The sequence below is a fragment of the Crocodylus siamensis genome, chromosome 2, assembly GCF_052110815.1.
Source record: "Crocodylus siamensis isolate JL-2025a chromosome 2, ASM5211081v1, whole genome shotgun sequence".
NCBI classification, from domain to species: Eukaryota; Metazoa; Chordata; order Crocodylia; family Crocodylidae; genus Crocodylus; species Crocodylus siamensis.
Genome location: NC_143396.1, coordinates 57,319,865 through 57,377,759, shown reverse-complemented (window position 1 = coordinate 57,377,759; position 57,895 = coordinate 57,319,865). Strand labels below are relative to the sequence as shown.

The 57,895-nt window shown below is 46.3% G+C and overlaps 1 protein-coding gene and 1 pseudogene across 1 annotated transcript; both read right to left on the bottom strand.

The window, feature by feature from the left end:
* Positions 1-10,321: 10,321 nt before the first annotated feature.
* TMEM165 (transmembrane protein 165) lies at positions 10,322-25,322 on the bottom strand. Its single transcript, XM_090035946.1, has 6 exons — positions 24,996-25,322; positions 20,026-20,242; positions 15,976-16,151; positions 14,922-15,104; positions 13,019-13,124; positions 10,322-11,265 (listed from the first exon to the last, which is right to left on the bottom strand). The coding sequence occupies exons 1-6, from the start codon at positions 25,170-25,172 to the stop codon at positions 11,189-11,191; spliced, it is 936 nt and encodes a 311-aa protein (XP_089892072.1). The 5' UTR covers positions 25,173-25,322; the 3' UTR covers positions 10,322-11,188.
* A 10,588-nt stretch (positions 25,323-35,910) lies between these two features.
* On the bottom strand, positions 35,911-49,794 carry LOC149870285 (polyprenal reductase-like; annotated as a pseudogene).
* Positions 49,795-57,895: the final 8,101 nt, after the last annotated feature.

The following is a 57,895-nucleotide window of genomic DNA, read 5'->3' as shown; positions in this document are numbered from 1 at the left end:
TCTAACCTCCTGGGCTGCTTTCCTGCAAATTGGCTTTTGCGTTGGCATCCACTAATATGGCTGATTAATAATCAGCCATTGGTATCAGCCAAAAAATCTTTATCGGTGTGCCCCTACTAATTGTACATATGCAGACCCATGGCTGGAAATAAGTGTACTGCAGAGTTAGTTGTACAGGCTCTGCAGTTTTAAATCATGTCTGTACCAATGGTAGCATAATTAAAACAAGACAACTGGGTTTCTTTCAATAGATCTTTGTCAGGGAATATCAATACATTTTTCCATAAAATTATTGACTCCAAGAGCTGTAATTGAAGCTGCTGATGTTAACTGAAATGACGTTATTCAATGATAGTTCACTGTTGTGCAAGTTGAGAAGTGCAGACCTTATTTGACAAGAGACCATAATTATTGAGTACTTGTAAAGATTAAAAATCCAAAGTCTAGTTAACTCAGCACTTTTCTGTCTCAAAGGTCAGTGGAAAAGAAATGCTTCATTTTGTAAGTTGCTTGATGTTACCATTGATTATATTTCAACAACTATGTTCTTACAAGTGTTCTATGCAGTCATGGTCTGTACTGCTTTTTCATTTCAATGAATCTAATCAAACTACCTCAAGTAACTTGGGGGGGGGGAAAAGTGATGTAGATCAGCTAGTGGACAGTTAGCTTTATAATATGCTGAATATGGACAGACTGCAGCTGTGAAGTTAAAATCTACCATATTTTTCCTCAAGGGACAGTGATCATCTTGAAAATGCTGTATCTATACTGGCACATTTTGTAGCGGTAATTTACTGCAATGGCCCTGTTGTGGTGGCAGCACTCCTGGAGGCTATAATGCAGACAGGTTTTGGCATTGCAGTGGCCAAGTTTGCAAGGATAGAATAAATACCAATAGGTTTTAACTAGGGGTGCACCAATAGAGATTTTTGGGGCTGATACTGATATCCGATATTTAAGGAGGCATATCGGCTGATACTGATCCAATTTCCGATACAGCATGGAGAACAGCCTCCAGCTGGTCTGTTGTGGAAGGGGTGGGAGGGGCAGATCACGCATCTTCCAGCATATGGGGGGAGGTGGGGCTGCCCCGGGTGTGCAGCAGCACTGGGAAGGAGCTACTGTGAAATCTGGGGTGGCTGCAGCCCACTCTAGCCCCTGCCCTGAGCCCTGCCCCCAGGAAGAAGAGATTGGCACGGCACCATCTCCAGGCCACAGCTGCAGCCTGCTCGCCCCATACAGATTCAGAAGCACATGCCCCCCCCACCCCCCCCGTCCCCTCCTGGGGTGTGTGCAGTAGTAGGAGCTGCCCCCCCACTGCCAACAAGCTGTGGCTCCACCTAACGCCCTGCCCAGTCCCAGCTGTGTAGCGCCTGTCCCTGCCCCCTCCCTCACGATGGGGGTGTTGATCTGTCCCTCTCCCCTCCCCTTCCACCACAACAGATTTACCAGCTGGAGGTAGCTCTCCACACTGCTGGGCTGTGCTCACTGCCTGAGTGCTGTGCTGTGGCTGCACACACATTTATCAACCAAATTATCAGCCACATCGATTTCCGATGCAGCCAATTTTCTTTATATCAGTACCGATCCGATATTGGACTGATGCATTGATGCTCCTCTAGTTTTAATCTATAAGATTGGGTGGTGTCCACAAACACACAGAATGGTAATTGCAGTACTTATTAGGAAAGGAAGCCTATGGTAAATTAAGACTACATAATCTATTTACCAAAATCTGAAAAGGCCTCATCAAAATCCTCACAGCTCTACTCCTATGAAGTCAATAGGGCAATCAGTTTGACTAAGGGCTTCAGAATTAGGCCCACACTAATACTACTGAGTCTAGTCTTGAGTTCAAATGAAGCCAGGGTGCTGTAGGCAGAGTTCAAGGTGTAATTAAAGGAAAGGAAAAATAAACTTGCATATGTTTAGATTGTCCCAGTGTGTGCGGTCAATCACAGTCAGTCATGGCTACAAAATGTGTCTCTGTACTGTTAGCTAGTGTCTCGTAACAAGTCTTAGAACCAGGAATTTGCTGGAATCTATCATAATTTCTCCTGATGATGGATGTTTAAATGTTGTAGATTGCATTTGTACTTTGTTTTTGCCTGAAACCTTTGGGCTGCCAAGATATCAAACATGTTTATGGGTCTGTTTGTGGCTTAATCTCTACTTACTGCACCCTAAAGAAATTAAATGAGAGATTTTTACAATTTTTTTCTTCAAATTATAAGGCTCATGCCACATTACAATTTTCTGTTTTCTCTGGAATGCTGCCACCTTTCAGAATGATGCTGGACCCCCAGCAGAGAGGAGCAGTAGCAATATTTGTTCTATTTATTTATTGTTACTGCCTTTATTAGTGTGGAAATAAAACCCAATTCTAAAACTTTTCCACTTATCTACATTTCATCTTGCTTTTGCATGCTCAGAAGGATGTGTGCAGTTCTTACCACCTCCAGATCCTATTGTTTAGGGCATGAACCAAGTGGCAAGTTTCTCTCGTTTAAACTCAGGCTTCACTAATAAAATCTCTCTCCTCCCCATGGATGAAAGGGAGGTCATCTTGTTACTTAGATGCCTATCGTTTTTACAAGTAACACAAGCAGGGCTGTAAGTAATTATGTGATAATTTGCTCACTTTCCATTTAGTTAATTGTAGTAGGAGCTTACAGTGCTCAACGTGCCATAGACACCTGAGAGCCAGGAGAAAACACAATGGGAAAAGGGACAAAAAGCCCTCTAGGAAGCAAAAACCTCAATTACAATTTCTTAAGGTAGGTCAGACTCCATTTGCCAAGGGCAGGACTGAACTATAATTAGAGTGACAGTCTGTCCTAGTTTAGCTGGGGCAGCTCCAGATTTCAGAGGCTGGTCCCAGCTGGCTGTTTGTAATTATAATGGGCGTCCTGGAAACACAGGGGTGCAGGGTGCAGTCTGGCCAGGAATCAGAGTGATACAGAGCACCTTGCAGGCAGGCAGGTAGCTGCCTGCCCAGTATGCAACCCTGCCTCCACTGACTTGTGAGAGCATGGGGGCCTCGGAGATGGCGTCCCAGATTTTCCAGATGATTCCCAGATTTCTGGGATTTCCTTATAGTCAGCCTAGCTAAAATGAATATTACACCTACTGAAAAAGGACCAGCAGAATCACTTGTGCTTTTTCTGGAGAATGTCTAGTTTTTTCTTTCTTCAGACAGGCTTCATGACCCTTGTATATTAAGTACTGGAAAACTAACTCCCTTCCAAAGGCTTAATGCCAGCGACTTTCAACAACTGGGCCAAGGGAATTCCACACGCCTTGATAGTACAAGCCAGGACTGAACACAATGGGTGTTGTTTCTTGGGTGGAAGTACATTTAATTACTTATTACGCAGGCTTCTGGCACTGGTATAAGTTTATTATTGCAGCTTGCTCAAATTTAGGTAACAAAGAAAATTCTTGTCACTAGTTAAACCATGTCTAAAGATGGATTGTAGGAGCACTGCAGCCACTGTTACCTGTTTGAGTTATTTGATAGCCTGCTCTGTGCACACCCTTTCACAGCAAGGCTTGAGGTGAACTTATGTATCTCTGGTTCAATTAGTCTATAAAGTGCATCTCTACCCTGTCTTTTGCCTGTTTTGAATTAAACTGCAGGATGTCTAAAGCATAAGAATATAGCCATGCAGGCAAGAGACTAGGACACGCTACTCCTCTGCAGGAAAGATGGTTGTTTAATGGTCTCTTAAACAGCATTTTAGTTTGAAAAATAGACCATTTGTCACAGGGAATGGTTCAGTCTCCCACACCTTCTGTCATCTGCTGCGATGAAAAAAAACAACATGAAAGGGTCACTGTAACAGCTTGCCTCTTTGCTTGACCTTTGCAACTCCCTCCTCACTCTGTATCTGACCATGTGACACCTGTGCCACGACATGGTATAGCCTGCCTTCAGCCCTGCTTCTCCTCTCCCTGTCTCTGATTTGTTGTGGGTTTGAATTGCCTAGGAACAAAGCTATCAGTACAAGTCCCTAGGTAGCAGCACACCTTCACTGGACATGCGAAGGGTGAGAAACATCACTAGTAGATAATAGGCTAATTGCAGAAGAAAGGAGAGCCTGATCAGTGGAAGATCAAGGGTTAATTAACACCTATGGAGTGAAGAGATCAGGTAGAGCCAAGTAGGTAGTAGTGAGCCATGAAGTCAATTTATCTGTTTTTTTAACATTTAAATAAAATGAAAAAAACCCCATGTGACAGCTGAAAATTATGTCTGTGTGATAAGGGTGCTTGCTGAGGGCTCTTTGAAGATTAGACAAGTGTTTTACTGTAATTTGTTCAGATATTAAGCTATATGTTGTTGCTAAGAGCCTTATTAAAGTCAAAGATGTAGTAAAGCCTTGTATGAAGTAAGGCCTAGTAAATTTAGCAAAGCCTTGAAGTAGTTAGCCCTGTGGTGTAGTAAAAATGAACCTCATCAAAAAAATGCAAGGCTTGTACTGCTATTGGTCAGTCTAAGGACAGTTGAAGTAAAGAGAATCTGAATGGCTGGAAACTATCAGCATAGCTCAAAAGTTATAAATTGGCTGGCACATCCAGAAATCATTTAGAAGGAAGATACATCTCTATGAAAGAAACTACAGATTAGCTGCTGGCCTGGATTCAGTGGGCCTGTGGATCTTGAGGAGCCCAAGGACTGAATACCAGGGTTCTTCACAGTACCCCCTGGACAGCGCTGATCAGGGACGCCTGACTTCGCTGAGCTTTGCAGAAGAGAAATTTGTACATCTGGCATCAGAGGGGACTGACAATAAGTTGCCAACATGAATTCTTATTGTCTATCCTTGTTTTGTTATTTACACGTAGTTGTGTAAGTCAATAAACCTTTTTTACCTTTCTACCCCTAAGCACACTCTCAATCCTAAACCCTCCACAGGCAGCTGGGACACCCATGGGCATTTGAATGACTCATGCTGAAGTGTATAAAATTTAACTAACCACAATGAGGGCTTACCCATGCTTCTAAAATATTTCTCAGATAGACTAAATGTATTATAACCAGGGAACTGGGGTCTTTGTTCGCCATGGAAAAATGCTGATTTTCTCCTTCAAACAAGAAAAAAGTGGATTTTCTACTTTAAAGGAAAAAAAAAACACAGGGAAACCTTGTCTATTCCCTTGCAGGCTAGCAAATGTCTAGCCTGCAAGTGGCTGCCTGGGGTTGAGGGGAGCAGGATGCAGGGGGTGCACATGGAAGCCAGGCAGTGTGGTGGAAAGCAGCTTCCACAGATCCCTCCAGGTAAGTGTATGGGGGTGGAGGAAGAGGGGTTAAGGGCACAGGTGATGCATGGAGGGACAGGCAGGCACAGGCAATGCAGTGGGGGCATGTGCCCTTCCCAGATTTCTCTGCCCAAAATGGGGCATAGGGCTACAGCCTGGCCGAACTCACACCCTGCTCTGGGTGCACGAATCTCAGACAGCACATAACCCCCTGGAGCATCGCCTGTGTCCTCTCCCACCCCAGCCCCTGCCCCCATAGACTTACTTGGAGGAAGCTGCTCTCCACTGCTGCCTGACTGCTACGTGCATGTGCGTGTGCATACATACATGTGGCATCCCCTGTCTCCCGCTCCCCCCAGCCCCAAGCAGCCCCTTACAGGCTGGAACTCTGCCAGCCTGCAAGGAGAAACCTGCTGTTTCCCACTTTTCTTCTTTAAAAGGGGAAAATGTTTTTCTCCATTAAAGGAGACAATTCATTTCCTGCAGCAAACAGAAAATTAAGTTCTTTGCTGATTATAACCCTCTTCTTCCCCCATCTTGCAGCTGCAGAACAAGAGGTGGAGGTAATCAATCCTGCCACTCAAATTATGTTGCAACTTTTCATTCCCTTTGCTACCATGTAACCCTGTTCTGATGTCTCTAATTTTGCATCTGTGAATTGAAAATACAGTAAAATACTGCAGATATCCCTGTCAGCACCAGGACAATGACCTGTTGATATTATGCTGCTTTTAAGCAGCCATTAATGGAATAGACCAACAAGGCAGCTGATCAAACTGGAGGGAAAACATTGCCACTGATGCTGTTACCAGGTGCTTCAGCAGTCCTTGGTTTTAGAGTTGGGGATTTTAATACAAGGTGGGGTTTGATAGCCAAGTTTTCTGTTCCAGCATTAAGACACCTGATTACCTGATGCCTCATTGCTGACTTCTGTCCAACCTCAGAGGAAATGTACAGAGACAATAAGCTAGTTGCCTCCTAGGTCATCCACAAGTGCCAGGATGCATTATAATCACCTATGTCTCACTTAGTTCATGGTCTGGGTGGTTTTTTTTTCTTTTTTTTTTTTTTTACCAGTGCAGCATCTTCAAGTTAAGAGTCTGAAACAGGAAAACTGTATCAAGTGGCCTATGAATCGTTATGGAACAGCCCAGGGATAGTTCTGTCATCTCCAGCTAGGAGGGTGGGCAGTTCGTGTTTGCATTTATTACAGCTGGTAAATGATCACCTTTGCTGTTGACCATTTTAGCATACTGCACCTTGAGATTATGCAGGTGAAATAAAATACACAACCCTCCTTCCTGCCTGGGCCATTAGCCATACATAATAGGTCTTGTCTAGTTTGTTAAAACTTTTAAAGGACCATTTGAATATTTTGCTGATTGATAGAATTTGAGTGCCTCCTCCCACATACATGTTTTAGAGCAGTCAGATCCCCTTTCAGTGGTCTCCAAAGATGTGATCCTAGATTAGCAGCAAGAATCATATAAAGAGGTTGCAGTCGGACTAGCGCTTTAGGGACTTGAGAGCATTCAAGACAAATTGATTGTTTCAATGACCTAAGTCCTTTTGTATTTTTTTTTCCTAGCTGCCAATAGTATTTATTCTATAGTAGTGTTTGGTCCCCTTAATATTTATTAAATTGGAATAGCAATGCAGTGGAATAGACGGCTTAGGGTGGTTGTGAGATCTTCATCATTAGAGGTGTTTGAGAAGAGGCTGGCTAACCAATGGTCAGGGATGATCTGGGAGTAAGTATGCCCATGCTCTGCTTTGGCTATTTCTCACACTTCTGGACTTTGCTGGTTGCTACATGGGACCTGGAAGGACCCAGCCATCCTTTAGTTACTACATGGAGGAACCTCAGCTGAGGGTCAGGCCAACTGCCATATTTGGGACCAGGATGGAATTTTACCCCATGGTCAGCTTGGTATGATTTATAAATCAGGACTGACTTAATTCAGAGTTTTGAAGACTTTGCAGAAACCATGAGATAGGACATTATTACCTCTGCTGGCAGACTGTTCCAGACTTGGGGGTCATCATTGACCACAAGATGAACATGAGCCTCCAATGCAATGCTGCGGCTAGTAAAGCGACCAAAACGCTGGCTTGCATCCACAGATGCTTCTCGAGCAAATCCCGGGACGTCATTCTCCCCTTGTACTCGGCCTTGGTGAGGCCGCAGCTGGAGTACTGCATCCAGTTTTGGGCTCCACAATTCAAAAAGGATGTGGAGAAGCTTGAGAGAGTCCAGAGGAGAGCCACGCGCATGATCAGAGGTCAGGAAAACAGATCTTACGATGATAGGCTGAGAGCCATGGGACTCTTTAGCCTGGAAAAGCGTAGGCTCAGGGGTGATCTGATGGCCACCTATAAGTTTATCAGGGGTGACCACCAGGATCTGGGGGAACGTTTGTTCACCAGAGCGCCCCAAGGGATGATGAGGTCAAACGGTTACAAACTCCTGCAAGACCGTTTCAGGCTGGACGTAAGGAAGAATTTCTTTACTGTCCAAGCCCCCAAGGTCTGGAACAGTCTGCCAGCGGAGGTGGTTCAAGCACCTACATTGAACACCTTCAAGAGCAAATTGGATGCTTATCTTGCTGGGATCCTATGACCCCAGCTGACTTCCTGCCCCTGGGGCAGGGGGCTGGACTCGAGGATCTCCCGAGGTCCCTTCCGGCCCTAATGTCTATGAAATCTATGAAATCTAAATAAAAACAAACAATAAAAATGCTGGCTCCTCAGTGGGAGCCAGGAGTTGGTCCTTGTGGATGCTGTGGCCTGACCTTACAGCCTGCTGGGGGGCCTGAGAATGGATGTGGCCAGCACAAAGGGGAGCAGACAAGATGGCAGATGCACCTCACCTTGCTGACTGGCTCAGAAGGCTGCTCATCATGTGGCACCTACCCCCACTCCACATCAGCCACAAGAGGTGGAGGGAGGAGCAGGTAGCTGTATGACAGACGTTCCCTTTTGCTCACAGCAAGTTGGGTAGATCCCTCTTGACAAGGGTTTTTGCCTTCCTCTGTAGCAGAGGCTATGGGTCTCTTCCTGGGACTTTGAGCATATTTTAAAACTACCCACACAGCAGCAGGTCAGTGGCCACTAAAGTTCCTTGCTGCACTGGTGACAGGTTAGAGGATTATGCCTTGTGCTTGACTGTAGTTTTACAAATAGATAAGGATTGGATTATGTGACTTCTGAAGGTCCCTTCCAGCCTTACTTTTCTATAATTGTATGACTGTTTTACTAACCTAAGAAAATTTTGAGTAACATAATCAGAGCGGTTGTTGTCATTTAGGCTGCTGACAGATTCAGTTGAAGGCATGATGGGATCTGATCCACAGTCCAAACAACTATGCTTCCTGCCATATGTGCGTGACAGAAGGTACAATTGTGGGATCAGGGATCAGCTCCCAATTGCACCCTACTGCCAGTACAGGGGATGCCCAGAATTACGATCCTGGGCTCTTCCCAAACCAGGCTTGTCCAACATACAGCCTGCAGGCTGCCACATGGCCTGCCAAGCCATTTTATTTTGCCTGCGGCAGCATGGCCACCACCACCACTGCAGAGCACAGAGCCACTGCCAAGTGCGGAGCCACTGCCCACGAGGTGAGGCAGGCAGGGCTGGCCCACAGACCCCAGCCAGCAGCGAGGGGAGGGGAACTGCTTACCCCTGTGGAACCAGGCTCATCACTGAGCCAGGTCCTGCTGCCGCTGCCCTGAGGATTAGGCGAGCTGGGGACAGTGCGCGCAGCCTCTCTGGTTCTGCCCCTTGCCCCCGGCTGGGGCAGCTGCAGCATGGCCTATGCCCTGCCTGCATGCGTGGTGGACGGAGGCACAAACTAAGTTCCCGTGTGGAGCTGAGGGGCACCTCGGGGCCAGACCAGGGCTGCGGGGCACATGGTTGCCGGAGCTGGGCTGGGCAGGAGCAGCCTGGCTCAGAGGCACTGTACCAGCCACAGTGTTGGTAGTTCAGGTTCTGCTAATGTAGCCTGCATGGCTGAGAATGGGGATCTGCATGCTGCTGGAGCAGCCCGTGCAGTGAGGGGGTCCTAGGGGCCCACCCCCACAGCGTGCAGCCTGTGCAACACAGGCTGGTGTCATCTGGGGCCCACAGCCTCACCAGGTCTCAACAGCCCTGGACTAGCTTATCCTTGAGATCTCTTCCATGTCTCTGCAGTATATACCTACAAATTCTATTTAATTAACCATAATGACCATGATCAAGTTAGTAAAGGATCTCCGGAATAAGCTAGATCCCCATCCTCAGCCATGCAGGCTACATTAGCAGGACATGGACCACTCCTTCCCTCCCATCCCATAAGCCTTTCCCCCTTGCACAGCAGTAGAAGAAGTGGCTGCCCATGCCCTATATATTAACTGCTTGCAGACCACATGTACATTGTGGGTGACATCCTGGTCCTTTGTGGGCCATGTGTGGCCTGCAGGTAGTGGGCAGGCCTAATCTAGTCCAACCCCCTGCACAGAAAACTGATGTCCTGTTCCTAAGCCATACCAATCATATATACTTTCTGAAAACCACAACTTCCCTAGGCACATTTCCAGACCCATTTCATTGTCATTTCCTGCAACTTCATTGGTGTCAAAGGTCACATGAGGGGCGGGGGGGGCTGTGGGCGGGAAAGTCGCTGGCCACAGGGGCCAGTGGGCGCCTGCCCGTGAGGCTACCCCTCGCCCCACTCTCCCTCACCCGAGGAGCGCGGCTACCTGGTCACATGACATCACTTCCTGATATACCACTTACTGTGATGTGGGACATATTTCATCTTAAAACACAGCACTATACCCCCACGCAGCTGATGTGAATTCAGAATCATTGTTTAAGTAGTAAAAGGTGATTACGCAAACAGTTCAATTAGCCAGCTATTAAAGATTACTATACTCCAAGAATAAAGTTCACATAGTCCTTTACAATAGTGCCTGGATAAAAAAAAAAAATGCAATTCCTTCCATGACCTTTAATAAGTAGCTAGTATGTTGCTCTTTATTAAAGGGGTCAAGTAAAACATCACCACAAAGGCAGTTGAAAATAACTGAAATGGAGACACCACTGTTTTATTTATAGTTCCTCCAGATTACACTTCTATTTCTAAAAATAAGATTATGAATGCATCAAATCTAAATCCATTATTGTTCAAATGGTGGGAATGCAGTGTGGTCAGACCTGGACCATTTTGTTACTCTGACATATTTGTAGTTTTCAACTTAATACAAAAAAGGAACTAGTCCAGTAAAGAAAAATTCTATCTAGACAGATTGTATATTGAAACAGCAGGTTGTGAATCAGCACTTGTCAACTTCCTGATAAAAACCCCTGATTATAAGTTTTCCCTTTAAAGTAAATTTAAAAACTCTCTGTAGGTGGCTCTGTTGTTTGTTGGTAAGGAACTGCTCTTCGGTTTCTTGCTGCGCAGTCTACCCAAGATCAGATGCATCCTGGAATCAAAGTGTTGGACTTCAACGTGATATTTTTTATGGAGCACTTTGTAACATTACATTACTGCCAGCTGCAGAAGGCCTGTCATCCAGCCAGATGCATAAGATCTAGAAGTGGCAATGGTAGCCACATGCAACAGAGAAAAGAGGAAAGAGGCCCTGTGTTTGTAGATGCAGATTCTCAAATCCATCTGAGCCAGGGACAGCCATAAAAAGCTACTCAACTGCCCAAGGGAGGAGCAAGCACCACAAAATATATGCTCTGCAAAACCAGACAATCAGCATATCTCCATCATAGAAAAATGTCCAGCAGAGTGCCAAACTTGCAAATCATTGCTAATAAAAGTACAGTGTCATCTTCAGTGCTTGTATAACTATATTACTGTACATTATATACAGAAATTCCAAGAACCTGCTTTTGCTTGTGATCCTTGCTCTTTAAAGATAATGCTCATTAAAAACCAGAGTCTGGGCTTATAAATAGTGCAGAGAATGCAAATGCCAGGAAAACAATGCCTCCTATGATTGTCACTGAAAGAGAGGGAAAGAGAAAATGTTAAATGCTGTAAAGAAAAAGTTTCCTATTAAATCCCCTTCTACAATGCCTCAGAGGGCTCCAATTCTCTGGTCCAAATCCTAGATTAGTGGTTCTCAACTTTTTTGGACTCTAGGCACTTCTTCTCCATGACTTGTGTGGTACCCCATTTCAAAAACTAGTTTATATATTATAGTCCTTACCTCCTGCACAGGGGCCAGGCACTGGGGGTAGAGGCTTGTCCAGGCAGGGACAAGCCTGAGCCTACACTTACCTCTTCACACCACGAGAATCTGGCAGCACTCTGGCTGAGAATCACTGTTCTACCAAACAGTAACAGCATACAATTTACTTTAGCTACCAACACTAGAAGCTATTTTCAGCTTGTGCAGCCCCCACGCTAGTGTCAGCCCTTTGGTATACTTGTGTGATTGCACTGATGTAACTAGAGGTGTTTTGACCATGCAAATTAATTACAAACTGTGGTTTTAACTCTCTCTCTCTGGATCTCACAAGCCTCAAGGACTTATGTTTACTCACAGAAGAGCTGTTCCCCCCAGAACTGGGTTTTTTCGCTGTAGATGGGTAGGTGAGGGGAGAAAGAGGTCAACACTAACATGAAGATGTGCTCAGAGAGCAAGTGTTCATCCTACAGATACTGTGTGGAAATCTGTTTTTTTTAGTACAGCAGCTCTTCCTGTTCTGAGCACAGAACTTCAAGAGAAATCACCATTTGCTGATGAGCTGCTAATCTATTTTTATGGCTAATGGAAATAGGATCCTGCAATTTCACCAACAGCTTTTTTTGCATATATTCTACTGCTGCAGAAACTGGTTCTCTTTTTTCTGAATACACTGGAGAAAGAGAGCAAGTCTGTACTAGGTTAGTAGGATACTGAATAAAACTGAAGGCAGGGCAAGATGACATGTTAGTGTAACCGGTTTAGAGATGTAAGAGTTTTCATACATACTCTGCCAGATGCTATGAATAGGTCCATATTCAACCTAGCAAAGTAGGTTGTAGCCTACTCATGCCTCTGAATCAATTAGTCTCTAAGGTTCCAACCTGCTCTACCTTTTGCCAGACTTCAGGCTAACAACTGAATAAGTTATGGCCAGATCCAAGGTGAACATACCCCACCTGGTACCTAGTAGCAGATGTAGACAGATATAACTGCTCTTCATGGAATATCCACTAACTCCTTTAGATAAAAGTCCTACTCTACATTATGGCCATATCCCAGTGGCTCTTTGCTAAACAGTATACAAGCATTCAAGAAATGCTATACATATAGTTCCTCCATTCAGCAGGAGGAAATATTAAGTTACACGCCTTATTTGATTTTAAGACTCGGCACCCCAAATTGTAACAAGCCTTTTTTTTTTTTAAACCAAGTTGCTCAAACCAATTGTGACTGACTACAGAGTTTTGTGCTTGCTTCTGCCCCTAGCAGAAGCAAGAACAAAATAGTAAGGACAGGCACAGCATAGTAGGTTCTACCAAGATAGCTCTTCTCTCCAGGAAATACAAGCAGTCATGAAACAGGCAGAGGAAGAACTAACAGTATTTACAAAAGTCTTGTTGCATCTACAAAACATTTCCAGTTTCTTCCCAAAGTTTTAATGTTAAAAACCACTGCCTATAACTCCACCTCAGGGCTATTAAACCTCTTCATTCTGACCTTCCTGCAGATAGGCAGAGCTTTACTTAGCAAGTACATTTTTGCAGGCAAAAAAACCTCTACTTACCAGTCCTAACAGAGATTTTTTGTGCTATCATTCGTCCTCCAATAACTGCTAAACCAGTGCAAAGGCAATGTCCCACTGTTCCACCCACTGCCACGCCATAGGGATCCTGAGCAGACACAAAATGGTCATTAGCAGCACTGAGAAAGATCTACAAAACTGCAAACAGCAATTTACCAGGAAAGAATGATATTTTCCTAGTTTTGCCAGTAAGGCAAACATAACCCCAGAGAACACAGTTGAATATACAGAAAGGCTTAGCATTGTTGAACAGCAATAGCTTCCTGGAAGATGGAGGAGAAAGCCACAAAGAAAGTTGGGTCCAGATACACACAAGTAATTTGGTGCATAACATCCCCCTGCAAATCAGTAGAAAGTTAGCACCAACTCCTATTTAGGCCATCAATTATCTTTATGAATGTAAGCCTTAATCTTACCAAATCCCCCCCCAAAAAAAAACAAAAACAGAAAAACCCTGAAACCATCCAGAGCTGGATAATGTTTCAACCAAGACAATATCCTCAAGTAATTTAGGACTTTGGAATTACTTGTGTCCCCCCAGTCCCCAATAAATATGCAGCCATCCCTGGGATAAGATGGTGATTGTATAGCCTCTAAACTTATGCTGACTGCACTTCTGAATCACAATAGCATTCTCAACAAACCAAGTGAGCCGTCTTCCATAATCAACACGTCAGTTACCACAAGGCACTGAGTCCAGCTTCATGGAGGTTAAGGCCCCCCATTCTAAAAAGATTAGCCGAAGAGGATGAACTGGAAATGCACATATCAGATATCAATCAGTTTGGGGGGGGGGGGGGGGGGGCAGAAGGGTTTTTTTGCACCAGTAAGAGACAGGGACAAAGAAAACAAAAACAAAAAGGTAGAAAACAACTGATTGGACAAGGAGCTGGATGTTGGGACACAACAGTTGTTGAACATGGGGGAAATAAATGAACCAGAGGTTCGAGAATGGAAGCCTGGACTTCTGACTTGCATCATTCCTCTGCTGTCAGCTAATATCTGCAATACCCAGAAAACAAGGATCTCACCCCCCTGTTTAATGCTGGCCGGCAGAGGATGACCATTCACTACTGCTGCTACCCATTTCCCCATTACATGTGGGTGGCAGCAAGCTTTGTACTGGATCTAATGGGGACAGCTCCAATGATGATCCATGTCTTACTATGATGCCAGACTATGGATTTCCCTCTCTAGTTTGTTTTAAACACATCTAGGAAGTTAACCACAGGAAGTTTTATCAAGAATATTAACTTTACTTAGAAAATCACTCTCTATTATTAGCAAATACCAGAATTAATTTTGTGCACGTGCCTCAAGTATGATCACATCCAACTGTTTCCACAAGATGCCCATCACACTCTGCGCACAGGGCAAAGGATACTTTCTGAATCGGCAGCAATTCAATATTTTGTTTCATCCTCATTGAAGGATGTGGGGTAGATAAGGCCTGGAGTTATGCATTAGTCAAACCCTGCTATGAATGCAAAAAATCACCATTTTATGAATTATTCTGCAGTACTCATTATGTCAAGTGCATCACAACTGAATTATGCTATCTGCTTCAATGATGGTAAAACATGGCATCCTCTGAGGTTATATTAACCAACTACACTTCTGTGTTACTGCAGTGGCACAGTATTGGCAGTGCCCTCATCCCCCTGCTTTTACCTAGAGCATGCTGTAAGGTACTTCTTAAGAGTTTTGGGTCTGTGCCTTATAGATGTGCGAGGATTCAAAGTACACATTTTGGGGATCCCCTGTAAAATGCAAATCCTGAGAAGCTGCCCCTCCCAGTCTTATGTTCCTGTCTACATCCTCACCTGAGCTACTGCAAAGATTGAGAGAAGGACAGAAGTAGGTATTTCGTATAGCTCACACTCACCTCTCTTGCTGCCAGGACTATTGTTGTTAACTGTGAACGGTCACCCCACTCTGCTAAGAATGTTAAAGTAAAAGCTTGAACAAAAATTGGAGAAATAAAATGCAGCCACTTCTTCTGAGGTATATTTGTACCAGGCCCCGTTTCCACATCTACTGGCCCATTTAACAGCTTAGTTCTCTGGAGCTGGAATACAAACAGCACATTGAAACAGAAATGTCATGTCAGATACCCAAAGCAAACAGCAGACAAAAATACAAGACTAGTACTTTGATTCCCAAGTTACTATTAGTCACTGAATGCTGTTAGCTATTAAATGTTTACGGGTAGTATCTTAATTTACATAGCTGTGATCATTGCTTTCTTCAAAATTACTATCTTAAAAGCTATATTTCTTCCACATTAAAATGTCTGTTCTTTGTTTTGTCTGCTATGCTTTAAAAGCAGACAAGACTTTCTTTTGGAAGGTGACACATTGACTTGTTCTCTTTTTAAATTATTCTAAGAAGAAACTGATTGTACCCATCACCTGCCTGGAGAACCACAACTGATTATTGGGCATGGTGACAATGAAACTGACTATCGCGAGACATGAAATTAATACTCCAAAGAAACTCTTCTAAAACTATGCCTTGGAACCATAAATGATCTGCCTAGAATGTTATAACCATAGTGAAACTAGCATTTGCTGTAAGCATTTTTATCATTGTACTGAGTGTTACAAAAATTCAAGCAACCGTAGTGCTAGTGTCATTATCATTTATGGTAATAAACCCCATGGATAAAAGACTGCATACTGGAAAAAACTAAGGGAAAAGGAACTTTCCCTGACACAGCCCTATCTTAGAGGATTATAGCCAGTTCTTAAACAGTTTCCTGGAGACTATCAGATGATGCACCAATATGTAAAAAGGTCATTTCTGCATGATGTTTTAGTTTAGCTAAACATTTGCAATATTAGACCTTCATCCAGCATATGTACAGTTGAGGAATCCAAGGATGTGACCTTTCAAGCAGTGCAACTTCATATTTCCAAAATCATCCCTACTTCACTCACTTCTTCATCTTTTTTCTTGATTTCTGCTTGCACTTCCTCCAATTCTTCCTGGCCCTCATCTGGGCTCATTTTCAAGCCTTCCCGAAGCATTCGGATACCAAAGATTGCAAACAATGCAGTTGACACATAGTATGTGTACACCCGGGGAATAACTGTGGTGGCATAGCCAAACAAAACTGGAAGAAAACAAATAAAGTTTGTTGTTTATTATATACAGATCCCCCACAAGCACTCCTGCTATGTGAACACCCTGCTCCTTAGCAAAGTTCACAGTTCAGAAACTTATTACAGAACATTTAAATGGTTCATTTGCCACTCCATTCACACGTTTTTCTTTTTTAATAAAGAAAAAGTTAAGGAAGTTGGGCACTTCTTGAGCATTACGGACCACACTAAAGACTACAGCCCTATTTATCCACCAATCTGTTACAGCAAGGACAAGGTTTTCCACACAGCCATTCCAGAGTCTTAATCTCACCCCAGAAGCAGTCAGATGTGTTAGCCTAAAGTGCTACCTTGCCGTACACCTTCTGATTTCAAACTGGTTCAGAGAAGAAAAAGATTTTGCTTTTTACCAACAACCAACTTTCTCAATAGTAATGTTCACATCTAAAAAGCAAGTTGTTACCTTCAAAAGCTCCTGCCTGAACTAGTTAATCCCTAAAGATGCCACCCTGCCCTACCTTCAACTTGACCCCAGGAGATCTACTTCCAGAGGCAAGGCCTATTGCCCTTCTTATCAAGAATATTAACAGAGGCATCAGCTGTAATAATCCGAGACATGTACTTGTGTCTACTAAGTCACAGACTAAAACAGCCAACTAACTCAGTTTATAACTTCAGCCACTGGATAACATTTTCCAGTCATTTCTGATTGGGCCAAGCTGGAAACAATTTATAGTCTAAAAAGGTACAGTGTTATTAGAGGTGCACTGATACAATCGGTCTGATATTGGATCGGTACCGATATAAAGAAAACTGGCTGTATTGGATATCAGCCCAATGGGGCCGATACATGCCTGTGCTGCGTGCAGCTGCAGTGCAGCACTCAGGCAGTGAGGAGCACAGCTGACAGCACGGAGAGCTGGCTGCCTCTAGTCGGTAAGTCCAGTGTGGTGGGAGGGTAAGGGGGAGGGGGGCAGGGGCAGGCACTGGCACTCCCTGGGGGGGGCGGTGAGGTATGGGGCAGAACCGTAGCTTGTAGTGGGGGAAGACTGCTTCCTTCGCTGCTTGAACCCTGGGAGGGTGGGGAGGGGGCAGTGCGTGCCCCCCAGATCTGCATGAAGTGGGATGGGGGCTCTTCTTGGTGGGGGCTGGGCTCAGAGCAGGCACTGGCAGTGCTGGGAGGATGTTGCATCCACCCCAAATTTTGCAGCCACTCTGCTCCCAGCACTGCCCTGTTTCCACCCACATGCTGGGAAAAGCCAGGGCTGTGCCAGGAGGCTGGCAGCAAAAAAAAATAGGGTGCATTTCTCCCAGCACCCCTCCCGGGGTGCAAGCAGTAGCAGGAGCCACCTCCCCCCCCACAAGCTGTGGCCCTGTTCCCATTCTCCCACCCCAGGCAGCACCTGCCCTCTCCATCACAGCAGGGGGCATTGATCTGCCCTCCCCCCCATCTTCCCTCCCTCCTCACGGAACTTACCAGCTGCAGCTGGAGGCAGCTGTATTGGAAACTGGATCAGTATCCTTAAATATCAGCTATCAGTATTGGCCCAAAAAATCTCTATCGGTGCACCCCTGTGTGTTATGCTACCAAGCAAGAGCCATTCAATACCCTGGGACCTTGATTTGGCTCCTTACCCCACCAGAAGTCAATGCAAGAAGCTCAAAAGATACTTTGTGTTCTCCTTCATCCCTCTTCTCCCCCACCACACTATCAACAAGTCCTATCATTGCTTCTGAGTTAGAGATGGAAGCTAAGGTTAGCCTCAAGAAATTGTACATTTTTGAAGCCAGGACCCAAGACTGAATTCCTTTAAAGAACAGGCTAGTTGACATCTTAAGACAAAGAAAGAAGAAAATGTTTCTAGCTGTGGATCTTTGCACAATTACCATCATAGCATGTGCATTTAAATACTCCACTCATCATCATATGCTGAAGTCCACCCCATGTATGCATTCTTCCATGTACACTGCCAATTTCAGCTCAGGAGTCACTACATAAATCAGAAACCTACTACTGACAATGCCATTGCAGATCAATAGTCTAACAAAGACTAATCTAACATTAAAAGTAAATAATTAGCTATTCTTAACAGTCTATGCCAGCAAATCACATATACAAATACATTTTGAACAATATGTCATGCATCCCCATTGGTTGGGGTAAAAACAATGAAATATTAAGCTAACTGGAATGCAAAAATCAAGACAAGGTAAAATTATATGAGTCAACCTTTCAAGTTCTGTTCAAAGTGAACAGAACTGTGGAGCTGATCAGCAGGTCTCATCTCCTTTTCTCTTCATGAAGAGTCAACTAAGGTATAGCTCAAAAGAGGAGCAAGCGCAGACAGATAGATAACTGAAGGGATAAATTAGGAAGAGGGAGAGACAAAGGATTTCTTGTTGAGCAGAGGAGGAAGACACTGAAGAAAAGTTGGGGGAAAAAGGGGTTATAGGAAAAGAAAAAAAGGGAGGGAGAAGAATGAATCGCCACAGCATACACTATAATGGCAATAGCAAATTGGCAAGTTTTGGGGGGCAAAACTTCATATGTTTATTTAAAAAGGAGGGGCCCCATGGGATCTTAAGATCCCTTATCCTGGCTTTATGGATGATCCAGGAAAGCAGTCTGGGAGCCAATGAACTTAAACATTTCCATTAAATACAATACAGAATGAAACTGCTCTAATTTTGTTATCAGTTCTATACACCTAATGGGACATGTATAGGAAATTGAATGTCATTTAAATAACTACACTTCAGCTGGTCTACTACTCCAAATGCATTAAAAAAAGAACAACTTGGACATGCAAAATATGAGATTTAGTCACTCGGAGATGGATGTATATAGTAAATATTATAACTGAACATAAAAGAAAACTACAGAGACTCTTTGTTCCAATGGAAAAAATGTTTTAAAGTGTCACAGTACACATCCATCTTTCTTTGAAGTTATAGGTGGAATGAAAAACATTTCCCTGTGGCTAGTACATGCTCAGTCTACTACCCCCCACCCCACCAAAAATTTTATGAAGAAAGCTTGTGGGCCATGTTTAAAAGTATGACTTCCTCAATAGCCTATTCAAGACACTTCACTAGGGTGCAACTTTCAACTGTCTGATCCACTGTATATTAGAGTCCCCAGTGAGAACCTCACATTAGTTTCATGCTGTTGCAAGTCCACTGACTTCTTATACTTTACCTGCTTATTATACATATCTGAGAGCCAATCCAGAACAGACACAGAGCTGGTACAACCAACAGTAAACCAGAGGAGCACAATACAAACAGATTAAGCTAGAAAGGCAAACAAGAATACCTTAAGCAAATCAATCTCAGTGGGTCTTCTTCCAGCTCTGTAACTCAGAAGGCCTTCAGAAATTTAGAAGGCCTTGAAAAAGTGATTATCCAGTCCTGAGGAATGCTCCAAGTCTAGACAGTGTGGGAGCACATTGCATCAAACTGGTGGCTGTGGTAAATCACAGAGTTAAGAGCAGCTCCAAAAATTATTCTAAAATTATGCTGAGGACTGCACAAACCCAAAATCTCAGAAGCACCTAAAGCTACCATATGTATGGCTGGTTTCTTGTTTCCATTATACTTTGGGGGGAGGTGCAAAAGGATCTGGCTTACACACACTAACACAGGGGTTATCAACCAAAAGGTTGAAAACCCCTGCACTAACACTTGGGGCTAAATCTGAGGGAACCAAATGCCCTGTCTGGACCCCACTGCATTTTCTCAGAATTGCCTTTAAAAAAGGCTAGGACTCCTTAACGTTATTAAATCTGCTGTATTCAATCTTACTTTAGTTAAGAATCAGAGGAAGACAGAATATGCAGAAACCCTTAACCAGCAAACTGCTAAAGGCAAATAAAGAGTGCTAACCTGATAAACACGTCATCAGTCCTAAGGCAAGCATGGCACCAGCCAGTACAGTCAAACGATTATAACGCATCGCCATGATAGCTGCAATAAAGAAGGTCTTGTCCCCCAGTTCTGATACAATGATGACTGATATAGCAGCTACAAAAGCATGAATAAACCCCAAATTTGTCTTGTCAGCTGATTCTTCGTTTACGGGAGCAACTGCTGTAGGCCCCTTCTGCAAGCAAAGAAAATAATAGAATTACCTCAGCTGAATATTTAAATTGGGAAAGAATTCACCTCTAATTTTCTCCTGTTAGACTATTATCCTCTGGTACTTTTGGTAAAATATTTTGATGCATGATTAACTAGTGCTAGCAGATATCCATCCTGAATATGCTAATCAATCATTAACCTCTGACATCCTGCTCTGACTAATAAAGGAATACCACCTTTGTACAGATTATAGTATGATTGCATGACAGTCACTACTACCCTGAAAGAGGGAAAGCAGATTCAAGACGGGTGCAATACTGCGGTTTACAATGCTCACATCCTCCCCTTCCAACTTTCTAATATTTTGGCAGCTCAAATGAGACATTTTGGTTAACAGTGATTTAATAGCATTAGACCATAATACTGTTAGATGTCCAATGTAACTGGTATTGGTACAGATTCAGAACTCTACCATGATGTATTGACAGAGAGTCAGAACTTCCTGAATTTTAACTGTCTAGTAACTTTCTTCTCCCCAAATTCCATCACCTTAGCAACACTGAAGATCTTATCAAAATGAAACACACTTGTGCGGAGAGTCTCCTTTAAAAAGAAAGCCTTTACTTCTGGCAGATAAAGATGATCAAATTCTAGACTTAGACCACAAGTTAGAACATAAACTAATGGAACTGAAAAAGTGATTAAAATTAAGAAGCTAGCTAGAATTGTTAAGGGACATGTTAAAGTGGCCAATCTTTTCTGGATCAAGATTGCCAATTTAAAAAAAAAAATCATTAACACACAAAAATTCATTTATAGCTCAGATTTCATACTACATGCACTAAAGCATATCAAAGATTTTTATGAATTAGTCAGCTGCTAAAAATGTGCCAATCCAGGCAGGGATAATGAAATTGAAGTGCCACAAAATTTGTCAAATTTTGAATTCGCTTCCAAAGTGAAACAGAAAAGCCAGCAACAAGGCCCAATTCAAGCCAGAAATAGGTTTTCATTTGACTTAATGTCAAAAAGACCTGGAGAGGTCAGTTCCCCCTTACCAGCACATAAGCAAACATGTCTTTATCAGATAAATACTTTCTACTAAATGACCAGAATTTTGTAGTCAGCAAAACTTGACTATTGTAGAATCAAATGCCATTTTCCCCAGTGGCTCACTTTGAGTTCAGTGGATTATTCTCTAAAAGATAAGAAGGTCTAACCACAATTTGCTTTAAATTTTTAAGATATTTTAAAAAACATCAAGGATAAAGCCAGTTCAGATGCATAACCCCTTAATTTGTTATACCATATTAAGGGAGGGGAGGGGTGGGGGGAAGGTGGAATACCTAGTAGCATATGCTGAATCAAAGAGCTAAAAATATCCAAGAAATAGGACACGCTTCCTGATTACCTAGACACATGTTCAGAAGGCGACTAAAGGAGTGTATGAAGAAGAACTGGACCTGAACCTATACATAAAAAAAATGTTATGATGCTTAAAGTCTCCCTTCTTTAGTAAGATCTAGAGAAATTAAATGCTCCGAAATCAACTGAGCCCAATTAAATTTATTTTAAAATACTTAAGGTAACTTAAAAACAGGCTGAAGAAAATGTCAAAGCCATTATCAATTTTTCCAAGAAAACATTTCAGAGGATGAGTTCCAGAAGACCAGAAAAGGGCAAACAGCACCTAGACCAACAGAACTAATTTCAATTCCCAGAAAGATACTGGAACAAGTAACCAGCTATCTATTTTAAAGTACCAAGAAGATAACAAGGTGATAAGTAACAGCCAATATTGATTTGTTACAGATAAGCCATGTCAAGCCAACCTTATTTTTTTCCATGCCAGGATAGAAGACCTTGTGGACAGGGGTGAAGCAACATATGTGATATCTGGACTTTAGTTATGCTTTTGACAGTCGCACATGACATTCTCTACAGCAAGCTACGGGGAAAGTGGGCTAGATCGATTATTCTAAAGATGAGCATCCAATTACATGGGAAAACTCAATCAAAGAATAATGGCTCACTTTCAAACTATAAGGATAAATCAAACAAGGTGGGAGGAGTGTGGCCTTGATCTGGCTACGTATTATAAATAAAGCCTGAATGATGGAATATGGTACATTAAAATCAGAACCTGATGGCCAGGCTCTTAAGAGTCGCAACTACTCCATAAGATAAAATGGAAATTCAAAGAAATCTTGAGAAATTAGGGGAAAATGGTATGAAACGGGATAGAATAAAATTAAATATGCTACTTTACATTTGTGTTCATTATCATAGGAATAACTGCACACATACAACATGGGAAATAACTGTCTAGGCAGCAGTTCTGCAGAGAAGGCTCTTATGTTCAGTTCATCGCCTTCTCCAAACCTGAGTCAACAATATAGTACAGTATCTTGCAATAAACTAACATTATTCTGGGATGTTTATCAGGACAGTCATGTACAAGAAAGTAATTCTGTCATGCTAGTCAGCACTGGCAACGTCTCAAATGGAGAATTAAGCCCAGGTTTGGGCACCATATTTCAAGAAACACATTGACCAAGTATTAAGTAGCATAGATGACTAGACGAAAGACTGGAAGAACCTGACTGTTTGGATGAGAAGACCAAAGGAAGACATTGCAATAGCTTTTGAATCTGCTAAAGGTTATTGCACAAAAGGAAGTTGAAATTTGTTCCCCATGTTTACTCAGGATGAGTGAACTGAAAACAGGATTAAAATGTAAGCAAGAGAGAATTAGATTAGATGCTAGAATGTTTTAAAACTGGAATACACTGCCTAAGGAGGACCTGAAGTCTCCATCATTACATTTTTCTTAAGAGCAGGTTAGACAAATATCTGCTGGGCGTGATTTTAGTATAGCTGGTCTTGCTTGAGAACTTCTCAGTCCCTCAGTCCTCCTGATCCCCAATTCCCTGTGAATATGAATTCCTTAGCATTTCAATTTCTGCATTCCTAGTCCTGGTCTATGGTCAACATAATTTTACTGTGTTTAAAAGAACAATCAACTAAACTCTGGCTTCACTATTTAGAGTTGTGCAAAAAACTGATTATAAATTGATTAAGAAAAATATAGCTTTGAATATAACCTAAGAGTCACTCCTGCTAAATAGGAAGTCAAGAAAATTTTGATTTTTAAGTCAAACACACAATACAAACAGTCTATTTGAATGCTTTATTTTCAGCTATTCCCCCAAACCCCTCCCCCCCACCTACCCACACACATCCACGTTTTTTTTCCATTGGATAAATTTGGTCCAAAAGAGAGTTTGACTAGAGAAGTCAAAACACTTTGTTTCAAAACAAAATGTTTCAGCTTCCCCTAAAGAGTTTCTTTGGCCAAGAACTGCTATGGGTCAAGTGGGGTTCAGTTGCCCTCAAAATATCAGCAAATGAACTGTTCATCCAAAATGTTCTGCCCAGCTCTAGTTGCAATGGTAAACATTATGTAACTTTTAGCATCCCAAGAGGTAGTAACAGGGTTGCTTGTTTAGACAGACTGCAACAGCTGCTACTGTTTATTAATATTCTATCCTACAGATCTAACAAAAATATGATCAGTCTGGCCTAGAAAGCTAAGTTTCTAATCTAATTATATTTTAAAGCATGCAAAACAAATAAACTTTCAGTGCCTCTTCTTCATAAGGAGCGAGGTCACAATAAAAGATGTCGCAAGGCTGACAGAATTGTAAGATAAGCTTTATATCACCCCCCCTTTTTTTCCCAAGTGGTCCACAGTCACTTTTAGTTTCAGCCGTTACCAATTTTTCCAGAGAGCTCAAGTTTCAAAAATACAGAACCAAAACAAAACACCCCATCTTAAGGGAACTATGAAGAATACACTACATTTATTTTTCATGGGCCTAGAAACAGAAATCCAGAACAAATTTAACATGTCCAGTTTTTCAAATTACAGGTTTATTTTCTTGCGTTTCTTCCACCCCTGGTATCTTGCACATGCCTCAGCTTCTCAGCCTGCTGTACCAAAGAATAAGGAATTGACAGGACATGGAAACAAGGAGCAACACGAAAACTTTGCTTGTTAAGCAAGGTCTTGACCCTCTGCTAAGGGTCAGACTGATTGGGGGTCAGGACAGAGTTTTTCCCATGGCCTGATTGGTATGGGGGGGGGTTGCCTTGCAAGGAGCATGGCTGGGATCTTGGGTGTATGCTGACATTTCACAGAAGCAGGATGTTGGCTGCCGCAGTTCCCATTTTACTTATGGCAGGTCTGGGTGTTAGGTCTGTGCTGGGCCATGGCACAGTCTTATGTAGAGTTTAGATCATGGCACGTTCAGGGTGGCTTGGAAAGGGATGCTCTGCTCCCACCATGCACTAGATGCCTTCCGGATGTCCCCTCCAGCCCCACTGCCCGACTCCAGGGAAGATGTTCACGGTGACAAGAGGAGCAGGCTTTCAGAAAGCAGGAGGAGAAAGAGGAGGAAGAAAGGTCTTCACTGCAGCCTCTCCCCCTCCCTCCACCCACCAACAGGCACAAGCTGAAGCCTCCCTCTCTAGCGACAGGAGGGTGTCTGCCGACGCAGCCCGGCCTCGACCCGGCAACTTCTCTTCCGTCCAGGCCTTGCTCAGGGCCCCTGAATTTTTACTTGACAGCCGGCCCCGGTGCGGCGCGGCGCGGCGCGGCGCTGTCACAGGGGCTTGAAGATGCCGCTGACAAGCGGCCACTCAGCCATTAGCCCCCCAGTCCTTCCCTGGGCTCCTCCCCGCTCGCCAGGCCCCGACCCGGTCCCGGCCCTCACCTCAGCGCGCGCCGGGCCCGGCCCAGCGGGCTGCGGCTGGGGCTGCGGCGGCGCGGGCGGGTCGCGGCGGCCGGGCTCGCCCTCCGGAGCGGCGCGCAGCGCGGCGGGCGCGCCCAGCAGCAGCAGCACCAGAACCAGCAGGAGCGGTCCCGCGCCGGCCCCCGGCGGCGCCCTCATCCCGGCGGCGGCGGCAGCAGCGACGGCAGCGGCGCCCTACTGGCGTCGCGCCATGGCCGCGGCGCCTCAACCGCTCCAGAACGGCCGCCCCCGCCCCGGGCCGCACAAAAGGGGAAGCGGCCGGAGCGGCAGCGCCGCCTCACAGCATCCGCGGCTCTCATTGGCCGCGAGCGCCCTTTCACACGCCGTGACGCAGGGTGCGGGGTGACGCAAAAAGTAAGCCGCGCCTCCCAACGGGGAAAGAGCTGTATAGCTACGGCTCTGTGGCCCTGCCTTCCACTTCCGCCAGTGGAGGGTCCACGTGGCTTTGCGGGCTGGCGCCCCCAGCAGCTTCAGACTGTGGAGCTGGAGTGTTCTCGGTGGTGTTAGACGGCAGATCAAGGAGCAACGGTCTCAAGTTGGTGCAGGGGAAGTTTCGGTTGGACATTATGAAAAAATCTCTCACAAAAAGTAGCAAAGCATTGGAACAGGTTACCCAGAGAGATGGTGGAAGGTCCATCCTTGGAGATTTCCAAAACGCAGCTAGACAAAGCTTTGGTTGGGATGATCTAGTTGGTGATGGTCCTGCTTTGGGCCCCATTCTGCCTCCTGCTAGCCCCTTTGCCCTGGATTGGGACCCTAGCCCATCTGCACCCAGATCCAATGTGTTATGCAGCCCACAGGACTTCCCCTAGGTCCAGAAATTTGGTAGCAGGGAAGCATTGCTGCTTCCATTCACTCGCCACCAAATTTTCACAACCCTGGGGCCCCCTGCAGGCCAGATGGCATGGTTCCCTATGCCAGGTACGTACTGGCCACAGGCTGGGGGTTGAGCACCCCAATGCAGACTAAGATTCCTCACATTTTGAAAATGTCACATGCGGAGAAAGGAAATTATTGCCCCAAATAACAACAGGCAAATCAGCAACAGATGCAGATTGATGATTTGGGGATGGGAAGGTATGGATCTTCCAGAAATGGGCCAATACAAGGGCAAAGATTAAGAGCAAACTTGTGCTATAAAAACTATTATGACTGCAGAATTCTGTCAAGCAAAGCATGGCCATAGAACCCCCAGATTTCAAAACAACAGGACACCACCAGGGCTGGATTATGACAGGGTAGTGATGTAAAAATCACGGTTCGTTTCTTTGGAGGCTCATGAATAATAATCCTTTAGGCACACATTGTTGGTAATACAAAAAGTATATATTTGCAAATAGGGTCAGAGAGAGAAGACAAAAGACCACACTCTCTGCCCGCGGGGAACACTTCTCAGCAGGCTTTTATCCCCTCTCTCCTGAGCACGTGTGCAGAAGCAGGAACTCTTACAACTCATTTCCGGTTCATACAAACATATATGAAATGACGTCATGTCATCCATCGCATGTGCATTATAATTAACTACTTAAGTATGCGGGGCGGATAGGCTTATATGTATTAGCTAATTGCGCCTGCTCAGAAAGTACTTCAGGTTACAAAAAGTTCAAACTCAAGGAAAAGATGGCAATTACTCTTATCTTGCCTGAGAAGTGTAGGGGGCATGAAAGGAAGTGTGATTTAGTGTAACAAAGAGATAGTAAATTTGCAGAACAAAGAGAGAGTGATACCTTAATACAAAGAGCCCTTAGTAGCTTCGCCTTCAACCTCTCTCCCCCACCAGGGAGAGAGCTGACAGCTGTGCTGTTCTAACAACACTATTGATAATGCATTTTTAATAATATTTCTAACAATATCCCCCCTCAAGATGCTTTCTGCTCTTTACTTCATTTGGGCATATCAAGATAATTACGAGGAATTTTTCTGAGGACCATGACTTTTGCTACAGTCTGTGCTTTCAAAGGGACTGCTGCGACCTGCATTCCTTCTACTGTGGTGGTTATCAATCTAGTGAGACAAGGAATAAGGCAAGGGATAAAAATCAAATCAGTCAGAGCACACAAAAGCACAAATTCTACTTTTTTCCACCAGGGTCCTCCAAATAATTGGAACCACCAGTCCTTATCCCATGTCGTTTCCCACATTTGTATTGGTACATGGGCTATTTTCCTAATCTCTTTGGCAATCTCTAAGACCGCTTTTCCGTTGTCGTCTATTTGGAGGCAACAATTAGAAAGGTTGAGCTTTCCGCAGACTCTGCCATCCTCTGCAAGTAAATAGTCTAAGGCCATCCGATTTTGGTATATGGCTGCTCTCATCTGAGAACTCTGTCGGGCCAATAACTCGAGAGCAGTGGCAGTCTGGTTAGTAATTATTTCCAAGACTGCCTGCAACCTGATGATTCTATTTAGCATATATATTGGTGTCCGGTACCCCCAACTCCCATCATTAGCCCATGTAGCTGGTCCATAATACTCAATAATCCTCTGAGGAGGCCACTCGTCCTCCTTCCACTTTTGGGAGCCACCCTGTGTCAAACTTGGCCCTTTTCCAATCATCATACAAAGAGACTCCCAGCTTATTTCCAACCTCAGACGGTAACAAAAAGAAAGCTGGTACAATTACTCCCATATAGCAAGTTCCTGTCCACCCTTGTGGTAGTATTGTATAGGCTCGTCGTCCGCAAATCCAATAGTATCCTCTTAAGGCCCTATTTTCTCTATTAGTGGCATTTGAAGGGGCCCAACCATAGGGCATCTCAGGAAACCCCAAGCCTCCTTCTGGACCCAAAGGACCAGCGACTGCGTGGCCTCCTTTCATGGAACATTCCCATAGCCCATCCTGGTTCTTGTCTGTACAATCTGTCCGATCATCACTTCGATTTGTGGCACTCCAATACTTATTAAACCACACAATTGTTCCATTAGGATGCTGCCACACTAGCCGATTATACCCTGGGCTATTAGGATAATAAAGCCGTTCTAATTTTGTAAGGTTCATCCATCTTACTTTTAAAGTCCATATGCAACGGCTGTGTCCCAACCTTTTTCCTGTACCATTATTACTGATGCAATACTCTCCCAATGCCACTTGGGAAAGTTCCCAACTGTGGTTCTCATCCCATTTTTGACTAGTACTCTTAACATCTGCCTTACTACTTACTAGCCACTTCGGGGCCAAAGGAAAAGCCTTCCAAGGCCACTGGCCTCCGGCCTCTCGGAGCCCCCCACAGGCCCAGCAGTTGGTAAGATTAAAAGTACCTGCAATTCTTTCCATCATGTCAACATACAAATTTGTCCCTGGGGAAACAATTGGGGAAAGCGAGGGCATAGGCCAGCGGCTAAGGCTACGCAATCCTGCTTCTTTCGTTATGCAGATAACAACAAGGCACATTAAGATTCCCACCATATTTTCCCTTTTATGAGATCAAACACAGCCTAAATGTTTCCCTTTTACTTTCTTATCTAATTTTCTGAACTTTGATTAAGGCGCACTTGGAGATCACCAGTAGGTTCACAGCTCCACTTGCTGGCTTCTTGTTCCGAAGACGACTCAGCTTCCGGAGCGAGCTCGTCTTGGGAGTTGATGTCCTCTGACGCTCGTGGATGTCGTTTCACACGGGTATGGTGTATCCAACGGTCATGGCCAACAATCTTTACAGCGGTGTGGGTTGTTAGAAGTACCTGGAAAGGGCCACTCCACCTCTCAGTCAAAGGTTCCTTTTTCCACCGCTGTACCAAGACCCAGTCTCCTGGGGAGAAGTCATGTACCGGTACGTCTAAAGGCAGACGCTGAAAGGAGGCTGCATACCTGTGAAGAGAAGACAAGACAGACTGCAAAGCAATAACATACATATGAAGCTCACTATTACCTAATTCAAAAGTTACATTTTCTCGCATCCCAGGGGGTAAGACTCGAGGGGGCTTGCCAAACATAATTTCATATGGGGTCAATTTAAGGCCCCGTCGGGGAGTGTTTCGAGTGCTAGTAAGAGCAAGCGGCAATGCTTGAGGCCACTTAAGGCGTGTTTCAATACAGATTTTGGTGAGCAGAGTCTTTAAAGTCCTATTCATGCGTTCCACTTGTCCTGAACTGTGTGGTCTCCATGGTGTGTGTAGTTTCCAAGTAACCTTGAGAGTTTGTGCAACTTCTTGAACTACTTTTCCCACGAAGTGTTGTCCTTGATCCGACTCAATGGACTCAGGCAGGGAATACTGTGGAATGATCTCCTGCAACAAATACTTCACTACTGTAGCCGCAGTGGCAGTCCTGGTGGGCCAGGCCTCGACCCAACCAGAGAGCTGGTCTACCATGACAAGTAATGACGGTAATGTCCGGACCGTGGGAGCTCGGCAAAATCAATCTGCCATGCCTGTCCAGGGTACGCTGCCCAGGGTCTACCTCCCATTGGCACAGGGGGTTTCCTTCGAGGGTTTACTTTCTGGCATGTGATGCACTTGGTAGCAATGCGCTGAGCTTCTACATATAGCCCTGGGGCTACTGCTTGGCGGATCACTAGATCACCCATGGCCAAGCCTCCCATATGGGTTCTTGCATGAAGCTGTTGCAGCACCTCCCGAAGCAGTGGCCTGGGTATCATGACTTTCCCTCCTGGTACTATCCACCACCCCTGGGAATTCTTTTCTGCACAAGCTTTCTGTGCAAATTTATCTTCTTCAGGGGAATACTGTGGGACTAAATCCTGGACGTATGGCCATATGGCATGGGACATGGCCTGCCTGGATACCTCCTCCGCTTCTCCCCCAATAAATGCGGCTTCCTTTGCTGCCGCATCAGCCTTTGCATTTCCAAGCTTATGCTTTTCCTCAGCAGCCTTCCCATGGGCCCGCACATGAATGACTGCTACCTCTTTAGGCTGGTGGAGTGCCTCTAGTAGCTTGATAATCTGGGGGCCATTAGTAATCTTATTCCCAGAAGCCGTAATGAAACCCCTTTCTTTCCACAATAGTCCGTGTGCATGGACTGTAGAAAAAGCATAGCGAGAGTCAGTGTATATATTAACCGGCTGGTCTGTCCCCAGCTGTAATGCTCGGGTGAGCGCAGTGAGTTCCGCGGCCTGTGCCGACCATGAGCTTGGCAATGACTCCCTCCATACTACCTTATCCAAGGTTACCACTGCACAGCCTGTTCATCTTTTTCCATCGATGACAGAGCTGGAGCCGTCTATGAAGTATTCAACATCTGGGTCCTCAATTGGGTCCTCAGCAAGACCAGGTCGCACCTGCGTGGTTTGATTCAGGACCTCAAGGCAGTCATGCATCGGTTGCCCTGGCTCTGGCAGCAAGGTTGCAGGGTTTAAGGCTGTAGTATGTTTGAAAGTAAGTCCTGGATTAGAGAGCAAAAATATCTCATACCGTGATTGTCTGGAGGGGTTAAGAAATTTCCCTCCCTCAGTCCCTAGGATCTGGGGAACTCCATGAGGAGTGAGTATTTCCATATCCGCACCCATGACTATCTTCTGGGCTTCTTCAACAACCACTGCTGTGGCTGCCACAGCCCGAAGACAGGCTGGCCACCCAAGTGCAACTGGATCTAGAACCTTTGAGTAATATCCCACGGGTCTCCAGGTCGGGCCCGATGGTTGTGTCAGCACCCCTGATGCAACCCCTCGATTCTCATGAACGTACAGTCGATATGGCTTTTTACTATTTGGGATGGCCAGGGCAGGGGGCTGGGTTAATGCTGCCTTCAGCAGATCAAAGGCATGCTGCATTTCTTTATTCCATTTCCATTTAGTGAGACTCTCCTTAGTCAGGGATTCATACAGTGGTCTAGCCTTCCCGCCATAATCTGGTATCCATAGTCGACAGAACCCAGTTAGCCCTAGGAATGCTCGCAGCTCCTTGGGTGACTTAGGTGGGGTTAGACCTTGGATTGCCTGTATGCGATCTGCACTCAGGGCTCTGACTCCTTTTGAGAGCTTATATCCCAAAAATGTGACTTCAGGCTGACGTATCTGGGCTTTCTCTCTAGAGACTTTATATCCTTTTTCCCCCAGAGTGTTTAGGAGTGACCTGGTGGCTTCCTCGCAGAGCTGCAAGTTTGGGCTTGCAACTAGCAGGTCATCCACATACTGGAGGAGAGTCACTGCGGGGTGTGATCCCTTCCACTCCTCCAAGTCTTTCTGAAGGGCAAGTCCGAAAATATGGGGGGCTGCTACGAATCCTTGTGGGAGAACTGTCCACATGAGTTGGGCTTTATGGAAGGTGTCTGGATCCTCCCATTCAAAAGCAAACAATTTTTGACTCTCTCAGTGAAGGGGAATAGAGAAGAAAGCATCTTTCAAATCTAGCACTGAAAATATTTCAGCTTCCCCCGATACTTGTGTCAAAATCGTGTGAGGGTTCGGGACTACAGGATGGTCTGAAAGGACCTTCTTATTTACTGCCCGTAGGTCTTGGACCAGTCTGTATGAGACCCCATCTGCCTTCGGCACTCCAAGGATGGGGGTGTTATAGGGTGAGGACCCTTCCACTAGCCATCCACACCTCTTGTATTTCTCTATTAACGGCTTGAGTCCAGCTCTGGCCGCTCGGCTGAGTGGGTACTGCTTTACCCGAACGGGCCCCTCCCCATCCTTGAGTACGATCCTTACCGGGGAGACGGACTTAGCTCGCGCAGGGGTTCCATCAGCCCATACCGAGGGGTCTACTCCAGTCATGTAATCTTCTGGACTTACTGCAGGGCGTCGGTCCTCCAGGAGAGCCATCTGATAGTTCGAGCTCTGCTTGACAAGTAACTGGACCACCATCTGATCGTCTCTGAAAAAGATCTCAGCTTGCAATTTTGTGAGTAAGTCCCGCCCAAGGAGTGCAACCGGGCAACTTGGAGAATACACAAAGGAGTGCTCGAGCAAATGGTCCCCCACTTTGGTGAGGAGTGGTTTACAAACAGGGAGTCGGGATTGCGTTCCCTCAATCCCTTCTACAAGTACATGTTGTTCACTAGTTCCTGCATAGGGGGGTTTTTCTGGAATCATTGAAAATGTAGCCCCAGTATCCACCAAGGCTTCAAAGTTTTTGCCACCAACCCTAATGGTTACCATGGGATCTTCTCGGGCTCCAACCCGAAGGGTAGTGGTCTTAGATCCCCGTCCCCTTCATTCTGAATCCTCACCCTTTTCTTCTGCCCGCATGAGGTGACCTCTCGGTTCCCTCTCTCTCTTCTCCTTCAACTTCGGGCATTCCCTCTTCCAGTGCCCTTTCTCTTTGCAATAAGCACAAACGTCTGCTCCCACTCTTTCTCCTTTCCCCTTCTGTATCCCAGCCTTTCCAGGGTTACCTCCAGTTATAGCAGCTGCTAGTGCTGCCATCTGTCGCTGAGCCTTTTTATCCTCCTTGCGCTCCTGCACTTGCTCACGATTCCCATACACCTTATATGCAATTTCCACCAGCTCTGAAATCGGTTTCCCAGCATCTCCCTCAGTTTTCTGTAACTTCTTACGGATATCAGCAGCAGACTGACCAATAAACATAAGATTTACCATGCGCTGGTTATCTGGGGCTTCTGGATCCAGATCCGAAAACCTGCGAAACGCCTCATACAGCCTCCCAAGGAAAGCTGAGGGATCCTCCTCTCTTCCCTGTCTTACTTCATACAACTTAGACAGATTGGTAACCCGAGGCACTGCCTTTCCCATTGCTTCCACTATAATTCCCAGATACCGTGCACTCAGCTCTCTGCCCTCTGCAGTATGATTATCCCATCTCGGCTCTTCAACAGGGCAGGTATCACGCAGAGTACGACCAGCAGCACCCTCTGACTCAACTCTGGCTGCCGCAATACGTTCCGCTGTTCCCAACACTAATCTCCTCTCCTCCGGGGTTAGGAGGGTCTGGAGCATCATCTGGACATCAGCCCAAGTGGGTCGATGAGTCTGCCCAATAGATTGAAACAGGTCCCTCATCTTTTCAGGGTCTTCACGAAAAGAGGGGCTCTGATTCTTCCAGTTAAATAAATCTGAAGTGCTAAATGGGGTGTAGACAAAAGTTGCATTGCCTCCTTCCCCAATAACCTCTCGCATTGGGCAGTTCAGCACCGGCTGTGACTCTACAGGCTTGCGCAAATAATAACCCTTATTCCCCGATTCAGGTGGGGCACTTGGCTGAGGCTCACGCTCTAAATCATTAGGTATGCTTTGATACGTCGGTGGTGGTCTCCCTAAGGGAGAGGGCGGTGGTGCAGAGGGACTGGATCCCGAGGAGGCGTCTGACTCATCTTCGCTACCTGACAGGGCAACCGGAGCGCGGGTCCGGTACTCAGCCAATTCAGAATCTCCCCCCCCATTAGACTCAGGGAGTACAGGCGGCCCCCCCCGAGTCTTTTCCTTAACAACCATCACATGAGACTTTGCTAAGTAATTCTTAATCCAAGGTGGCTGATTTTGAACCACCCACAACCAACAATCAATATAAGGAAACTGATTCCAATACCGGTCCGGTGTTTAGTTGAAGGAAACGCCACCCTGGACAACGAGGATGCTGGGCTGGGGGAAGGGGTCGAGGGACACCGAGGTCATTGGACTCAGGACACATGAGTGGGGGTGGGCCGAGGCCCCTCTGTAGAATTTCTGATAGTTGCTTTACTTTTGATTCATTTTAAACCCCGGGGTTGAGGGAAAAGGCCACAAACCGCACACGAAGTACTGTGTGAGCTGGGGCTGCTTTGGGTCTCCCAGTACTCAAAGGGACCCAACTCATTACCAGGGCTGTCTCACCACCCTGAATACACCCAAGCACTATAGAAAACTAGGGCAAGAGCAACGGAGAAGGGACAGGAGGCATTGCCAGATGGTGATCATGCTGACCATTGATTGGCTGTCCCAAGAGGCTGACACATGGCTGGAGTGTTAGGAGAGGCGGAGTCCCAAGAGCATCTGCTGGTGATGATGCCTGGTACGTGCACTGCTATAAGAGGGAGCCCCACTACTGAACGAAAGATCCAAGACATGGCAGGCGAGTATCAGGGTATCCCTCAGGGAAAGCATGACCCAACTTCACGGCAGCAGGAGCAGCCACCGCGGCGGACCTCGGGCGCCCACTCCAGGGCTGCCAGAGAGAGATTCCATGAACCCAGGGAGGTACAGCCTCTGATTTACGTTATGAGAAAACAGAAAAAAAATGGGTAGGTCTTTGTGGAAAACAGCACATAAGCTAGCAGGAAGACTGGCATTCCTGAACCATTCAGCAGAATTAATATGTTATATAATTCATACAGCATATTAGAATGACTGGGTCACTATGAATCTTTCCCTTGAGACTTTTGTTCTTCTCCAACACTGGGAGTAATGGGGCTTTCAGGTTAACTGTATGATCTATGGCTCACAAATATTTTCATAGATTTCATAGACATTAGGGCTGGAAGGGACCTCGGGAGATCATCGAGTCCAGCCCCCTGCCCAAGGGGCAGGAAGTCAGCTGGGGTCATAGGATCCCAAAAGCTGGGGTCATAGCTTTTGAAGACTACTGGGGCCTTGGCACATGAAAGTTGTTCACATATCATCTTGTACTCTCCACCTCTTTCCATGAGAATTGAGGGTAAAGTAGTAAGTAATAATTTAATCAAAAGGCACAGGTCCATCACTATTGTGTCATTGATGCCCTCCAACTCTGTGGGCCATACCCAATAACTCCATGGGCTGTATCTTGTCCACAGGCATTAGGTTGCTGCACTAGTTGTTGAAGCAAGTGTAAAAACACTTTCATTCTATAGCAGGGCTGCATGCTGCCCACAAGGGGTTAATTTGCAGCACCCAGGATTCCACCACTTGTCACTTTTCCTTCTGTCCCCCTACACCATTGCTCTGACTGCTTCAGCAGCCAGGGCCTCCTGACCCTCCTTCAGCTTCTGCTTCCTGCTCCTGTCCCAGCACTCTGTTGCAAACTGCAGCAGGAGAGCCCATGGCCAGGGAGCTGAGGGTCAGTGCTGGGGAATACGTATGTGGTGTAAATCCTGGGAGGCCCTTGGCCCATGCTGGTATAGCCTGGGTGATGTGCAGCCCCTAGCAGCTTAGGTGCTGGACAGACCTGCTCTACCAGATAGCCATCAACCTCTTATTCAGAAATACGAAGAAGAAACTTAACGTAAATGGAGTAGTTAGATAAATTAGAAAACTCTGTCTTTACTACTGAGAAAGCTGAGTCAGCCACTGGGACAGTCATCCTTCCCATCAGGGATTTCTCAACCTTTTTAAGTTAGACAGTTGAAAGATGCAAATTCAATTAAATAAACATGCCTTAACATCCCTTTTCACTACTGTCCCCTATTTTTATGTTCAAATTAACTGACAGATTCCTCTTCCTAAGAATTTAAGATGATCAAACTGCTGTTGTATTGTAAAGGAAAAAAAACATTAGGGTCAATGCACCATATTTCCAAGCAATTATAGCTTCTATTTGAAGAGCCCCAATGATAAGATAAGTAGGGAAAAACAAACAAATAAATAATAATAATTATTATTAATAAAAATAAATATGGGTTAAAACATGAAATTTGATGGAAACCATTGTACTTTAGTACCCTTCTTTTCCTATCCACCCCCTGGGCTGAGATCACGTATAAGGCATGTTCTCACACACAAGATGCTTTGGTTTCCACTGCAGCAATTTATTGGTCAAACAAACATAAAATACAGAAAGGTCAAACATCAGCAGCTCTTACATTTAATTTAATGCCTTTCATGTTAAAATTTGTACAATGTATAGATACAATTAAAACTTTTAAAGCTGAGGTCTGTATATTCTTTAAAACTCATGTGCATCTCCAAGCAGAAACCACACAGAAAGTTTTGTTTTACCCCTGCTTTGGTAACAGTGTTGCATTACACATTCTTTTTAGACAGTTTGTAGTATTCAATATCCTAAAAGAGAAATGGTATAAATGCTTTTCAGTGCTTTGGCTAGGAGCTGAATTTGGTCAGGTAGAACTCGTGGCACAAAATGGCATACAATGCTCAATTAAACAATACAAACAGCACCACAAACCAGCAAATCGAGTTGTGAAATCCAAATGTGATGGCTAGAGATACATATATTAGTAGTTCTGCAAAATAGTGAGGGCAAGAGACCCTCTTAAACCAGTCTCCAAAACAAACAGTGTGATTCAAATTTATGATGTTTCCTGCAATTAAACAGAAGGAAGAAGAGTTAGTTGACAGAATATACATTCAGTAAGCTTTAAGTGTTAACCTATAATTATGGAGTAGTGACAAACACCAGCAGTTCCCACAGAGTTCAGTGGAATTTGCTGGTGCTTACCACTTCCAAAAATAAGTGGCATGATTTGTTGTGCCTCAATACAGTTAAATCAGGCAATATTTAGCTATCTATATTTAAAAATGTTGGCCTTAAAACATTTTGCTCCCAGTGTAGTGAAAGGACAGATTGAAAAGCCATCTGTATAGTAAGCACAGTCATGGACAATTTTCATTTTGGCTTCAGGAAGTTTCTTACTCGGTGACCTTGCATTATAAAAAACCTCTCTCAGTCTCCACATTTGTAAAATAAGATAATACATGCTTATCAGGGAATTACACTGATTAGTTAAATGTTCACAGTACATTTTGAAGGCACAAAATATGGTTTCCATGCAAGCATTATTTATTTTGTTCTGGGAGGCTAGGTTTTAAACTTTGCATGCTGCAATTAACTGGGTAAAATAACTTAAAAATCTATTCCAGGCTCACTCACTGGAAAGTCTTATGCACATGCCGTCACTGTGTGTATAGGACAATATAAGTGTTCACTGTGACATATGTTTCTAATGGGGGGAAAAAAGAAAGCATAAACAGTTCCCAGAACAGAGACATCTCACCTGATTTACTTTTTCAAAGATTACCTAGAATCACATGACATCTGTGTTGATGAACCGAAGCCCAGATGTACATTGTAATTCCAAGGATGTAATACCAGCTTATTTGCATCAACAGGCTTTTCCCTGAATTAAATAAAAATAAGCTTCATGAATACAAGACTAGACAGAGAAAATAGATTAATCTCTACACCACCTCCTCAAAGCACTATACTTACACCTTTTCTGTCCTCTACCTAAATTTCCTGAACTGTGCTTTTAAACCTTGCTTGTGCACACTATGAACCATACCTCAATATGGGAATGCCATTGCCTTCATCTGCAATTGCCAAGTTGAGTTCTGCAAGTTATATCAACTTTACTCCTGCAGTTGATCATTTCATTAGAAATAAGGGATGAAGTATATTACGAGGAAGGTGATCGGGGAGTCTGTATTTTAAACCAGTTTTTCACAGTAACAGTATTAATAAACAAACACAGTTTATCATGGTAAAAGACAGTGCCACAGCTCAGGTCAAAATACTGTTACTGAATAGCACTGGTTTTGTTCACACAAGTAATAAAGAAAACTGTTAGACTATAGACAACTCTGGCCTGCAAGACAGTTTTCACTGTGCATGGGGACTGGTGCACAAACCAGTGCACTATCTTTGTGAAATTTTAAGATTAGGAAGGCAGAAAATAAGCCAACCCAGAGCCACCAGAAAAAGCTCCATCTTCACTGAAAAAAGTTTCACGAGTGGTATTAAAAAAAAGTGTGGAGAGCAAAAGATACTCCAGAGATCCTCCCAGTTGGTTTAAAAGGCGAAAGAGTTCTGTATCTAGTACAGACTGCTTTGGAAAAAATTTAGCTATGGGGAAGGCACAGCAGACATCTTGAGCATTTTGGTCCAGGAGACACCTGTGTGGCCCAGCAAATGGTACCTCTGTTGCGGAATTTAGGGAAAAGTGCAAGCAGAAATTGGTCACATAATTCAGAGTTGTGGTGTATTAATGGAGATGAAATTAGTTCAAATATTAGATTGAAAGGACACAACCTGAAATGGGTAGCTACCTGGAAAGTACACAGTGGACAGACAAAGAAGTTGGCCAACAGGGTCTGCCAGGCTTGTGCTTAAAGCAATGTCCCCAGCAAAAGAAAAAACTTCAGCTCACAGTAGCCATCTGGCCAGGGAAATATGCATCTTTGGTGAGTTAGCATCAACTGGGGGCTCTTTCATAAGGTTGAAGCATCTCAATAGCAAAATTGTGATATACCAGCCCTGAAAGCCTATGGGATGAGGTAACTTTCAGGGAACAATAGCAACCAGCTGTATGAAAACCAATACCTACACTTATCTCTGGTCTATGTGCAAATTTAGGAATGATCACTGACAGGCCAGGTCAGGCATTGGCGGCCTGATAAAATGACACATTCTAATGCCAGCAAGCACTTTTACCCATTTCAAATACCTTCTCTTACACCAGTTAGGTACAACTTTCTTCTCTAGGTAAAAATAAAGTACACAATCAGTTATGCGCACATACTGCAAACAAATGATCAAATCCTGTAAAACCACATTTAAAAAATATGATGCAATTTCAGTATCGGCAAAGGTACTCACCATTTCAGACATTGACTGGCACTTGTGATGGAACAGTTAAGCCAATGGCAATATAGTAAACAAGGCCAAGGCAGTAATATGAGATATAAATTACGTTATTGGAGAATACACTGATGCAGAGGCACTCTGTGAGTCTTCGAAGACTGTGCAGCCATAGCAGCAGGAGAACCAAGAGGGCAGACAGGCATTCATCACCTGTAATCAAGCATAAGTGACAGATTAAGCTCTCTTTCTCTCTTCATAACACTTCCATGTTTTTTTAAATCCCTACATAGCATCTCTCAGCATTTTTAGGCCCCAAATCCTTCATGTTTCTTGTAGGAACAAATCTCACTCTGTTCCCCAAGCCTGCATTTCTTTTATTCAAACTGGAAAGGGAAAGCATATTTTCTTCTTTCTGCAGTTCTGTAAGCAGACCAGTGCTTCCAGCTAACTGTTCGTTCCAAGCTCAGCTACTTGCTCTTTCTTCCTTAGGGCCTTTAACTGGCAGCTAGTCACCCACAATGGGACTCTTACTCCTACTCTATCTGCCTCCCCTAAGCAGCTAGACCATTGTATTATGGGTTCCCAGTCTTATGACTTTGAAAAAGGTAGTCCAAACAAAGAAACCTCTCTCCATCTGCTGAATATACACAATAATTTGAAAGATGATAATTATGTCAAAACAGGTTTTGTGCACAACAGAACCCAAGTATTTGCACTGAGAGAAAAAGTACATGTTCATATCATCATTTATTTTAAGATAAATACTGAAGATAATATAAATAAACTTGCTTATTGCAGCACATCATACTGTAATATAGTTATAAAGCTTGAGTTCAACTCAGTTTTAAAGTTTTCTTCCTGATCCTGTAACATAAAAATCTGTTCTCTTTAATCCACTGAAGTTAACAGAGCTCACTGAAACTGCATTTTGTGATTTTTTTTTAAAGTATAACCTAATACTTTCTAAGTTTCTTTTTTGAAAATCCTAAAACAAGTTTTAGAGGACATTTTTTTTTTGCTTTGCACATCACTTTGAAATCAGTTAAACTAAGGGACTGGTTTAGGAAGCCATCCAGGCAGCCTTTCAATTACATTCTTCTGTCTAAAGAAAGAAATGTTTACTTCTAGAAATGGAGTGTGGTGCAATGATTTCAGATGGAGACTTGGGATCTTCCAGCCCTGCTATTAGCTCAGTGTGTGACCTTCAACAAGGCTACTTTGCTGTGCCTCCAGTTTTCTAATCTGCCAATGGTGTTAATAGTCTCTTGGAGGTTGAGACTATCATGAAATTCTGCATTCACAGCCCTTCAAAATTTATGAAATTTGTAAATGAAGTGGATCCTTATTTAGAATTGTTCAAATACAACATTTCCTCACCAGCCCAATTTGAAATTAAGTTTATGTTTTCAGATCCTGTCCTTTCTTCTGGAGTGAGAGGCAGGATCTGGGAGGAGACTTAGGGAGACCTGATGAACAAATACTTAATTATAAGAGTATTCCATGTATAAACAACAGGTAGTTTCTTGCAATGGAAAGAACATTCCTTCTGCTCCATTCCCTCAAGCCAATGGTTCCTTTGTCTACAAGTTCCTGCAGTATTCTCTCCATAGCAAACAATAAAGCCAACACCTATGCAGTTTCAAGCAGCAAGAGTATAAGGAGAAGTGGCAGGCACTAACCAGCAGCCACTTGCAAAAATGGGCAAATGGGTAAACCTGATATAACCCTTAACCTCTAACATTGGACTATCCACCCTGTTTGGTCTCACAGGCTGGATGTGGCCCCTCAGACAACTCATCCCGAACAATGGAGCAGCAGTATCTTGTCAGTGTATCTTATGGAGATCTGTTGTCATGGCTCCAGAACCCCAGGGGTGAAACCTGCCACCACTCACCCCACCCCCCCTGTTTCCCCAGCCACTAATTTGAGTCACTAGAGGTAACTAAAACCCCAAAATCTGGCAGCGGGAGAAGTAGTGTGGTGCCCATGTTCTTCATCCCTGGGATTGCAGAGTTGTACTAGCAAGCCCCAGGGCTGCAATTCAACCCTTTGCAGGCTTCATTCAGCCCATGGGCTACCAGTTTGACAGCCCTGATGTTATATATGGAGGGTTTGGTTACTGACTTATATCTGCAGCACCTGCTCACCCAAGGACCAACTTCCTCAGATAATAGAAAATCTTTGTCCTGCGGTGAGTATACTTCCAGGGAAAGGGAAAACATGCATGTGTATGAGAGCACATGATGCTGACAGCAGCAAAAGAGTAAAAGTATCTGAGTGAAAGAAAAAGACTTTACAGAAAGGTACCATCACCAGTAAGCTTTTGCTTAAGAAGTATAAATTGTTTTACACTGAATCATAGAAAAACCACTTGGAACCTAGTTTATAAATTATATAACCCCCCCCAAAAAAACCACTCAGGGATGAGTAGCTGATACATTCTCCAAAAGTAACAACATAGCAGCAAAGTAGAGAGGTTCTGCTTTCTGAGTACTATTAAGCATGTTTGGGCTACTTGCCCTGGTTCTGTACTACTTGCACCCAGTGAGAACACTGAGCAGATCCTGAAGCCAAACCGGAAAAGGCCTTCCTAGGAACAGAGCTTGAATAAGCAGGAGCAGCAAAAAGCCATTCCAGGTCACAGAAACCACATAAAAGCAAGTTAACCACCTGTGGAAAGAAGCAGCAGCAGCATTAGCAGTGTTCTTCATAACATTCCTTTCTTCAATGCTGGAATTCAGTTCAAGGTTCTCGGAGGAAAAGGTTCATTCTAATTTGACTCAGCCTCAAATGATGTAGGGTCCAAGGCCCAGTTTATGGAACCGGAATTACAAGATGTCCACTATAGCCTAATACAAAACTGCAGGCATGTCTCCATGAGCACGCACGCATGGTTTGCGGTGCTGCAAACCCACCTGCGGAGACACAAACTGCACACGCCACACATGCGCACACTCACCACACTGCTAATTTGCAGTGTGGCATTTTTTTTGACACCAGGAGATTCCATAGACATGACATTTCATAAACATTAGGGCTGGAAGGGACCTCGTCAAATCATCAGGTCCAGCCCCAAATCCTGGTGTCTTCATAGACTTCATAGACATTAGGGCTGGAAGGGACCTTGGAAGATCATCAAGTCCAGTCCCCTGCCCAAAGGGCAGGAAGTCAGCTGGGGTCATAGGATCCCAGCAAGATAAGCATCCAATTTGCTCTTGAAGGTGTTCAGTGTCGGTGCTTGAACCACCTCTGATGGCAGACTGTTCCAGACCTTGAGGGCTCGGACAGTAAAGAAATTCCTCCTTATGTCCAGCCTGAAACAGTCTCGCAGTAGTTTATGACCATTCGACCTCGTCATCCCTTGGGGCACTCTGGTGAACAAACGTTCCCCCAGATCCTGGTGGTCACCCCTGATAAACTTAGAGGTGACCATCAGATCACCCCTGAGCCTGTGCTTTTCCAGGCTAAAGAGCCCCATGGCTCTCAGCCTGTCATTGTAAGGTCTGCTTTCCTGACCTCTGATCATGCGCGTGGCTCTTCTCTGGACTCTCTCAAGCTTATCCACATCCTTTTTGAACTGTGGAGCCCAAAACTGGATGCAGTACTCCAGCTGCGGCCTCATCAAGGCCGAGTACAAGGGGAGAATGACATCCTAGGATTTGCTTGAGAAGCATCTATGGATGCAAGCCAGTGTTCTGGTCGCTCTACTAGCCGCAGCATCGCATTGCAGGCTCATGTTCATCTTGTGGTCAATGATGACCCCCAAGTCTCTTTCTTCTGTACTGCTAGCCAGTGTAGCACTGCTGAGCCTATAAGGATGCTGCAGGTTTTTCCTCCCAAGGTGGAGAACCTTGCATTTTTCGGTGTTAAACACCATCAGGTTCTCATCTGCCCATTTGCTGAGCCTGTCCAGGTCAGCCTGGATCACCCGCCTGTCTTCTGGTGTGGATGTTTTGCCCCGAAGTTTGGTGTCATCGGCGGACTTGCCAGTCCACTCCTGACTCCAATGTCCACATGATTAATGAAGATGTTGAACAATATGGGTCCAAGGACAGAGCCTTGGGGGACCCCACAGATCACAGGACACCGTGATGATTGACTTTCATCAATTACTACCCTCTGGGTCCGACCACGGAGCCAATTTCCCAGCCAGCAGATCATGGTGAACCCAAGGCTACAATTGGCCAGTTTCACCAAAAGGTGATCATGGGACACCAGATCGAAGGCTTTTTTGAAGTCAAGATATATGACATCAATCTCTTCTCCCTTATCCAGGTGATAGGTCACCTGGTCGTAGAAGGAAATGAGATTGGTCAAGCAAGACCTACCCGCAACAAACCCGTGCTGGCTATCCCTTAGGATGTTGGTGTCGGCCAATCCATTAAGGATAGCCTCTTTAATAAATTTTTCTAAGATCTTACCCAGGATAGAAGTCAGGCTGATGGGCCTATAGTTAGCTGGATCCACTTTCCTCCCTTTCTTGAAGATAGGCACCACATCGGCCTTCTTCCAGTCTTTAGGCACTACACCAGAGTGCCAGGAGTTTTCCAAGATCTGTGCCAGAGCCTATAACGCTAGCCAAATCCTTGAGGACCCTGGGGTGTAGATTGTCAGGGCCAGCTGACTTGAAGGTATCCAGCTTTTCAAGATGTTCCCTGATGAAAGACCGATGCAAAGTACCCTGGGGGTCAGTTGTCAGTTGCCCCATCTGGTTCAGCAGGGGCCCAATAGTGCCCTTGCTTTTCCTCCAGCTCCCCACATATCTGAAAAAGGACTTTTTTATTGTCCTTGATACTCAAAGCTAGTTGGAGTTCAGTTGCAGCCTTGGCTTTCCTGGTTTGTTCCCTGCAGGACCGAACCAGTGCAGAATAATCCTCCTTGGAGGCGACTCCCATCCTCCATGCTTTGTTAGGCCTTTCTTTTTAGCCTCAGGAGGTCTGCTAGGTCCCTGGAGAGCCAGGGGGGCTGCTGTGCCCTCTTGCTGCCTTTCCTCCAAGCTGCAACAGACTTAGCTTGTGCCTTGAGGATTGCTCCCTTGAGGAGCAACCACTCTTCTTGAACTCCCCTCTCCCTGGGGTCATGGTCCCTTAGGGCCTCACTGACAAGCCTCCTGAGCTAGTCAAAGTCAGCTTTCCTAAAGTCAAGGACTTCCATGTTGCTGACTGACTTACCAGCTTTATGGTAGATGGTGAAGATGATCAGCTCGTGGTCGCTGTCACTCAGCTTCCCATCGATCACTAGGTCGCTGATTAGGTCATCCCTAGTAGCCAATACCAGGTCGAGCAGCGTTTTGTCTCTCATTGGCTCATAAACTTCTTGAGCCAGGTAGAGGTCATCCACATGAAAGGAAGCTTTGCGGCCGCTCAGACTTTGCTGAGTGATCCTCCCATGAGATGTCCGGGTAATTGAAGTCACCCATGACAACCATGGTCCTGGAGCATGCGGCCTCAGCCAGTTCCTGGGCAAACTCCTGGCCAAGTTCAGGACTTTGGCTGGGAAGTCTGTAGTAGACTCCCACCACTGTGTCCCCTGTGTCATGTTCCCCACAGATTTTAACCCAGAGGGTCTCCAGTTGTCCACCCTGGTCACCAATATCAGCTTGCACGGATGCGTAGCTTTTCTTAACAGAGAGCTACAGCCCCACCCCTTTTATCTACACAATCCCTCCTGTACAGGGTATAGCCGTTTATACCCGTGGTCCAGTCATGGGTGGAGTCTCACCAGGTCTCCATTACCCCTATGACATCATAATTATTTGCACTGAGCAGGAGGACAAGCTCCTCCTGCTTATTGCCCAAGCTCCTGGCATTTGTGTACAGGCAGGCAAGTGTCCCCTTGGGGGCTCTTGCCTTGTCCACAGATTGTACCAGGGCTGGGGCAGGGGTGGGCTCCCTTAAGTGCCTTAGCCCACTGGCTGTGCAAGGGTTGCTCAGTGGGCCAGCAGTGGCGGTAGTCCCTCCCCACCCTCTGGCAGGCTTAGTTTAAAGCCCAGTGGAGCAGGTCAGCCAGTCTGGCTGAAAAGAGCCTCCTCCCCAGGGGAGAGAGGTGGAAGCCATCCCTTCCCAGCAGCTCGCTGCCTCTCTCGCTAAAGCGCGGGCTGTCGTCATGGAAGCCAAAGCCTTCCCGTTGACACCAGTGCCGCAGCTTTGGTTGACTACGTGGATCCTCCTCTCCCTCCTCAGCCCATAGCCCGAGACTAGAAGGATCAACGAGAACACCACCCCCAGACCCTTTAGCCCCACTCCCAAATCCCTGTAGTGCCTCATGACCCGGCTGGGAGTGTGTCATTGGTGCCCACATGTATAAGGAGCATGGGATAGTGGTCTGTGGGCTGGAGGAGCTTAGGGATCCTCTCCACAATGCCCCGGATGTGGGCCCCTGGGAAGCAGCAGACTTCCCAGGCTAAGGGGTTGGGGCAGCAGATTGCCCCCTCAGTCCCCCTCAAGATGGAGTCTCCCACAACAAACACCTTACATTTTGTCTTGAGGAGAGTGGGGGCAGTAGCTGCAGTTGAGCCTTTGCTGCCTGTGGGAGCTGGCAACTCAGCAGGCTCTGCTGGAGCAGGAAGAGGTGCGTACCTGTTGATGAGCTCCAGTGGGGCAAGGGCCTTGGTGCAGCAGGTCTTAGGATCCTTGACCACCTTGGTCCATGCCCCTGACTGGACACAGTAGGAGGTTCTGGAGTCCTCCTTTGTCCTGGAGGGAGACCGTGGTCTACCCTTTGGCTCCCGGGGGAGAAGGGCCTGGCAGTAGGAGTCTATCTCCTGCTCGCAGTCCTTGATGGTGCGCAGTCTCTGGACTGCGGCCTGGAGCTCCTCCAGCTGGTGCACCAGGGACCCCAAAAGGGAGCAGACCCCACACGGGGAGATGGCCATGGTCCCAGGCCCCAGAGCCTGAAAAAGGGACAGGCAGCCCCTGCAGCCGAGAGCTAGGGGCTCCATCTGCGTGGAGCTCGGGACCATGGGCTCTGTCTGAGTGGCCATCTTGGAGGTGCCGGTGGGGGGGCCGCAGAGCCCGAGAGGACCCTTGGGGTGCGGCGTGTGCCCATCCGTGTCATGCCTCTGGTAGGCTGGCTATGGCTGGGATGTGTACTCTGGGGGGTTCGCAGGCAGGGCCTCGGGCCCTCCCGCTCCCCCTCCTGCACGAGCTTCTCGCTAACTCACGTGCCAGCGGACAAACGTGCCTGTTTGAGCAGCCTCTTCGCGTGGCTCCCTGGGGGGCTGGGCAAAGTAGGGGCCTGGGCAGGGCTTGACCTGGCCAGGCTCCACTCAGCTGCCTCCTCCCACTCACTGTGGGGTTAACCCCCTCTCACCACGGGCCCCGCTTGCCTCCAGCTCTGCTGGGGGTCAGCGGGGGGCTCCGCAGCTGCTGGTGGGGTGCTTTGGGAGAGCGGGGGTACAGCGGGCTTTCACCCACGCATCTCTTGCAGCTCCGGAGCCTAACTGGGGCTTTTTTTTGCTGTTGATGGGCCCTTTTAAACTGCATGTCAAAAAAAGTTGCACTAAAAAAAGTGGGGCAGCCCACATGGCTGCAGCCTGTGCCACCCAGAACCAGAGCCTGGGCAGCCAGAGCCATGTTCCAGTTGCTGGCCAAGTTCTGCATGCCTGGATCACTGCTGCTGCAGTCCCAGGAGGCCTCCAGGTAAAGGTGCTGGCCCCAGCCTCCCCTACCAGACCTGGGGCAATTTGCCATGTGCCACAGCGTGCGTTCAGGGGCATGCCCAGAGATAACTAGCAGTGGCAAATGGAGCAAGTTACTCCCAGCCAGTTAAAATGGGAGTGTTTTGTCATGTTGACAGGTCTCAGGTGGCAAGATTAATATTTCCAGATGGACAGTGGGTCTACTAGTTCATATATCTTGCAAGAGTGCTGGACTCACATCTAGTGCTGACACTAGATCTGGGAGCAGGGTATCAGCCACTGAGAGAGAGAGAGAGAGAGAGAGGAAGAGGGAGAGGGAGAGGACATTGTAGGATGCTGATCTAATAGCTTCTCTGCTAGTAGGTTTAACTGTATTGCTATGAGCCTCACTGTATGGACTGAAACCCTTTGTGAGCTTACAGTTGACAGTCCTATCAGGTACTGGATTAATGTCTCCCTCTCAGTGCAGTCTCTAAGCAAATAAAACAGCTGCAAAAGCATTTGCTAATTTATTTTGACAAGTTACAATAGCACTTGCAGCTTAACCAAATGGAATCCAACCTGCTATGCCTGTTAGAAAGGCAGCTCCTGTTTAACCCATCTTCGGGTAAAATGAATTTTAATCAGCTCTGAGCAGCAGACTCTTTGGCCACATACAGGTATTACATGTCTACTGGGAGAATAGGTGCTCTTCCAGTAGGAAATGGGAGTATATAAGCATACATTCAGTTCCCTTCAGAGGAAACATGTCCCACTCCCTGGGGACAAAGATCTTCCAGGCTGGCACCCAATCTCCCTTGTGAGAGTTTCTCTTGCAAGAATGAACACCTGTATGCTTGTTCCACTCCCCACCCAGTTTGGTCTGGGAGGAGTGGAACAGCTGTTTGCTCTGCACTTCTGGTTCCCAGTCTGGCAGGCTTTAATTGCCATGTGTTTTGCCCAGCTGGGCACACACCATGATTTAAATGCTGGGAACCTGGGTCAAGGAAGCTCTCCCTGACTCTGCTTCCCTGCACCTCCAGCTTTAAATCACTCTGTGTGCAGCCCATCACCCCCCTTCCCAGGCAGGGGAGGGGATGGGCTGTCAAGTAATGGGCTTCCCTAAGAGCAGGGCAATCCAAGGAGCAGCCCTCTAGTGCTCCCTGGCTAGAGAGCTCACCTGTGTAGCTTCCCAGCAACAGGGCTAGAACATATGTGCATTCCTGCTCCCAGGATATTTTTCTACCAGTAAGAATTTCAGATAAATTCTCAGTACTTTCAGAAAAATTCTTACTGGTAGAAACAAAGTCAAACACCTGTTCATGACCATTGTGAGGCTTCAATGATGGAAAGTTTGTAAGGGGAATACTAAAGCAAGACAGTGGATGTTCTCCACCAGATATGCTCAGCAGAATTCTGTAGGACAGTTAGGCAAAACACTTTTAACCTTGTTAGTCCAAACCTGCACATTTTCTTTTCAATGCTGTGGAGCCTCCTTTAACACATGTTGGTAGCAACATCCCAAATCACCCATATTCTGCACATATGACAGAAGATTTGCCAAAGGCTTGGAGACAAGCTTGTCCTACTGCCCAGTGATGTGTATACCTCATTTCCACAACGGATCAGAAAAATATTTTAGGGCAAGTTCACTAGTTCAGTCTCCTGTGGGGAGCAGCCTGAATAAAGAGTGATATAGACAGAAAGCCTCACAATACTCCTTTTAGTACAGTTAGATATCTATATCTATAGTTAAATAGCTATAGATAGATATAAATATAGAAATATGTATCTTGGAACAGAAAACAGGAATCCACATGTCCAGTCCCTTGCTCTGGCCTTATCGGAAGGATCGTACAATGGAAAGGACATAGGGAGCACATCCCGATAAGCACACACGTGCTATTTGCAGTGCTTCAAACCCATCTGAGAGCACTGTAAACTGCACATGGTACCTATGCACTGGGAGATCCTGGTGTAAAAAAAAAGGGAGGTGCAGCATACATGGTAGCAATGTGCGCCACCAGAATCGGAGTTTGGTCAGCCAGAGCCACGCTGGCTACCGGCCAGACTCTGAACAGCTGGCTTTGTGCTGCTGCTGCCCTGAGAAACCCCCAGGACCTCAGGTAAAGCTGCTGGCTCCAGGTGCTGGCCCCAGCCTCCCCTACTGCACCGGGGTCAATTTACTATGCGCCAGAGCACTTATGCAGGAGCATGCCCCAAGACAAATAGCACAAATAGCAGTGGCACAAATATATGCCACTGCTATTTGCCCCGCAGGAAATACATGCCCCCGCATGTGCGCACTCATCGTGACATGCCCATGGCATTTGATTCCTGGCTCCTTGCAAGTGGGACAAATCATTTGATTTCTCTGTACGCCTGGTCCCGACCTATAGAAATGGACTGTTACTTCCCAGAAGAGCTGTAGGGGGAAAGCCAATAATGTACAAATTGTGCAGGTATCACGACAATAAAAGCCACTTCAAAATAAATGACAATTCTTTGCCTCCAATTTCACCAGGACAAACAAAAAGGTGCCCATTTACAACCGGAGTGACCTCTGTCATGACTCAGGAGTCTGGAGAAACTGGCACTTGTATAACAAACACTGTTTCTGAAGACGTAGTTCCAGTCCCTCCAGACCCAGCTATAACTAGGTACTCATTTGGGCTGAGGAATCAGAGGTAGCTGGATATGATGGTAGTAGCCACTGGCCTCACAAACCAGCATGCCTGAACAATACAAGTCTCATGGACTTTTGACTTCTTTTGTTTACATGATATGGAGGCAAAGGTAAAATAGGACCTAGGGCTACTAGTGACAGAAGGACCTCCAGATGGAAGAAGAATTCTAGAGACCTGTTGCCTAGCACAGAATCCCCCAAATTTCTTGTCCTCAGTGAACACAACCTGCCTATAAACAATTTCAATGCTTTATTACCACTTGATCTAGTATTATAGCTTATATGGAAAGTCCAGGATTCTCCCAGGGAGTTTCTGAATCCACCTAGCTAAATGGAGAGATCGCCAACCTACCACTGCCATAAAGTGATCACCATCTCATTCAGGCAAGGATCAGAACTTCCCATCTTTTCTACCAGAGGGGTGAGAAATCAAAAATCAAAACTGGCCAGTCTCTACAAAGCCCTCAGTTCCCTAGGGTTTCAACACTCAAGGCACCAAAACTCAAGGCCAAGGCACCAATGAATTAATGCAACAGTATCGTCACCTGCTGTTGCGTAGCACTTGTACCCTGACCCTGGACTGTGCTGCTGAAGCTGCTGGGGACTGGTCCCCAGAGTGGGAGAGATTCCCCCTTCCCCTCCCTGCTCAGAGCCACGTCCTGTCCCCTCCCTCCCCTGCGGGGCTGCTTTCCCCGCTGTCCCCGTGCTGCTCTTGTGGGTGGCACTGGGCCTGCTCCTGGGACAGGCCGTGAGGGGACCCCCCACCTCCCTGTGGCGGCTGTGCCCCACTCTGCCCAGCCCTGCACGACTGGCTCAGCAGCAGCTCTGTAGCATCTCCCACCCTTGGCACAGCAGGGAAAGCAGCAGCCGGGGCGGGCGGGGGGCTATGGGACCGGATGTGCCCCTGAGCATGTGGGGGACGTGACCTGCTTTGGGGACCTGAGAAAGTTCCCAGAGGCTGCTGCAGCGCGACCCGTGCATGCCAGGAGTGGGGGTCACCTCTGCGGTGTAGCCAGGTGCCCCATTGCTGGGGCCCGCCATGCAGCCGCCACTCATCCGCATGGAGGAAACAAAAGTGGCGCTGAGGATTGCAGATCCTGGGGAGGCCAGGCAGCCTCTGCCAGGGAGCAGGGGGCACCACCGAACACCTCTTGGGCGCGGCATCAAGGTGCAGCCAAGCCAAGCCCGGCCTGCACCAGCTCCCGGTTGTCCCACAGCAGAGCAGCCCTTCGAGGATGCCGAGCCCCATGCCCCCCTGCACCAGCAGCGTCACGAGGAAGGCGGTGGCCAGCAGCAGCCAGAGCGCGGCCAGCAGCACCGGCATCCCCCACGGCTCCCGAGCGGCGGCCCCGGTGGCAGCGTGGCGGCTGCAGCACCTAGTACCGCGCCTGCGCCTGCCTGCTGAGAGAGGACCTCCCTGAGCACATACCCACCAGCCCTGCCTGGAGCTTTTCAGACAGGGGGGTTGGGGGGAAAGAAAGAGGGTCCGGGTATTCTCCTGCCCTCATGAGCAGCCGAGATCATGTGACATGTCTGAGGTGGAAACCCACCTGCTGTCAGAGCAGGACCAACGCCTAGGGTGCCAATATTTGGCAGGCACCAAAATTATATGCAGAACAACCTAACAGGAACATCATTCTAAATAACTGCCGTGACCAGCCATGTCTCCACCTAGGCCTAAAACCTTTGTTTTGGTAAGAGGAGAAAGACCTCTGGAAAGATCTCAGAGGAAAGATTGCTAGAATCACGACTCCTGCCTTTTCCTCTATATTGGAAGTGGTGGGGGTGCTGAGGTGCACAGTTCACCTAGGGTGCCAATTACCCTCAGACCATCCCTGCCCACAGTCACTAGCAAACCCACTTCTCTGGCCATGGAGAGAAGTCATAAAGGAGCCAGCAATAATGCACATGCTAATGCCTTCACCCACACAAATCTTTTCTGAGTCAGCCTTAAAGCCATTATCAGCAGACCTGGATTAATAAACAAAGTAGGCACATGCCTAGGGCCTGATGAGAACAAGGGGCCCAGTTGTGCTTATTTTGCATATTATAATTACTACTGAGTGAAAAAAAGTAATACAAAATTTCATCTTCAGCTGGGGGCCCACAAGTTTGTTAGCTTAGGACTAACCTCCAAAGGGTTAATCCCACCCTGATTATTGGGAACATTAGGTTAGAAGCCCTTGAGCATCCTGGTGAGGGAAACCTTCCAGTCTCTGCAGACTTATAACCAAGGATCCGGGTTTTCTGTTTCCCACAGAAAAATGGAGAAAACCACAGATTCTCCATTTTCATCAGAGAAAATGTGGATTTACTTTTTTAGCAGAGACATCCACAGATTCTCCACTTCTGCAAAGAGCTCTTGCCAGCTGGCCCAGCTCCAGACTACAAGAGCCAATTGCAGAAAGGGCAGGAAACCCCCAGCCTTGCCCAGCGGGGGAGGGAGAGGGGGCAGAGTGGGGCCTGAGCCTCTGAGGCAGCCAAGGCAGGGCTCAGGCTCACACTCGCCCTTTGCCCCTGGACCCTAGAGGTAAGTGGGGCTGTGGGGCAGGGCTGAGGAAAATGGTTGGGGGTTGAGGGGCGCAGTGTGGTGGGGCCCGCCATGTGTGGGCCACACACGTGATGCCCGGCCGGCTGCCCAGGGGAGAGAGGAGCTTGCAGGCGGCCGGAGCACAGCTGCCGTGGCAAGGGATGGGGGTGGGGGCTTGCACACTGCAGCTGCTGCTGCTTACCTGGAGGGCCGCGACGGCGGTGATGGCCGCTGCCTACAAAACCTCCTGCTGCCACTGTGGAGCCATGCCTGGAGCTGTGTAGGCAGCAACGTGGCGTGGCACGGGGTGGTGATGGGGATGGCTGTGTGCCACCCAGCCGCCACCACCATGCTGCCGCCTGGCAGCTGGCTGCACAGCTCTGGGCACAGCTCCGCAGCTGCAGCAAGAGGTTATGTAGGCAGCAGCCGTCACTGCCCTCCAGGTAAGCAGCAGCGAGCGCTGCGTGTGAGCCCCTGCCCCCCCACCCCGTGCTGTCATCCCTCGCCATGGCTGCAGAGTCGGCCATGGAGCTGTGCTCCAGCCGCATGCAAGCCTCCCTCTCCTCCTCCCCTGGGCAGACGGCCGGGCCCCATGAGTCCAGCCCACACATAGATTCATAGATTGTAGAGTTGGAAGGGACCACAAAGGATCATTGTGTCCGAACCCCTGCCCCTGGCAGTAAAGAGTACTGAGGTCAGATGACCCCAGCCAGGTGACTATCAAGCCTCCTCTTGAAGACCTCCAAGTTAGGTGATAGTACCACCTCTCTTGCAAGCCCATTCCAGATTCTGGCTACCCTTACTGTAAAAAATTTCTTTCTAAAGTCTAACCTGAATCTACTCTCCACTAGTTTGTACCCGTTATTCCTAGTTACTCCTAGGGGCGCTCTGATAAATAGTGCTTCTCCAATTCCCTGTTGTCCCCCCTTGATAAACTTATAGGCGGCTACGAGGTCTCCCCTCAGCCGTCTCTTGTGAAGGCTGAAGAGATTCAGATCCCTCAACCTCCCCTCACAGGGTCTTTCACGGAGGTCACTAATTATGTGAGTGGCCCTCCTCTGAACCCTCTCCAGATTCTCCATGTCCCTCTTGAAGTGTGGCGCCCAAAACTGGACACAGTACTCCAACTGCGGCGTGAACAATTCCACATAAAAGGGGAGCATCACCTCCCTCGATCTGTTGGTTATGCATCTGCTAATGCATGACAAAGTGCAACTGGCCCTGTTGATGGCTTCATTACAGTGCCAGCTCATGTTCTTCTTGAAGTCAACTATGACTCCAAGATCCCTCTCAGCCTCTGAGCTACTGAGGAGGTCTTCCACCAACCTATAGATGTGCTGGGGATTCCTCCTTCCTAGGTGGAGTACCTTACATTTACCTTTGTTGAATTGCATCCTGTTTTGTTCTGCCCGTTGATCCAACCTGTCCAGATCAGCCTGTATCTGCTTCCTGCCCTCCGGTGTGTTAACTTTGCCCCATAACTTAATATCATCTGCAGACTTGAAGAGGGTGCTCTCTATGCCCTTGTTCAAATCGCTGATGGAGATATTAAATAACACTGGTCCAAGGACTGAACCCTGCAGGACCCCACTGCCCACCTCATTCCAGGCTGAGAAAGACCCGTCCACCACCACTCTCTGGGTGTGGTCCCTAAGCCAGCTGGCCACCCACCTGACTGTGTAAGTGTGCACTCCACAGCCTATTAGCTTCCCTATGAGAATAGGATGCAAAACTGTGTCGAAGGCCTTCTTAAAATCCAGGTAGATTACATCAGCCTCAGCTCCTGTGTCAAGGCAGTGTGTGACCTGGTTATAAAAGGCTATAAGATTTGTCAGGTAGGATCTACCTGTGATGAACCCATGCTGGTTTCCTTTCAGCATCGTTTCCCCTTCTGGGCCTTAACAAATGAGCTCTTCGATGATTTTCTCCAGTATTTTCCCAAGGATAGAAGTAAAACTGACTGGCCTAAAGTTACCCAGCTCATCCCTTCTCCTCTTCTTAAAAATGGGCACCACATTGGCCCTTTTTCAGTCCTCAGAGACAAGGCTGGTGCACCATGAGTACTAGAACAGCCGTGCTGGCAGCTCAGCTATGACACTGGCCAATTCCTTCAGCACCAGTGGATGGAGGTTATCCAGGCCTGCTGGCTTGTACTCATCCACCCCTTCCAAGTGCTCCTTAACTATAAGTCAGCACTAACCTTTGGCAGTCTGGTGCCTTTTGGACATCTGTCTATGTTCAAGGTGGTGGAATTGTCTTGGCCAGTATTTAAGAATACTGAAGCAAAGAACTCATTGAAGAGCTCTGCCTTTTTCCTTGCGTCAACCACCAACTGTCCTGATTTGTCCTGCAGGGGCCCAATGGTACTCTGTGCCTTCCTTTTGCTCGCTATGTATCTGTAGAAGGACTTTTTATTGTCCTTAATTGTTGAAGCCAGCCAAGCTTCAGTCCTGCCTTGGCCTACCTGATTCCCTGCAATAGCACACCAGGGAGGCATATTCCTCCTTGGTGGCTGCCCCCTGCTTCCACTACCTATAAATCTCTTTCTTTGCCCCTAATCTTTTCTGGAGTTCCCTGTTCAGCCAAGGGGGCTTTTTTTACCCCCTTACCCTCTTTCCTGTGTAAGGAGATAGACTCCTTTTGTGCCCCAAGGATCACTCCCTTGAGAAACCTCCAACCCTCCTAGACCCCCATTTGCTTGCCACCTCACTAACTAGCCTTCTAAGTCATTATCTCCTAGGTTACTGTGTACTTGCAAGTTCCCCACGAGATCATCCCGTGTTGCTAACACCAGGTCTAGCAAGGCGCTACCCCTGGTGGGACTGGCCACCACCTGGGTTAGGTGGAGGTCCTGCACACAGTATAAGAACCTAGATGAGCCATTTGTTCTGGCCATCTGCTCCTCCCAGCAGATGTATGGGTAATTTAGATCCCCCATGACCACTGCCTCCCTCACCTGTGACAGCCAGAACCAGAAGAGTTAACTGTTGCACTAAAAAGCCCAAATAAACGGCCAGGCCGCTCCGGCACGACCATGCTAAGCTGTGCACAACACTGCTGGCTTCCGAGTCAACTTCCCGCACCAGGAAGCTGGGGCAAGAAGTGGACACTTGCGGTCATGCTTGGAAATAACGAAATATACACATTTCGTTGTGTGAGTTGGATGCCGAATTATATAAGGACTGAATTAAGCACAGGCTCAGACCTGGATGTTCAATTTAAAACGTTTATTGTTTCACAAAGCCATAAGCTAAAGGAGGTCTGTTGGTTCACGAGGTTCCCAAATCAAGCCCTTGCTTTCTAACCCGGAGGCTAGGTGCGGCTGCCTGATTCAGTAGTCTCAGAACTGCTCAACAGCTCATTTAAAAGGAGTCCCTTATCTTTTTTTTAGACAAAAGATACAAAACTGTCCCCATGTTGGCAGTGAGGCATCTAACATAACTTTACTATTACTTATATATGATAACACCTATACATATGCATTTCTAATTCTTACTTCTACTGGTTATTTAGTTAACTTATCTATATTATAATATCAGGTGATACGCTCTGTATTATAATTTTTATGCTGCTTATGTTAATTCTTAATGACCTTTATGTTTCTTATGTTAATTCTTACATCTATATGTTTTGCTGTCTTTAGCAAGGTTAAAATGTCAAGGCTGACATAATATGCGGTTGTTTTTCGTCATTGCAGTTTAGCCATGCGGTTTCCTGTTTTAACAATATAAGCTGCTTGTTTGCTATTTTTATCATTGTCCAAGGGTCAGAAGGTCAACATTTTCATCTAAGGGTCAGAAAGTGATTACCAGAATGTCAATTGCTGACTCCTCAACCTCCTTGAAGCATTCTGGGAGTTTTAGTGCATTGTTCTTAATGCTAGGCCTTGCTTAGCATAAGCACTCTCTCACAACCGTACAAGGAGCGAACAAAAGTTCAAAAGGTAATTGGCTAAAACAAAGTATAAAACACTGATACAAGCACTGCCACGTTGGACAGAAAACGAACAAAATACAGGAACTAAGCGCCACAAAGGGCAATCAGACTGATCACCCGAATAGCCACTCTCCCCTTCTCTCAAGAAGACGTCTCAGAGGCCTCCGTGGAAAACGCTCGGAAATGTCAATCCTTTGGCTAGCTTGCTTGGTAATGTATTGTGCGTGACTTTGTCGGTAAATTAGTTATATCCGCTTTTTATTAGTTATATCTGCTTTTTAACTGCTAGCTTTATAAATAGTTAACGGACGATATTGTGCATTTATAAGCAAATATATGTTTGTCCTGTACTCTGTCAAATGAGCCGCTGACCAGGTCTGGAACTAAGGCCCCACTCAGCCGCCCCAAGGCACCCAATTGGTAGCCTTGAAAGCAAGGGAGTGGACCTGAACCTCGTGACCCAGCGGACCTTACCCTTACTTAGTAAAAATAATAAAGTCTTTATTCCTCCAAATCCATGACTGGTTCGTGACCCGTTCCCCAAGACCGTGCATAAGAAAAAACCTGAGAGCCTCTCCCCGGCTCATCCACATCAACAAGCAACTTATAACAAGAGAAAATGCTTTTTGAAGATATCTGAAATAGAGCTTATGAGCAGTTTTTTGTCTGTCCACAGTACAACCCTCAAGATTTATATATAGCTTTTTATACTAATCTTCAGATAGCATGAATGTTAGAAAGCAGAACTAAAGAATATTACTGCAGACATAGCTGATTTATGAAATTTTGCTTAGAGTCAGTAAAAATTAACGAACGTAATCACAAGGTATAATTAACATAGTGGGTTGAACTTAAGTGGGGACATGTTAATCTCAGACCCCAAAATGATATAGTGTGATTTGCTTGTTGAGAAAACCCAAGCTTGAGCAGTAATTTATAATAATTTCTAACACCTTTTAACCCCATAAGATAACAGCTATAGAGTAACACTATGAATAGCTATATAACTAAAAAATTACCATAGACAAGATATAAAAGAACATGCACGTTAAGTAACCCCCAGGGAAGGACGGAACAGAATAGTCATTGCTGTCGCATGCCCCCAGATTCCTTACTCCCAGTGTGAGCGAAGACCAAATCCTAACTGAGAGCCCTTCCTCCAGTTTTCCCTCTGACAGCATGAATCAGAGACGCCTGACTTTGCTAAATCAACTTGACGTGTATCTGACTAAGAGACTATCAATAAGTTACTAACCAAGTGAGAACTCTTAGTTAATTTCTTTGTCTGTTTTATTATCACTGGCAATTTTAACTTGTATTGTTATGTTGTCTGTTTATTAGCTTAACCTTTCTACTGTCATATGTGCGAACTATATCTTTTGTTGCTATAAGTAAAATTTATTCTTTTTTATAGGTGAAACTTGTCATTGTTTTCCTCCCAACATCACCTCCTCAATCCCGAACCAAAAAAGACCAGTAGCTAATAAAGTTGCAGTGCTCAGCCAATCTGCAACTAAATTGATATACTCACAGTGCCCAGCTGGCCTGTGACACCTGACCCACAATGCCTTGGGATTCCCCTCCTCTACCCCCACCTTGATGTTGGAAGCTGTGTACCACCTCCTAACGTAGAGAGCTACATCCCCGCCTTTTTCCCCCACTCTGTCCCACCTATACAATCTGTACCCCTCAATGCCTACCACCCAGTTGTGCATAGAATCCCACCATGTTTCAGTTAAGCTGACTAGGTCAAACTGTATGCTAGCAAGTAAGAATGTGAGCTCCTGCTTATTCCCCATACTCCTGGCATTTGTGTAAAGACCTTTTAGCCCCTCAATGGGTGCTCTTGGTGCCCCTTTGCTTTGATGGTTAGTGCTTACCTGATTAGGTCCAGTGCCTTGTTTGTGGCTCACCAACCCTGGGTTCTTGTCAACCACTGCTTCCCCGCCCCCTGTCGAACCTAGTTTAAAGCTGTACAGAGGAGATCAGCCAACCTGCGGGAGAACAGATGCTTACCACTAGGAGAGAGATGAAGATCATCTCTTCCCAGGAAGCCTTCTCCCTGGAAGTGCTGATTGTGGTTTTAGAATCTGACATGGCGGGCACCACCACACTGAGCCCCTTATTGCTTGCCCACAAAGCCCCCCTACAGAGGGGCACCCCTGCCCTTACCCCCTGGCCCTGCTCCCAGCTGTGGTGTACTGCCTGGGGCTGGCAGCACCACTCCCTCGGCCCCCAACCCCCACTTACTTCTAGGATCCAGGGGCAAAGGGCATGGCTCTGCAGTGTCAGCGATTTCCCACAAAGCTCCCCCAGCCTGCATGAGGCCACCACCACCCTGCACCGCCATGGAGCTGAGCAGCTAGTTGCAGGGCATGCTGCTGCATGCAAGCCCCCCATTGAACCCCCTGGCCAGGTAGCACATATGTGGCCTGCATACGGTGGCTGCCACTGCACTGCCGCGCCCTACACCATTTGCCCACAAAGCCATGCAGGTGGCCGTGGGATGGTAGTGTAGAGTCCAGTGGCAGAGTTCCGGTAGCGGCCTCTGTGTGTGAACCTCCTGTCAGGCTGGCCGGCACATGTGTGGCCCACAGAGTGGCACCCCTGCCCTCACGCCCTGGCCCTGCTCCTGGAAGTGAGCACAGGGGCACACTCCCCCCCAACACCTTCCCT

Coding starts and splice junctions, on each gene's coding strand:
- TMEM165 (XM_090035946.1), bottom strand. CDS start 25,172: ATGAGGGCGCCGCCGGGGGCCGGCGCGGGACCGCTCCTGCTGGTTCTG. Junction 20,243..24,995: donor CGGGCCCGGCGCGCGCTGAG/GTGAGGGCCGGG, acceptor CTTTGCTTGCAG/AAGGGGCCTACAGCAGTTGC. Junction 13,125..14,921: donor TAGTCCTGGCAGCAAGAGAG/GTGAGTGTGAGC, acceptor GTGTCTGCTCAG/GATCCCTATGGCGTGGCAGT.